At 38.0% G+C, this 72,089-nt stretch overlaps 5 protein-coding genes across 7 annotated transcripts in view; 2 read left to right on the forward strand and 3 right to left on the reverse strand.

Annotated features, from left to right (window-relative positions):
• Positions 1–8,773: 8,773 nt before the first annotated feature.
• On the forward strand, positions 8,774–13,051 carry gch2 (GTP cyclohydrolase 2). Its single transcript, XM_052611456.1, has 6 exons — positions 8,774–9,268; positions 10,298–10,407; positions 10,634–10,689; positions 11,347–11,378; positions 12,003–12,087; positions 12,214–13,051. Exons 1-6 carry the CDS (start codon positions 8,962–8,964, stop codon positions 12,344–12,346), a joined length of 723 nt encoding a protein of 240 aa, XP_052467416.1. The 5' UTR covers positions 8,774–8,961; the 3' UTR covers positions 12,347–13,051.
• A 44-nt stretch (positions 13,052–13,095) lies between these two features.
• Positions 13,096–15,057, reverse strand: cript (cysteine-rich PDZ-binding protein). 2 transcript variants are annotated; one of them, XM_052611457.1, is made up of 5 exons: positions 14,934–15,057; positions 14,597–14,662; positions 14,433–14,487; positions 14,236–14,339; positions 13,096–14,144 (listed from the first exon to the last, which is right to left on the reverse strand). In XM_052611457.1, exons 1-5 carry the CDS (start codon positions 14,947–14,949, stop codon positions 14,080–14,082), a joined length of 306 nt encoding a protein of 101 aa, XP_052467417.1. In that variant the 5' UTR covers positions 14,950–15,057; the 3' UTR covers positions 13,096–14,079. The 2 variants fall into 2 exon arrangements, with proteins under 2 accessions (XP_052467417.1, XP_052467419.1); XM_052611459.1 differs by having other exon boundaries at positions 14,062–14,144; positions 14,236–14,300; positions 14,393–14,487.
• Positions 15,058–15,259: 202 nt separating this feature from the next.
• On the forward strand, positions 15,260–20,489 carry pigf (phosphatidylinositol glycan anchor biosynthesis, class F). 2 transcript variants are annotated; one of them, XM_052611461.1, is made up of 6 exons: positions 15,260–15,356; positions 15,677–15,927; positions 16,020–16,111; positions 16,189–16,305; positions 17,496–17,604; positions 19,866–20,489. In XM_052611461.1, the coding sequence occupies exons 2-6, from the start codon at positions 15,697–15,699 to the stop codon at positions 19,977–19,979; spliced, it is 663 nt and encodes a 220-aa protein (XP_052467421.1). In that variant the 5' UTR covers positions 15,260–15,356; positions 15,677–15,696; the 3' UTR covers positions 19,980–20,489. The 2 variants fall into 2 exon arrangements, with proteins under 2 accessions (XP_052467421.1, XP_052467420.1); XM_052611460.1 differs by having other exon boundaries at positions 15,262–15,471.
• Positions 19,374–43,178, reverse strand: LOC128025269 (rho-related GTP-binding protein RhoQ). The gene is made up of 5 exons (XM_052611462.1): positions 42,695–43,178; positions 42,067–42,125; positions 25,587–25,751; positions 21,009–21,104; positions 19,374–20,851 (listed from the first exon to the last, which is right to left on the reverse strand). The coding sequence occupies exons 1-5, from the start codon at positions 42,834–42,836 to the stop codon at positions 20,696–20,698; spliced, it is 618 nt and encodes a 205-aa protein (XP_052467422.1). The 5' UTR covers positions 42,837–43,178; the 3' UTR covers positions 19,374–20,695.
• A 27,604-nt stretch (positions 43,179–70,782) lies between these two features.
• LOC128025270 (cytochrome c oxidase subunit 7A-related protein, mitochondrial) overlaps positions 70,783–72,089 on the reverse strand; it is a 2,688-nt gene continuing 1,381 nt past the window's right edge. The window contains exon 3 of the mRNA XM_052611463.1: positions 70,783–72,089. This exon is cut by the window's right edge and continues 108 nt beyond it. Coding sequence (XP_052467423.1) covers positions 72,057–72,089 — 33 coding nt within the window. The 3' untranslated portion in view covers positions 70,783–72,056.

The raw sequence follows: 72,089 nt of genomic DNA on the forward strand, positions 1-72,089 counted from the left end.
CAGATATCATCCATAGAAGATCCACTGAAAAAAGCTTGTGATGAAGCCACTGCTCTCGTGGATTGAGCTCTAATTCCTAAGGGGCGAAGTGAGTCCGAGCACCTAATAGGCTAAAGATATAGCCTCCACCAACCAGTGGTGCATGCGTTGCTTTGTGACAGCATGGCCTCTATTTTTATGTCCAAAACAGACAAACAGCTGGTCAGACTTACACCTGAAGCTGTTCGATCAACATACTGTAAGTCTTCAGCTCTCTGACAGGGCAAAGAGGGACATAATTAGGCCTCGGTCGCAGCAATACCTTCACAAACCCTGGTGCAGTGGGTAGAGCCTGTAAAACCCCAACTCTCTTGAGGGAGGATAAAGCCAAAAGAAGAACTATCTTTAAAATCAGGATTTTTTTCCAATTACAGTATCCAAGGGCTCGAACGGATGTCCTGATAGACCTTGCAACACAATGGATAAATCCCATGAAGGAACTTGCGCAGGGCAGAAATGCCTTAGCTGTTGCGAACTCTGAATGAAGTGAGAGACCAGCAGATGACGGCCCACTGAAGTACCATCTATATATACGTGATTAGCTGAAATGGCTGCCATGTAAACTTTAAGAGTAGCTGGTGTGACTCCATCAGAAAAACTGTCTTGAAGAAACTCCATTACTGAAGCCTGGATACATATTACAAATTCCACACCAGGCAGTAAATAGTTTCCATTTGAAAGCACATAAGCATCTCATAGAAACTGCCCTAGAATTCATTATCGTCTCTGTGGTTTCAACTGAAAGACCGGGACATATTAACTTACTCCGCTCAGAGGCTACACCCACAGCTTCCATAGATCTGGCCTTGGTTGCCGAATCATCCCTCGTGATTGCGATAGTAAATCCTGTCTGAGGGAAATCTCCCACGGAGAGCCCATTAGCAGATTGACCAGATCCGCAAACCACGGCAGTGTGGGCCACCACGAAGCCACCAACAGCAGCTGCTCCACTCTGTCCAGCCGTATTCTGATTAGCACTGCTGGAATTAGTTGAATTGGAGGAAAAGCATATAAGCTGGTTCTTGGCCAATCGTGTCCAAGCCTAGGAGTGATGGAAGGCATAGGGAGAACCACAGTGGCCAATGCATAGTCATGCTTGACGCGAATAAGTCCACTTCCGCCTCTCCAAACACTTGCCTTACATGGCCAAAGAGACCAAAGTGACCTAGAAGAATATTATTTGCCAGCCTAAACAGGGGGCGAGAGTGTAATCCACCTTGATGATTCAGATACAAGACAACCGCTATGCTGTCTGACCTGTTTAACACTTGACGGCCAAACAGCAGTCTCAATAAATATTGGAGCGCTAGAAAAACCAATAGCGATTCCAACCTGTTATATGCCAGCCGTGTTGTGTCACCGTCTAGACTCCGTGAGCTGGACATCCTTGAAACAGCTCCCAAACCCGTCAAACGTCTGTCATGACAGTCTCGTGGCAAAAACAAATCCCCAACAGAAACTAGTTCAAAGGAATTTGGTGAACATCCAATGTTTTATTGACACAACACACCTCTGTGTCATTAAAATCGTCCGATGCAAAACAAAGGGGTGAAATCCTCTGCTTTTTTTTTCGTCCACCACTGAAATGGGCACATTGTGAAGTGAGCCCATATGGATTACAGAAGATGCTGCCGCCATTAGACCCAGAAGTCTGAGACACAAACTCACCGTCACTGCGCGACCTGCTTGGAAGTGGCACAGGCATGATGTGAAAGACTGAACGCACGGGAGGGACAATCTTGCCGACATCACGCGAGAGTCCAAGTCTATTCACAAAAAGGTTATCCGCTGAGAGGGGATTAAACACTCTTCTGGAAATTTGTACATAAACTCAGGCTGTTTAGATGATTCAGCACAAAATCCTGATTAGAGTGTGTTTGAGTCTGCGATTGTGCTAACACCAGCCAATCATCCAGGTTATTTAATACATGAATGCCCTGGAGCTGCATTGGGGCCTGAACTGGGTCCATGCATTTCGTAATGTTCGAAGAGCCATGGCTAAGCCAAGGGGAAGAACACAGTATTGATACACTTTGCCCTCCAAAGTGAATCTGAGGAACTTCCTGTGTCTCTTGATGATCTGAATATGAAAATATGCATCCTTCAGATAGATTGTGACAAACCAATTGTTTAGTTAAATCTGAGACAGAATAGACTTTACCATCAACATCTTGATTTTGCTCATCCTGAGTGCAAGATTTAAACGTAAATCCAATATGTTTTTTTTTTTTACCAAAAAGTGGCTGTAAAAACCTGACTCCATCTGAGAGTGGTGTACTTTTATAGCCCCTTTTTCCAGCAGAGATGACATCTCCTGCCGCAGCACTGCAATTTCCTTTGTTTTAACAACTGTGGGAAGATTTCCAAGGCAAAGAGGCGGGCTTTTTCAAAACTGAATGGTGTATCCGTGACGAATTGTGCATAACACCCATATTGAAAATGCCGGGCAAGCCCTGCCCTGCAGCCTGGAAAACGTTAGTGGTTTCAGAGCATCCTGTGGCTGCAGCTTTCCCACATGCATAGCAAATAGCTCGATCCAGTGATGCTTGATCCAGTGATGCTCAAGGAGCCTTTTGCTGCGAGACAGTCAATGTTAGAGCTTGGGGACTGCAGTAAGAGGGTTGGATGTGCTTTAGTGGTCCAACAGCGCTCTCTAGTGGAGGGCACAGTCCCTGACGAACAGCAGAAGTATTAGGAATTGCTGTTAGGGGATTGAGGACGAGAGGCTTTTGCCGTCTGATTCAGGATTTCTGTAATGTCGGCAAGATTAGCCAAGGTGGCGCTTGACCGTTAACATCCCAATCATAGAACGGTTCACTGCTCAGGCAGTGTGTTTGGTAGCACTTAGTGCCAAATCTGTTGCCCGCTGAAGATCTTTTACAGCCTCGGCTTGTGATACCTTTTTCGTAATGAACTGCCATAAAGTGGTGTAAAATTTTTGGAGAGATTAGACGCGACTCAAGCCTTCCAGAGGGGGTGAGACGTTACTCTGAGTTCAAAGCCGCGGTTGGCAAACATCGTTTAAGTGAAGAGGAAAAAACTTTAGTGAATACTGTCCTCATAGTCCAAGCCACACACATCGCCCCAAACCACCGCCTCGTGTGGCGCCTTTGGCAACCGCAGAATCGTTATGGTTGGGGTTAGACGCGAGGGCAACCTAGAGAAAATTTACCCTCCCGAGCGCAGAACTTTAGCCTCAGGCTATCATATAGAGGACAGGGCTGCTAAACGGACCTCTCATGAGTGCCTCCCTGTGTTAAACCTGTTATACGGCTCCTTACCTTTCGTTTGACTCATCACATCTGTGAAGAGGAGTTGAACACTGCTCGAATAATTGTTGCTGAGAATGCAAGATGCTTTCCTAAGGCACAGATAATTCACTTTCCTGAAGGAAATGAAATCTGAGCGAAATAGCACGTGGCACTCAATTATACTATGTGTACGCCAAGCGCTATTTGGCCAATAAAATTGGCGGGATGTTATATGGATTCATACATTCGTCAAACCGAAAGGTGTTCCCATACGGTGACGCCACCGCAGCATCGAATTGACCTATGAAAGGGACCTCTACGATATGGCTTGTGAAAAGTAAACACTTGACGTTTTGTTTTGCCTAATTTTAATAAAGTGATAAAGACTTGAGTAAAAGCCTGTCATACTTTATTATTGATATATAAAAAATATTTGTAACATTGACAAACAGGTCCACTGAAGTGCCTTGAAATGCGCAGTGTTATTCTTTATGGTGTGTGTGTGCGGCGGCTGCCTAATCATTTTCACAAATTTATACATTTATACATAAATATATAACATGGAAAATGTTATATAAAATATGAAAAGAACATTATTATGTTACTAGTTAAACCATGGTAAAAACAACATTTTGCTATTTGTAGTAAAACTTGTTTTTTGCTACAGCCTCTTTAATTTCTTCAACAAAAACATGTGGACATTAGGCTACAACCCTTACCAAAATGAACCATGGTTTTATCGTAGTAAAACTGCTTAATTTTATTTTGTGGGATTTCTGAATGCTTGAGAATATAAATCAATCAGACAACTGTATTAATAAAATCATACCCAAAGGTAATTGTCTAGAGATACAACTGTAATTTATAAATAATACAATTTAATTAATATTGATTTATTTACTTTTATATTTTATAAAAGTTCTAATTTGAGGCCTTACATGAATTAAGATAAAATTGATAACTGAGTACATAAAAAAAAAAATAAAGATATTGTGTGGCATATATTTCCGAATTTATTTTAAAATGTAATATTTCAATTGATAAAATGGCAATTATATTGGCAAGCTTTCACAAGGCAAGAAACAAACACAAATTAAGACGTTAACTGTCTGTGCTGAAAGCAAACGTGCGTGAATGGATCAGAACTTCCATAATGTGATTTGATTCTCTATGTGTCATGTAGATGATTAGGTAACTAGAAAACCGAACAGCCACAGTGACACCATACTGCAATGGAATTAAAAGAAAGAATAATCTGAACAAAACTTAATTTAGAACTTATTACTTTTACAGCAATGTCAAACACTTGTCAGTTTTCAGTTGTGCCTCTAATGTGGCATAAAAATGTGGAAAAATCTTCTTTAAAAAATTATAACAAAAATAGTAAACAAAAACAAAAACAAAAAATAGTGGGAAAAAAGTTTCTACATAGAAAGAAAACAAAATAGTGTTGACTATTATGTGAGCAATTGTCCCTTTATCCTGTGTCCCCTTCATGGGTGCAATGTTGTGCGACAAAGACAGGCTGTTCTTTAAATCCCCTGTAAGCCACAGTGTCAAATACTGACCTTTACAATACAGAGAAGTTCATGTGTGCTTGGTCTCTAACAACATATGGTTTTCATCTAACAATACTCAGATCCTTTGATATTCATATGCCTCTCTGTGGATTAATAGATTGGTATTCTTTTAATTCAATTTATTCTGATTAGTTGCACTGTAAACTGTTGCTATACCTGCTGTTTTTTGCTATCTAGTAGTTATTCATTCTTAGTGATTACACTATAAAGGTACGACTTTTAAAACTTACAGAAAGTGAGTTGTTTTAAATGGATTTTGTAAGGATATTTAGATCAATGATTGGTGTATTTGGTATGCTTTGAGAATTCATGTGAATGAAACGAGAAATCACAAGTTCTTTGGCAAAATGCTATTTCCAAGGAATTAATGCGTGATACTAGAATGGAAGGCAGCATTAAAGTAAATATAGTAGTCATTTTTCTTAATATTTTCAATAACATGCCAAAAAGGAATAGAGTTTGTATTTTACAAATGTGTTGCCATGAAGAACGATTTACGTGATTTACCATTGTGTCATTCCAAACCCATATTTCATTCAAAGTTTGAATATGCATGCGTTGTTCTTTTGTGTATAGTTACATAAGCAAACTAGTCCATATTCACAGTTCTCAAACCATATGCAAAAGCTTTAGAGGTGAACAGACTGAAATCAAAGTTTTTCAGTAATCTTAAGTAGCTTTGGATAAAAGAGCCTGCTAAATGAATAAATGAGTCTTTGTCAATGGTTTGTGAACTTGATCTACCAATTCAAAAAAACTAAAGACTCAATGAATATAACCACCTCTATCATATGCCTCGAAATCATGTACTGTTTTGTCTTTTTTTTTTTCATAAATTATAAAAAAAATATATATTTTGGAAGGCCTATGTTGTGCTCAACAAGGCTGCATTTATTTGATGAAAAATAGCAATTTTGTGCAATATCATTACAATTGAAAATACCTGTTTTTTATTTTAATATATTTTAAAACATAATTTTTCCTGTGATTGCAAAACTGATTTTTTTTTTTTTAGCATCATTAATTTTCAGTTTCACATGATCCTTCAGAAATCATTCTAATATGCTGCTTTGGTGCTTAAGTAACATTTTTTAAAATTATCATCAATGTTGAAAAAAGGTTATTTCATTGCTGAACTCTTTAATGTCACTATCTGATAAAATTTCCTCAGTTTGATTCTAGACTTGTCTCGCCATGTTCTGAATGTAGCTGTCTCTGAATAAAACACACATTTTTGTGAAGGGAAGCTTCTGTTTAAAGACACATGGTTTCTCATATGGCCTGTATCTCAAGCGTGATCAACACAGCTTTCGTTCCTCAGATCATCATCAAATATAAAAGTCCTGTGCGTGAAGAACCTCTCCAAACTGATTTGCACAGATATCTTTTCCTGTTTTAACATCTCTTAGCGTGGCCTCACATGTGTCTGTAAATTCCAATTCATTTGTACATCACAAACATGTTTCATAGACATTAAATATATGGCCATCCATCCAGGCTCTGCAATGCTGGGATAGGCTTCAGTAATCTTTGACCCTTCAGTAATCATAGTTGACTCTTGCCTTAATGTATCCTATGCTGTTTTTGTTAACTAAAACTAAACATAAATACAACTGAAATAAAAGATAAATTTGATTAAAAACTTAAATAAATCAATAAATAAGTACAAGTTGTACTAAATTACAAAAACTAAAACTGAAAAATAAATTAAAAGCTAAAAAAACACAAAAACTTAACCTAAAAGTAAAATAAAAATGTAAAATATAAAAATACAAGCTAATTTTAAAATATTCATAAACACTATAGCAGCATATAAATCATCCTAAAATAACACACGCTTCATTGTGTGTGCACTCAAGAGCTAATTTTAGTTCAAAGAATTATCTTTCGCTAAATGTTTATAAAAGAGTTTATGTAGCTGTTTAATTAATTTGACATAATCTTGCAATATGGAGAGTAACAGCTTTTCTACATCACATAATGTATATCAACCCAAAAAACACATGCTTGTACCTAAGGTTTTTTCAGCAATTAGTTAGAAACTCTTTCTCTGTTCATGCACATGGGTCATAGACAGTCCACAAAGCCTGAGGGGCAAGCACCTTGTTCGCCTGGTCTCTACGGTAACATGGCTTATTTGATCTACAGTACTTGCATGGATGCTGTGATTCATGCCATGCTCCGATATCCTGATCTTGTCATTCACTGGTGACGTCAGGCCTGTTAACAGCAGAACAGCAGAACTGTCCAATGTCCAAGCAGGTTACATTAAGCAGAGCGTGCAGAAGGTGATGGCAATTCTGGCTTTTTAGTGAGCCAGGTCCTTCGGTTTAGCCCCGCTATATATTTTGGCTCCCAAATGGTGCTTCATGTCTAATTAATTAATTAATTAATTTTTAGAAATGGTCTGACCTGTGACTGGTGTATGTGTTACACATATCACTTAAACTGTAACATTTCCTGGTGTAAAGACCTGGTGCAAAAACAATAATAAAAAAAAAAAAAACATCAAACATTACTACACATTATCATTTTGTATTTTATTTATATTGAACTATCCTAAACCCATCCAAGGGCAAACATTCACACAAAGCAGCATCTAAAAGTCCTGAAACCGATGGCTCATCTCTTGAATTCCATTGTGATGTTTTTCCAAGGAGAAAATTATAATTTAGGTCCGTCAGCCAGCTTTCCATATCACATCTTAAAGGCCAGCTGTACCCGAACCTTCACCATCATCACAAGAAAAGAAATAAATAAATAAAAAATAAAACACAGTGACGCAATATAGTGATGCAATGGAGCTGCTGAGTTATTTTTGTACATTGCACAATGAAATAATCTCCTTTTGGATAAGATCTTGGATCCTGTGTACTTTCTGAGCAAAAGTGTTTGAGTACTGGAACACTGGAACCAGCAATTACATAATTCCAAAACATTAATGTCAATCATTCATTGTTCATACATTTAATAATTCATTCATTACTTTTTTCATTTTGCATGAAATAAAGTCTATCTGCATACAATCATAACATAACCCACTGTAAACTATCCCAATTTATCAGTCCACTCCTGACTTTCAGATGATTGAATTTCAAGCAAAAATCCCAAGAATACTGACCTTTTTGGGAAAATGAGCTTTGTCACAGGAATCAGTCTTGGATATGCTGCTATGAGGAATGACCCTAATGTTAAAATTTTCAGTCATATGATTTCAATAAATAAGAAAAAAAATACAACTTTAAAAACCTCTATAAATGATCTCATAACTTTGATCAGGTTTTGCCAACATCATGGGATGAAAATGTGCCCACAAGGCAACCTGAGAAAGTATGACTTAATAAACATTTAAAATAATGATTTAATGTAATATTAATATGCAAAAAAATATTGTGTTATGGTTAGACTTTTAATAAGGGGATATACAATGTCCTAAAATCTGTACACACAGTAAACATCAGTGTAAAGTCAAGTAAAATGTGTAATTGTGTGCACTTTTCAAATTAATAGAACTCTTTGCCTATTACATTTATTTCACAACAACAAAAACAGAACTAACAACAAAGACACTATCAAATCCAATTTTTATTGTCATTATTACTAGGCTATTACATAAAACTTTCAAGGAATTTGACGTGTCTGACACAGCTTATGGGGGTCTAGCTTATGTGTGAGCACGTGAAGTCATATGCTCATAATTCTGACGCTCATTTGTGTCTTTACATTCAGACTAGCAAATCACGAATCAGTTTACGCCGTTTGCATGACTGCAACGCATTATTCAATTACACCCCATAAAAAGGGTGTGACGTGCAAAACACAATAGGGCGCGTGCTCACACTAAACACCGACGTGTTCAATTGGACAGTGATAGTGGAGGGCACCTATAAAAGCTACGCTGAGTTAGTGAGAGAGACGTACACTGCGACTGAATCTCAACTCGAGAGGCACTACAACGACCAATACCTGGAAACCGGTTGCAGTTCTGAAAGAATATAGCTACATCTGATTGCATTTACGACTTTGATTTTAAAAGATATAACAATATTTATAATTAAGTCTCTCTTAAATAGTTATTGAAACTGCATTCAATGGAATACCAAAAGGCGGCAGAATTAAACGGTTTGTGCAATGGCAAAATTGTCACAGAGTATCTCTGTCGTAACGGCTTTAGCGAGCTGACAGTCGATACGAAGAAAGTCGCTGTGCAGCACAAACACGAGACATCGCGGAAAGAGGCGGAGGACGAGTCGCGGTTACCTGCTCTGGAGGAGGCGTACTCAACCATCCTGCAAGGTCTGGGAGAGAACACGGACCGACAGGGGCTCCTCAAAACCCCGCTCCGTGCAGCAAAGGCCATGCAGTTTCTGACCAAAGGCTACCACGAGACCATCTACGGTGAGTTTTATTATTATTATTATTATTATTATGCAGAAAATAAGAACAATATCCAATTTAATGATATTTCGTTTCAATTATAGGGTTTTAAAACAACATTTTAGTTAGCAAGTTACAATTTAAAAGTTAACAAGTCAACAGAAATCACTTTCACCTTAGGTTACAGCAACAGTAGCCACTCTGACACATCCAGCTAGGATAGCTACTCTTCATTTCTCTTATATTACTTTTTTATACTCTGTTGTTTATTTCTTTATTTTGATTTTACACAACACAAATATACCACAGAAAGAAATATACTACTTCTATGCTTTCCTTAAAAAGTCTTACAGATAGCTGACTGAGTGTGTCACTAAAGACTAGTCACATAACAATTGTGTCGAGAGTGACTAGCAAAAATGACTGACAGATAAAGTAGACCCTCTGAAAGTCATTAGATTATTAGCACATTGGGTATATGAAAATGTTACATATGTTAATTCTGAAAGTTTTTGTTATTTTATAGCTTTTATTAGTTTTTCAGACCTGATTTTTAGTTTCCACTGAGAATTTTTAGACTTAAGTCTAAGTGTAGTTCGTAGCTCATCATCACTAAACTTAGGTTTTATAAATTGCATTTATGGGTATGAATATAGCTAAAATTATGATCACGTCATAGTGCTTATCAATGGATTATAATTTGGCAGTCATAATACCACAATTTTACCCAGTGGTGTGTCTGACAATTATTGAGTTGTTGTATAGAAATACTTACATCATTCTGGAATTGCTCAATTAGTCTGCAACAGATGCTGAAAGCATCAGCTTCAATAGCCTGATTGATGTAAAAGACTACTTAAAGTAATCGCATTTAAGTTGCTATGTATTTGGGTCTCTCCTGAGCTGACCTGATTTATGAGAGGGTTTTTAATGCAAGTTGTTTTTAAAGTTCTTTCATAAACCCTTCCATATGGAAATTGTGTTTTCCAGTAGCAAAAACCCCATCAAAGTTATGTTACATAGTAAACATATGTTTGTCATGTTCCACAGATATCCTTAATGATGCCATCTTTGATGAAGACCACGAGGAGCTAGTTATTGTGAAAGATATTGACATGTTTTCACTTTGCGAACATCATCTAGTACCGTTTTTTGGCAAGGTATGTCTTAGTGTCTGCTGATCATTTCAATGAAAGATGCTTTTAGTCACTCATGTTTCTTATGTTATACTTTTTATGTTATGCTTGATGTTGCACCTTTAAGTAAGGTGGTTTCGTAGGTTGTGAAGGGATCACTGATGCATGCATTTGTCTTGGACTGGGAGAGTGTTGAGTGCTAGGAGGTCAATAGGTCCATTTCAATGACATTATATTAATTAATCTGTAGGTTCACATAGGATATCTGCCAAGTAAAAAGGTTGTTGGCCTCAGTAAGCTTGCAAGGTGAGTATATAACTTGCAAACACACACACACACTCACAGAGACACGTTTAGTGCGCTAGTCTCAGACGGATGGTAAAGGGCCTTGTTCTCACATCAGAGTGGGTCCGAAAAAGAGACCGCATTAGTTACAAGTGGCTGAGTTCTTCTGTTATCACAACCCATTCACTTGAGGCTTACATCCAAAGCCTGGCACAGTACCCTGTCCCATCTGAAAAACGCCAGACTAGCTGACTTCTGGCGCTGAGGAAATCCCCCTCATGTCCTACCTCCACTGCGGGGTGGTGGTGGGAACCATTAACATTGCAATCCTCACAAAATATCATGTGCAGCCTGGTGCTTCCTTTGCCTGAGTAAAATAAACCAGACTACATTCATCAGCCCCATTGATGTCTTTTACTAATCTTATTACAGAATTGTTTAGAATATTTACCATTTGCACTATAGTTATATACATTTGAGAAACAATATTCTAAGATACATGTTTATGAGAAAGAGGGTCAGGGCAACACCATATACCATACATACTGAAAAACAGACAGGAATATTCTGCTAATATTTTCAACTTAGAGAAATAGCTACATATTAACTTGGCTTTCTGGAAAATGTTAAATTTTGCTGTAGTGTTTTAACATACTATGAATGTTTGTCCCTTTTTAGGATTGTTGAAATCTACAGTCGCAGACTTCAAGGTAACTATCTTATTATTATCTAGATATCAAAAGATTCAGCAAGAATGCATTAAATTGTAAAAAAGTGACATTTGTAATGTTAAAAAAAGATTTCTTTTTTTATATATATAAATTGTGTTCTTTTGAACTTTTTTTATTCCTAAAAAAATGTATTCCGGTTTCCACAAAGATATTAACAAGCCCAACTATTTTCAACATTGACTGATGTCAGCATATAAGACTGATTTTAGAAGGATAATGTGAAACTAAAGACTGGAGTAATGACTGCTTAAAGTTCTGCTTTGCCAACACATGAATAAATTACATTCTGCTATTTATTAAAATAGAAAAGTTATTTCAATTGTAATATTACACAACATTACTATTTTTACTATACTATATTTTTTAACCAAATAATGCATCCTTGCTTTGAGACTTTTTTTCAAAAGATTTAAAATCTTAACTACCCATAACTTTTTTTGGTAAAATCCAACATTACTTATATAGTAACATTATACTTATATAGTAACATTTATTTTCAGCATTAGCATCCCTCAGTCTCAATAGTCTTTACTGTTGAATCCATGCTCTTATTTCAATTATTTTGTTTCTTCAGTGTTTTACTGTTAATTTTGTTTATTGCAGTCCAAGAGCGCCTAACAAAGCAAATAGCAATGGCTATCTCTGAGGCCTTGCAGCCTGTCGGTGTGGCAGTTGTCATCGAGGCAGCGTAAGTGTTTGAAAAACGAAACAATCATTTGATTAGATTGCGAAATATTATTTAAAGTTATTAGACCTTATATTATTTAACAAAGTATGCAAACCCAAACCTGATACTATAATATTGTTTTTGTAGTCACATGTGTATGGTTATGCGTGGAGTGCAGAAGATGAACAGTCGTACTGTGACCAGTGCCATGCTGGGCGCGTTCAGAGAGGATCCAAAAGCTCGAGAAGAGTTCCTGGCCCTGACCAAAAGCGCACAGTGATTACACTTTCTTCCCTGCCCTGACTCCATCAGTGGGTTTACAGCCAAATCAGTCAATGGATATTCTCTACATTTGAAAAAAACCCTCTATGGTGCTAAGAGAATCACACTGAGCCAGAGCTGTAGATCTTTCCACCAGCTACTGAGAGTCAGCCTTCTGCTGACTCAGGGCTCTTCACTGTTTGCATATATGAAATGTGAATATTGAAGGATCAGTGTTACATGAACAACTAGGTTTGAGTAAAAGACCTTGAGAAACTAACACTGAATGGCCAAACATGCAAACAAACTAATAGAATTATGTGTAACTTCTATGATCTTCTGTTATTAACAATTAATAAATTAACACATTGCCTCAGATACTTGTCTAACAATATGACTTTTTTAAACTTGACGATACTAGAACTAATTTGTATATAACTTTTAAAATGTTTTTTTTTTGTCATATTCTGATATATTTACTTTTGTCATATACTCTGATATATCTGAATATTTAAGAAAATTATTAATCATTTATAATTCTATCAATGAAAGTTTTTTTTGTGTGACATTACTGTGTGGCATAATTTATATTTGGTTACAAATACACAACATTGCCATTAGGATATTGTCACTTTTTTTTTTACATAATATATGCAACTGAATTGTATAAGAAAACCAATGTCAACTTATGCCAAATCCAACAATAAAGCACCATTATGAAATACATTTCTCTCTGCTTTCTTTTGGAAATGACTGATTTCTGCTAAATGGTGTCACAATTTTATTTGTCAAGAAATATTTACAGATGTAAAAACAGTCTCTTCGGCGTAATAGGTGTCCCGGAAATTTCTTAACTGAACTGATATTAAGGAAATTATATTATACAGTATCTAAGTATTGCTATGTTGTGACTTCTCGCACTTAAAATGTGGCAAAATAAAATAAATGACACATACTGCAAGAGTATCCGCAAGTTCCTCTATACAAATCCTATTATGATACTATTATGTGGGTTCAAGAGACATGAAATCCAAAGCTATGCAATAACAAATGATCACTGAAGAAGGAAACAACAAGATCTCCAGAAAACATCTACAACAGTGTTGACAAAAAGAACCAGTGGCAGAATAATAAGAAGTGGAAACAGGCTATTACTGTACATTGAGCTCTTGGCTGTCTTATATTGGCATGTCACTGTCTATTTGTTTCATATTTACATTAGATTCTGTGATAGTGACATTGCCTAGGAAACAGTAGAGGAAATATCACTTCAAACAAGATATATTTCTTCTTTTTTTCATTGTGGGAAGAGGTAACATTTAAAAGTCTAAGTCTAAACTCTGGTAAGGTCCAATGGCTAAGTAAAAAAGGGCAATAAATTGCCATGAGGAGAACTTATTTTTATTAAATGGCTTAACCACTGTCATTATATTCGGTAGTATTAAAATGATCAATTATTTACTTAAAAAACCAAAAAAGGAGACCATTTACAAAACATGTTTCATTGTCCAAACAGTACAAGCCAATATATTGCTTGAAGGTTGCTAAGTGAGAGAAAAATACCACTGACATATTTTCATATAAATACAGTCATAAGCTAGTGCAGTCCTATCGCGCCACTTCGCCATAAAACACCGCAAATTTAACTCTTCTGTGAACTTAAATTATCATTCTCAACCCTTGGAAGTCAACACATTAATTCACAAACATCCTCTCCCAGCTAAAGACGGCTCTCCAGCAACAAACACGAAATCAAACTGAGGTCTGTTTGTAGTTCTTCGTATCAATAACCTTCTTCCCACACATGGCACAGATTCCTGCAAAAGTAGAAAAAGAGTAGTGGTGAGAACATATAGATGTGTGACAGAAACAAAAGAGCATCTAAGCATCTCTCACTATTGGTCTCACCTTTTTTGTAAGCACATCCCTGGCAGTAATGTGAACCAGACTGATGGACAGAGCTTTTGCATATCCTGCATGTGGCAAATCCAGATTTCCCATAAGGATCAAATCTGTCAAAATTGTATACATATGTTCATCACGTCATCATAACTCTTATATTTACCAGACTATGATGTTGAAGCATAAAACTCCAAGCGACAAACCTGGCTTTTTTTGAAGTCAGCATTTTATTTTCATTAAGCTTTCGACCACCACTCTCTGAAATTTAACAAGTTTTCAGGTCAGTATTCCGTTTTGACGAAGCATAAATACAGATATATAAGAGAGTAACAGATATAAAACATTACAGAAGCTTTAAAACAATTACCTGTCGTGTTTCTAGCCCCATCTTTCCAGGTATCTGGCGTGATGACTCGCCCCAGTTTCTTCTCGCCTGCGGAGGACACCAAAACATACGTAATTCACATAAGGCCGACAAATTTCATGTTTGGTTGTCGTCATATTGATGTTTACCAACGTCGAGTTAAAAATAAAAACTGAAAGAGACGTTCATATTAATAACACATTGTGTTGTTGTTTCTTTCGCTGGTCTTGCTAGCGAGCCAAAGCTACTGAATTATTGCACGAGCTCCAATAATAATGACGAAGAGACACTCGAGTAAAACAAATAATCCTTTGATATACATTATGATGTGCCAACTCACACTTCTCGCAAACCATCTTCAAATGTGTCAGATAATCGTAAATAGCACGTCTACGTAGTTCTCAAGTTGTTGTAAAAATGAAGCTAGAAACTCTGCTTAGTCTAGTGACGAATTCGAATTAGACAAGTTGTCAAAATAAAGGTCCCAACAAAATCACTCAATGTATAGTTGTATTTAGCGAAAAACAAACAAAATAATAATAATAATATGTGGAGTAACAGTGAATACTACTACTACTACTACTCATAATAATAATAAGGTTTAAATAGTTTTATTATTAGAATTTTTCATTAGGTTTTGTTTAGAATTAAAGTGATTGTTGGGGACTTCATTCTACCGGAAGTACACGACAGTCATGTTTTGTAAATAAACTGTTCTACTTTTATATTTATTTGTAGTCTTATGGCAGTCGGACCAGAAAGGGTACGATTGTAATTTGTATATATCTGTTTAAGTGCTTGATGAATCTGGATTTTTTATTTGTGGACAAACACTTAAACTAGTCACTCCACTTCACTGGCAAGTCTTTACTTCGAAGGTGTGTTAATTTTTTAAATTGATCACTTATTTTAGTTTTCTTTTTTTTCACAAATGGATATCGCCAGTACCATCATTACGTTGGGTTCTTATCTGTGTTTTTTGTTGTTTGACCTTATATAAAATAGTTCGACAGTAACGCACATCTCTCTAGCAATCGTTCTTTCATCCCATTGATTTCACTTACTCTCATTGTTCTTTATCAGGTAGCACCCACTAAACCTCCATGATGTGGGATGTTGAGATCAGGGGCATGGCATCGGCTCATGCAATTGTTGCTTCCTCCATCTTCATGGCAACTGTGATGCCTGCTGTGTTTGTGGAAAACTTCTCTGTTTATGGGAGCCACATGGTTTGGCTGTACTGTGTGGCTGGATCTGTTGCTGTGGTCAACATTACAGTCTTTTGGCTTCTTGGCATCAGCCCACCAACAAAGAAGAACACACTGAGCTACAAGGTAGAGATGAGCAAAATGTTTTGCAATTATACACAAACATAATCGATGACTTTCATAATTTGTTGAATTTCCTTTGTTTTTTTCTTTGACAGCTCAACAGATTGTTCAGATCCTGTCTGTACTTTTTACTGTCATGCCTCTTTTTTCATACTGTGGTGGTACTTTACGGTGCACCTTTGCTTGAGTAAGTACATGCTTGTTTATTTGTTCGTTGTCCCAAAATGTAAAATACCAATGTATACGTCATGCATCACATTGTAGGTCTGCTCTGGAGACATTTTCTCTGGCTGTGCTGCTGTCCACACTCACGACACTGAGATGTCTCTGTGTCCTGGGTCCTAATGTACAGGCGTGGATCCGGGTTTTCAGCAGAGATGGGTAAGCGCAGGATAAACTCTCTACATGAAGCACTGGAACTATTGCCTGCTCCCTGGTTTGTGTGTGATTGTTTCAGAGACAGTCCTCAGTGGCTGGAATCCACTAGATGGAGACCTTGTCCAACTTTGACGAATGGGTGCAACAGTTCTTATAGTTTCACAGACGGGATTATTGTTTGATGAACACATTATAACAAGAATAAATGAAGCAAAACCCATTTGAAATTACAGTTGCAATGCTCAAATCCTAGTTTGTGGGTAACTTAAGTGTGTCTCAATGCTCTCTCAGATCAAATCCAGTTTTTTTTCTTCACTGTAGAGTGGGACATGAGCTGCGTCTTGTTTACTGATTGTATAAGTCAGCATTTAATTAGTAAAATCGCTAAAGCTTCTCTGTGTGTATTGTTTTAGCTTCATTTAAATGTTAGCTTCAGACTAACTCAAGTGTTTTGAAACAAGGCCACAGAATGTTTGGCTGAGCTACTGTGTTTATAGAGCTGCAGTATGTCTGCTTAAGCACTGCAGGAAATTTGACTCTCAGATGTAAATACGCAGTGCATGGTCTGTTTTCATCGAACGTTCATAGTTCTCTTATCTTATAACATTGCACTATATATCTTCCTCATATTTATTAACCTACATACAACCTTTTTTTTTTATTATACACACTACCGTTCAGATGTTTGGGACTGGTAAGATTTGAATGTTTTTGAAAGAAGTCTCATGCTCCTCAAGGCTGCATTTATTTGATCAAAAATGCAAATAAATAACAGCAGTAAAATTATATTATAAATATTATTCAAATTTAAAAGAACTTTTCTATTTGAGTATATTTTAAAATATATTTTAGAATTTTACTCCAGGCTTCAGTGTCACGCGATCCTTCGGTAATATGCTAATTTGGTGCTCGGAAACATTTCTTCTTATTATTATTATCATCAGTGTTAAAAACAGTTGTGCTGCTTAATATTTTTTTGGAAAGCGTTATATATATATTTTTTAGGATACTTTGATGAATAGAAATGTAATTTATTAAAAAAAAACTTTCAACTTTCAAATGGTAGTGTATGTTCATATGAAAACTGCTTCTTTTTTATGGTTTATTTTCTGTATTCAGGAGTGATGTCTGTTTTTCTATCACTTTAATTTGTTATTAGCAATATTATGATGTTAAGCATGTGTTGTTTTCAGGGCGATGTCCGTGTGGGACACCTCTCTTCAGATTACCACTGGCTGTAGTGTGATTGGGGCCTGGCTGGGAGCTTTCCCTATTCCTCTCGACTGGGATAGACCCTGGCAGGTCTGTGTGATGAGACTAATGCAATATTGCAATGCCAACTTGTCTCAAATTCCAGTCATTTAAAAGGGAATGTCAATGTTAATGCAGATACTTCTGGCTTATTGTGATGTGGCACTCAATTGGGTGATTTAGTTTTGAGTCGAGCAACCATCCCAGTGCATTTGTTCTGTTCCAAAAGCCCCTCAAAAGTTTGTCGCTTAATGAGAGCATTGTTTAGTTACAAATGTATGCTCAGTGAAGAGATCAGATTTCTGCTGTGGAAGCAGATTTTCAGTCGAGGGTTCCTTGTTTCAAAGCTCTAGCTCTAATGCTGCAGCAAACCTCAGAAAGGAGGAACATGCCAGAGAAAGGTTTTTGCTTTGTATACACTACTATTCAAAAGTTTGGGATTTGATGATAAAGACTTAGATTGTTAGAAAATATTTCTATTTTTAATAAACGTGCTTCTTTTTAAGTTTATCAAATAATCCTGAAAAAAGTATCATGGGTTCCAAAAAAAAAAAATTATTTATATATTTATATATATATATATATATATATATATATATATATATATATATATATATATATAAAAAGGTGCACCACTTTTTCCAACATTGATAATAAATCATTAAATAAAGCATATTAGAATGATGTGACACTGAAGACTGGAGTAGTGGCTGATGAATATTCAGCATTGCATCACAGAAGTATATTAAAGTATATCTTTTTATTTTGGTCAAATAAATACAGCCTTGGTGAAAGAATTTGACTTCTTTAATAAAAAATAAAATAATAATAATAATTACAAATCTTACTGATCCCAAACTTTTGAACAACAGTGTAAATCTTTTGGTTTTGTTTTACTATTATTATTATTTTTTAATGCATTCGGTTTGTAACATTTTAAATGTAATTATTTATTGAATCTTAAAGGTATATTTTAGCAAAAATGTAAATTAGTTCACTCATTGTCATTGACAATGGAAAAAAAAAACGGACTTTTCTCCTGCAGAAAACAAAATGCAATATTTTGATGTCCACATAATAAAAGCCAGTGGGGTCCAGTGTTGCTCTGGACCCCCCGATTTTCATTTAATGGGTAAAAACCTAAAAATGGCAGAAAAAAAAAAAACTTGCTTGAAACTTGCTTTCTTTTATAATCAAAAATGTCTAAACTACCAGCTAAAAATTTTGAATAATTACAAATTTTTAAATGTTTTTGGAAAAGTACTCTTATTCTCACCAAGTCTGCATTTATTTGATAAAAATACAGTAATACGTTAAAAAAAGGTATGTTGTGAAATATATTCTATTGTAATAAATTTTAAAATGTTATTTATAATGATGGCAAAGCTGAATTTTCTCCATTCGTAACTCCAGTCTTCAGTGTCACATGATCCTTCAGAAATCATTCTTATATGCCGATTTGATGCTCAAGAAACATTTATTATTAGTAGTATCAATGTTATAAACATACTTTGCTGCTAAATGAAATACTACCAAGAAATAGATTAATACTTTGAAATTTTGCTCCAAAACAGCGTATTAGAATGATTTCTGAAGGATCATTTAAAATAGAAAACATTGAATTAATTGAAATGACATTATGTAATATTAGTGTTTTAACATTTTTTATCAAATAAATTGCACTTTGAGCATAAGAGATTTCTGACAAAACATTCTTACAGACCCAAACTTTTGAACAATGGCATATAATTTTTGTCATTTAATTAGTATTGAATAATTAAGACAATAAGTCAAACAAGACAAAAAAAAAAGACAAAATATTAGAAAAACCTGTTTTATAGCCTGTAAATATTTTGAGGCAAGTCATGAAATGTACATTCTGTTCATCAACTGTGCATTTGGCATCAACAGCAATTTCATACTTAATAATGTCTTCTCATAAAACCGCTGTGACTTCTGATGTTTATATTAGCAATTTTGTTGCTCACAATGTACTGAAAGCTTTAAAGACCACTCCACATATCAGCATGGACTGCAAGAAATTCATTAAAAAAAAAAATCAAAATAACATTTGAAATCACCTTGATCATATGAAGCAAAAAATCTAAATGCAAAGTAGTCGGCACACACCTGAGAGGCAAGGCCACCCATACATAACACTCAAAACTCAACGTTAAAGAAAGCGGAAGAAAGCAGTCTCGAATATAAAATTTGGCTGGTAAAACACCACAGTGATTCTGTAGAATTTGCAGTCAGTCACCTGTGCTCCTGCTAAAAGACAGCTTTGATCATTTTGTGGTTCCTCTGTCCAGGTTTGGCCCATTTCTTGTACCCTTGGGGCAACTACTGGATTTCTGACTGGCCTCCTCGCTGCTCCTGTCTGGATCCACTGGCATCGCAAACAGCTCACCTACAAGCTCAAGTGAGGAAAAGGACACCAGAAACAGAGAGAAAGAGATCCAGGCTGGAGTCAAAAGACCAGCACCTGCTCCAAATTCAAGAAATGATGCTCGACTCCGAAGTCACATTTACAAAAATAAAAAAAAATCTGTTGTTTCTGTTTTTTTTTGTGTTTTTTTTTTTTTTTTGTAGAATAGATATTTAATTTGTCATATGTTCCTAATGGCAGTAATTATTTGATAATTCCTCTCTTTTTCCTGTAAATAAAGCCAGTACTGACATTTAGTAATTTTGCAAGCCAAATTGAGATGCAGTTTCCCTTTTTGAAGTTAAAAAAGTCTTACTTCTGTAAATGACCCATGGGTTTGGTTGTGCTGTTTAGGCTTGTCTGGGTTTGGTCTCCTAAATGAACTCGTGCTTAATAAGCCAGACACAGAAATACAGTTTGACAGTTCTTGGTCATTATAAAGGGTGTCTCAGACATCTCTTTCACTCTCTGTGCTTATATTTTTAATAAATCATTTTGTCCATTTTCATCTCAACGTTTAATGTTTTTTTGTCATTGAGAAAGTGTGTCTTTTTGTCAGTTGTTCTTGTCATTCCGCCATAACTTGGACCTTTCATATTTCAGTCGCAGGTGACTGGGCCCATTGCTAAACCATGTTTGAGTTCAGAAATCAGATTGAAATCTGGTTGGTTGTCAGTTCTTGCTTTCTTTCACTGGTGCCCCTGAGCTGGTGTATCATGTGATGAGGCAGCAGTTGATGCAGCGTGGGCCCAGTCTTCGCTTGAGCGCACCTTTCTTAGGAGCCAGAATGGCTATAATGGCCTCATCAAACACAGTCTTCAGGCCTTTCTGTGTCAGTGCTGAGCATTCAACATAACAGCAGGCACCAATCTGGAAAGGCACAGAAATTAGACACATTTATAGGGCAAACCAGTAAGTCATGACAATCTTTTCACATTCCTTTTGACCCATGTCTGACTGTTTTCGCAGAACAAAGTTTCAGTTTGATTTTGTACTTGAGAAAAAAGAAACTATCTATTTTCCTCACCTCCTTGGCTAGCTTCTGGCCCTGTTCTGTCACAATGGGCTTTTCCTTCACATCGTTCAGCTTGGCAATAGTCTTGGGATCATCCCGCAGGTCAATCTACAGAAAAAAATGGAGACGGAGACAAATTCACAGTTAAGTTTGCTCGACGTGAAGGTTTGAGCATGTGTGCTCTCTGCATTTCTTTTGAGGACGACTGATGAGATCCCATACAACGGAGTTTGATTTTAGAGCAGAAGGCTCCAGGAAATTCAACCCAAGACCAGATGGTGGCATGCGTCTACAGACTCCCCTTTCACCTAAAAAGTACCACCGCAGTTCTCTAGAAGGGTCTCAGTCTTCCCTGTTTCCAATTAAAATTCCACTTCATCAAAGTTTGAGTTTTTGCCAGCTGCTCTCCATACATCCACAGAGGTATTACCAAACCACTACACAGAGCAGTGCTTCCTTCACATCATCCAATTAGGCGTGTGGAGCACAAATCGAAAAGGATTCCTTTAAATATGTCAACAGCATAAGTGAAGCTTTGCAGGGTTCAGGGTAGGACTACGTGATTCAAAGTAAAATCCAAGTTGGCTGTGCTTGTTTGTAGGACTGCACATTTTGGTCAAAATTTCATCATTATGGTTATAAACACTAAATAAATACTTCCTTAGAGAGTAAAAATTCAATACTTACTGCATATCCAATATAGGACTGCATGTTGATGCGACTGTGGCTGTCATAATTTTCCAACGACTTTTATTTTAAAGGAAACCCACAAGCAGCACTTAAAGCTTCTCTTTTTTGATGAGAACTTCTCATTACAAGTATGAGAAGATGGAAGGAGCACGTGCATTCCCAAAAGGACATTACACTCAGAAATACAGATGCAGAGATGAGTTTGCATTCAGCAGCTTTGATAATTGCATTAAAGGTTTAGTTCACCCCCGAGGCTTCCTGTGTGTATACGACTTTCATCTTTCAGATGAATCCAGTTGGAGTAATATTCAAAACATTGCAGTCAGTGGGTGTTGCATTGCTTCAGTCCAAAACAATTTAAACAAAAAGCCAGCATCTATAAATTAAAAAAAAAAAAAGTAAAGTGTCTCACGCCGCTCTGGGGTGTGAACAAAGGCCTCCTGTAGCAAATCGATGCATTTTTGTAAGAAAAATATCCATATTCAAAACCTAATAACAACTTGAATCTAGCTTGCACCAAAAGTTGTACATGGAAGCAGTTTCGGGAGCATGACGTATGAGGTCAGCATTGAACATGCGCCAGTAAGTCTCATGAAAACCAACGTATATTAACAGGAACAAAAGGAAGCAAATTTTCCTTACTGTAGCAAAGGAAAACCAGTAACATCTTGACTTATATCGAAATCCTCCAATATTCTTTACAAATCCTAGTTTTATACTTCTAATTCTTGACCGCTGTGTTGTGTGATCTCTTTGATGCGTTTCCGCATCACTTCTGAGCGGCACATGGGCAAAGCTGACCTCATACGTCATCCCCCTGGAACTGCTTCATTTACAACAGTGAGCGCTAGCTAGATTAAAGTGATTATTAAATTTTGAATATGGTTATTTTTCTTACAAAAAAGCATCGATTCGCTACAGAAGGCCTTTGTTCACCCCCCCGGAGTCATGGGAGACAAATATTTTTTTTAAAGGATGGCCGCTTTTTATTTAACCTGATAACTGTCACTCAAGTTTTTGAAGATAAACTTGAATGTGCATGATACAAACCTAAATTTTTATATTTCATGACTGAAAATATTTTGTAACATGATTTTGATGTGCCATTTATTTTTATTATTTCTTTTTATTTTTGTGACATTCAGCCAAGTATGGTGACCCATACTCAGAATTTGTGCTCTGCATTTAACCCATCCGAAATGCACACACACAGAGCAGTGAACACACACACTGTGAGCACACACCCGGAGCAGTGGGCAACCATTTATGCTGCAGCACCCGGGGAGCAGTTGGGGGTTCGATGCCTTGCTCAAGGGCACCTAAGTCGTGATATTGAAGGTGGAGAGAGAGCTGTTCATGCACTCCCCCCACCCACAATTCCGTCCGGCCCGAGACTAGAACTCACAACCCTTCGATTGGGAGTCCAACCCTCTAACCATTAGGCCACGACTGAGATTTTATGTTTTCAAGTGATAACTTCTGATGATTTCTAAAATGTGATAGAGAAAAAGACAACGAGGAAGTCTTTTTTTTAAACAAAGGTCAAAACTCCTTTTGTAATGTAGATTTCTGAGGGTGCACTCTTGTCATAAATTGATCTATTACTTTTCCTACATAATTTTTAACAAAAAATATTGGTATAATAAATATTTGGGAGTCTTAGACCTTTCCAACGATATATAGTTTGTCAAGATTAGATTAAATTTGATTGTAATATAGTATAGTCAACGTAGGCGTCCTGTATACGGGACGGGGTGACATTTAACAGGTTAAAGGTGCCATATAGAATGCATTGATCCAATATTTTAAGCTGTTCTCTGATGTCCCCAGAGTGTGTATGTGAAGTTTTCTCTCAAAATACCCAACTGATAATTTTTAACAATTTGGTGAAATTGCTACTTTTTTGAGGTATAAGCCAAAAAAAGTGACGTTTATTGTGTTTGTGAAATGAGCTGGTGTTCCCTAGCCTGGTAATACCAAACTCAGCTATTTCGCTTTGCTTCATAGTCAGAGTCTGGAAGGGCATAATTGACAAGTGTTTTCTTTCTTGCAGGGGGCGCTTGTCTGAAGTTTAAAATCATTGGTTATCCGTAAGCCAATCGCATAACGTTTGGTTATGACGCACACGTGTTATGCGCCGGCTCAGCCGCCTCGAACTTCCACTGAAAAACACAGGTATACTGCGAAAACAAAACCATCAATTATCGCCCTGTCGGACTTTGGCCTCCCCAGTTTCTCGCTGATGATCGGTAACAGTTGATATATAAAAATATTTTCCCAAAACCTGTCGCGATTAGGGCCATAACATCACCTCCATTTTTTAAATTTTATTCTATGGCACCTTTAAAATCTTTTGGACTGAAACACCGCAACACCCGCTGACTGCAATGACAGAGCTTGAAAGATCAAGGCAATTTTTAAATATAACCCCCACTTGATTCTTCTGAAAGATGAAAGTCATATACACCTAGGATGCCTCAGGGGTTAGTAAAACGCAGCCTAATTTAACATTTTTGGGTGAACTAACCCTTTAAGCTATATCATGATTTCGGTTTTATCCTGATTTATCATGCAGCCCTAGTTCGAGGTCCTTGTTCCCTTTGACTCTCCCTGGCCTCCTTTGACCTACATCTGAATTAATATTTTTCTGTGTCTGATTAAGACAGGAACCATGCACACAGAAATAAACATGACCTGAAAGGACTGATGGGGCTGATGACCAACCCCTCACTCTTAACACACATAGGTTATTTTATTTGCCAAACCACAATTATAAGCCATTTGGGTAATTTCACTGACAATATCATGCTATGAACACTGTTTGACTGAACCTTTCATGATGGCACACAAATCAATATTTTCACTCCATAATATTACCACAATTTAAACACACATCAGTTAACAACCACAATGGATTCTCCCAGAACGTAAATATCTGTAGATAAATATAAATGAATGCAAATTTCAGTAATTCTGACACAAAACCCATTATTAAACAAAAACTGAATGAGTTTGAGCTACATTGGGATGTACAATATATTGATAACATATTGGTTATTTTAGATATTTGAACATCAGTCTTGTTTGCTATTGGATTTATACTGTATAAAAAGCAAAACAGGATGTTTTAAATATTAAATATTAGTTAATAAATAAGTCCATCTAAAAAACAACAATGCTTTAATAACACCATTAAAAAATCTTTAGCAAATCTCCAAATGCATATACATTGTGTATTGTACATTATAATATTATGATGCCTAAATTTGTGTGTGTGTGTGTGTGTGTGTGTGTGTGTGTCTATATACACACACACACACACACACACACACACACAAAATACAATAGAACTGTAATAGCTGCCATCAAGTACTATGCAACAAATTATTCATACTGTTTTTCCATATGCATACTGTGCACAGTATGGGAATTTGCAGTATGCATGGATGACACGCACGGTTAAAAAAATTAAATGAATAATATATCTATGTATATACGTATATATATTTTTTATGTCAGGACATTATCCAGTCATTTTACAGACATGTATCACTTTAACCCATTAACCTTAATGCAATGACTCAAAATTCAAAATACAGGTAAAATAACTGTAAAAAAAAAAAAAATCTATAAAAATCAATATTCCTTTACCAATTCCTTCATATACAGACTACAACATTTAACAAAACGAGCAGTATACACATTCAGACCACACAATGTCTTTTTCTTTGTTAAAATGAACAATTTTAATAGATATATTTTCACAAAAATAACTAGACACCAATATAGCCACTGTATACTCTAGCATTCTAGTGTTTGAATTTTTTTTTTTTTTTTTTGCAATTTTCTGCACTGTTTTACATACAATTATACAGTATATGCATCAGCAGGTGTGCGTACCTGAGTACCAATGAGCAAGTAAGGGACGTTAGGTGCATACTCCTGCAGCTCAGGGACCCACTCCTCTCTCACGTTGTGGAAGCTGGCTGGATTCACCACGGAGAAGCAAATGAGGAAGACATCTGTCATGGGGTAGGACAGGGGTCGCAGGCGATCATAGTCCTCCTGGCAGAGCAGAGGACACTGGGTAAAAACAAGTACTGAGACTTTTTTACTCAACAATGTTCAAAAACGCATCAGGAATGCACTCAAAAGATGTTACTGGAAACATTTACTTCGTAAACAACCCTAATAGGAGTTTGCTTTGAATAGAAAGTGTCATTTCCTTCTCTACAAATCTTAACTAATAGCATCCACTGCTGTATTGACTCACTGTCCTCAAACAGTCTGTAATGGAACATTATCAACAATCACTTAAGCAGCAACCAGAAATTATGCTGACCCCAATGACTGAGCAGAGATTAATATGATTTAGATTATGGTTTGTGACCCATAAATCCATATTTCACTCAATAGCGTTTCCTCCATCTCCCCATTTGTCCTCTAAAGCAGCACGGAGGCAGAGACATGTCCTCTGGAAACCAGAAATCCCAGATGCTAAAACGGATAAGCCTGGAATTACAGGAGACATGTGACTGATATTTTTGGGAACTAGTTTTTTTTTTCAACGTGTGTGTGTGTGTCTGTGTCTCCAGAGGCAGCATGTGTATTGGTATGCAATCATCCATGGTTATTCTTTCTAATGAGAGTGTGTCTAAACTATAACCACATGTGCCTCTGGCCATGCATTGCAGTATAAACTTTTCATTTGCCACAGGGAACCATCCTGGGCTTCCAGAAATGAAACATCAGAAATGTGGAGCCAGAGTTTCTTAGCTTCAGAGTTCAATTGACCATGAGATCTCTCATCTTGGAGCACCTTTACATCTGACCAAAAGTGACGTTACTAACAACTGCCAACTGAAGACTGCGAGTGAAAAAGTACTTCCACCAGTTTCCATAACTTGGAGCTCTTCGGGATTTCTAAAGCCTTGAGGTGAGGTCAGATTAAAACACCAAAAAATAAAAAAAGTCTATTGTCTATTATCAACAGCACAAAGATGTAGCAAAGCCCACAAAGAAGCCACTTTCAAACCAAGCAGCTTTTTCTTGGTCAACATGGTGAATTTGAGTGACCAACTTAAACAAAAGTAGAAATCTGTGTGGAGAACTGTTTTGCCCTCGTGCAAAACCCCAACTTGCAAGGATTCCTGCTGGAATGACTTGATTTTGTTTGTGAAACTGTGTTAAATGTGACCTCACCTTCAAAGGCCTCAATATACTTACAACAATGTTGTAAAGAATATCTGAGCGGTAGTATACTGTTAGCGAACAACTATGTCCCAATTATGATATTTCAAATATTGCCTTTCATGCAGTGTTTGTTGTAGCTGTAACTTAATGTAAAAGATCTGCAAACTAGTAAATCTGAAAGTGCACTATAAATAAAGTTATTGTCTCCCAGAAGAAATAATCGATTCTGAACAGCCAAATGAATCGTCAGTAACTCGAATTCCACTACTGTGACGGCTACATGTCATGGGGTAACATATTTGCATAATGGCCACCTATGTTCTACGTTGGCCGGTCGTGAACAACTTGATCTGCCCTCAAACACTGTAGCTTGTTCGTGTGGTTAACATCACGTTCAGAAGATGCAGTGTCCTACGCTCTGAAAGTTTTATTTTCACTTCCAAAAGATGAGGCTGCAGAGAATCAGTGGTTAAAATAAATGTTTCCCAATATACCATATCAGTACAACCCCAATCTTTTTTGCATTCCCATCATTTTACTGACGACTGTTTCTCTAATCTTGAGGAGTTCAACGAGGGATTTACAAAACTCTTGCTCTTGAAAGATGGCTTCATACCCAGTTTATTTGGACCAGCTGGCTCTACTGAAAGACAACCTGTAAGTATAAATAATGGATGTTTAGATTTTCTATTGAGCGTTCCACATACAGAACTATGGCAATGGGCGCATCTTTTCCGACACATTCTGTACGCAATAGACCAATCACAACATACTGGGCCATCTTACTAATTAGAGCAGAGTATTGAAAGGAAGGGTTAAGAGATACTGAATCTTAGAACTGCTTCTAATAAATCATCTGAGAACTGCTGGAAAATAAGGTGTTATTAATATATCAATATAATATTTTATATATTAATAATATTTAGAGAACACAAAAGCATTTTTTTGAACTTGTCAACCTATTGTAGGAGACTCCTATAACATTAGTAGAGTTGTTCCGATTCCGATACTATTATCGGAAATATCACCGATACCACAACAAATTCTGGCATCGGTGAGTACATGAACCTATATACCAATCCGATACAATTTTCTTAAACAAGACCTAGTTATGACCGCTAGCTTTGCCTAACTGCTGCATGGTTGTTCTTCGCTAATCAGAATGCATTGCAAACACAGGAAGTTGTGCTGTGTTGCCACAAGCAACCCCTGTTTAGAGCAGCGAAGAAGAAATGAAAACGCATTAGCAGTATGTCCGCTGTTTAGCAGTATTTCAGACTGGACCAACTAGACAGTAAAACGGCGACTAGGGTAGTTTTTCATGTCCGCGGTTTGAAGCAACCCCAATACCAATAATGTGATATTTAGCCCCTAAAATGCGAATTTTACCAAGACAACCATGCCATAAAACAAAACGTATATTTTAACCCCGGGAAGCATTTTTTTTTTTTATCTGGGAACCTCCTGGAATCGTTAGATAGTTTTGGACTAGTTTTGAGAAGCAACAGGGCAGGATTTGTTGTGAAAACCTGGCAACCCTGATCTGAACACACGTGCTGGAGATAATACTTCTAATTAAAGGAGCGTTTTTACTGATGAGATGTGCATGAAAATCGCATTCGATTTTTTTCATAGCCCTACAACCTTAATTTCTATTATACTATGGTCTGTTTGAATACTCGATTCTGATTGGCTGGAAGGTGTGCATTAAAACAGTTTAGGGCACAGGGAATTCCAAGGCAGTTTAAATCACAGTTCTACACTAATCCACAGCTTTCATTGACACACACATAACTCGCACAAAGAGATCGGAGATCGCACTGTACACAAACAGAAACATCCAGGGGCACAGTAACTTGTTGTCAACACTGTCTTGTGACTTTTATTCTCGGGTGAACTAACCCTTTAAAGTAAGCTTTCACTTAATTCTTTTTTTTTTTTGACTCAAGAGTTTTGTGATCCGCTTCACTACTAACCACACTACTTTATCTTTGTGTCTGATGCTAGCATTAACGAGCCATAACTGACGAAAAAAATCATAATTTTTTCCCTTTCAATCAAACAGCACAGCTGCAGACATCATTATCAGCTTTAAGTTGTCAATGCTGGCAAATGATCATGGTATAAGCAGGATAATCCAGGCCTATCTGAGCATCAAACAAATGTAGTTTTATTTAGAGGAGTTGTTAATTTGTGTAATGCACAGCAAACCTTGGATTATCCCTTACTTATAAAGAAGCTCTCCAGTGTGTTCATGTTTTTCTACTCATGACTGACCTCGACAGATTGAACAGAAGAAATAAACTGGAGAAGACTTCCATGTTAAAGCAGTTGGAGTCACAGAGCAAACCAACCTATTTCTTCATCACTACGAACCAATGGAAGTTCGAAGGTGTTACTAGCTGGGGCAAACTTTTCTGGAGAGTTTACTTTGGCAAGCCATTTTGAACTCAAAATCCAAACAAATTTTATTTTGGCCAAATTTAGTTCGAAAAGATTAAATGAAGCATACAGCATAAGGGCCTTTAGGGTGCGTCATAGGACAGTGTAGGAAAGCTCACTTTGAGCTACGTTAAGTACACACACACTCAGTACACACAAAACAGCCAGATAATCGCTCATCCATCAAGAAGATTGGCGAGGGATATAAACCTTCTGTTTTTACTTGCAACTGCCAATGTTTCAAGGCCAAATGTGCCGTTCTGTGGCTCAGATTTGAACCTGTGATACATAACCTTAAGAATTACAGCCCATAAACGGTATGCTTCTGCTGATGGAACACCGTCCTATCTCTGCCACATAACAAATCAAGATTTGATGCAACATAACCTGACAAAACAAAGTTGAGCAGGTGCATCTGGTGTAAGTGAGAGTGTTGCGTGAGCGTGTGTTGGTCCTGTAGGGTGGCTGCATTAAAAATACACTCGCTGCCCATCCTATGGTCTGTTCAAACTTTCTACAAGGGGTAGAGTGGGAGGGATGGTATCATTTACAGCTGCCCTTTGGCAAAACTGAAAGTAGAATAAGCTAACACATCATCCACCCACATCTCCTGGATACAACTCCAGAGAAAAAAAAAAAAACATTCAATACATGTCCGTGTTGGGAAGCGCTAATGAAATGTAGTAATGCTACAAACTTACGGTACATCCACACAAGGTGTCGGCACTGACGCTTGATGGAGGGCGTTTCTAAATAAATAAGTGTGCCGGACATCATCATGTATGGGCTTGAAATAATGAAGGTTTTATTTATTTTATTTTATGTGTATTTCCATCTCTGTCTGCACTAACTTTTACCCAAAGAGGACACAGTGAATAGGTTGGTAAACAGAACTTCAAACCAAACTGGACATTTAGTTTGGTGTGGTCTAACTAATATAACTCCTACCTGATACCATCACTGGTCTCATCTTTACTTGATGCCATCGCCGACCTCATGTCTGTCTCTTTTACCCCTTGCCTGTGTTCTTCTCCACGAAGACATTGTCAAACAAACATTATGTAATAGATATTCCATATTATTTTCTCCTAGGGGTTAGGGCTGCTTGATTAGGACAAAAATCATAATCACAATTATTTTGGTCAATATTGTAATCACAATTATTTATCACGATTATGAGGGGGCCATATGACCAAAACTTAATATGAGTGATTTATTTAAATAAAGTGATACATATCAAATATGTATTTTCTGTAAATACGGTTGCTATGACATCTACATTGTTGAGACCAGCGGAATTTCAAAGAAACAAACAAAATTATTGAAAATTACTGAACATAATTAAACTGTCAGTAATAAAAAAAAAAAGCCAAGGACAAATACAATAGACTAAAAAGATACAAATGAAACAGACTGTGCTTTAATGTTTATTTTGTGCAAGTCTCAAGCAGTTTATAGCTTACTACAGAAATGTATGATTAAATGTAAAATAAAACAGTCTTCACTGTAAGAATTAAACTTTTTGTTTCTTAAAGCTACAAAAGTCATTCACTAAAGAGCAGTGTGTGATTATCAATTTGTCTTTTATTGTTTGTTTAATAAGCACACAGTCGCGGCAGGAAAATAGCCCACTGTTACTTTAAGAGCCGCACGGATCCAAATTACCGTAACACACGTATTTTCATTCTCTTTACATTCATTTATTACATGACCGATGAAGGTATACATGGATAATCACTAAGCACAGCATTTTGACACATTTGTGTGTGTATTTGAGCATTTAGGCGCGCACATTGAACTAAAAAAATGACTTTACATATCCGTGTTCCGTCTCTAAGCGCATCTCTCTTCCTGAGGAGCAGCGAAAGTTCTCTTTCACGCTTTTAAAAACCTGAATAAATATACTTTTATAGATAAAGCATGTCCCATTATGCAAATGTCATCTTACATGATTTTACTGATTTGCACGGGATATTGGGCATTTATGGAGATACGAAAGGACAGCCCTGCAAAAAGGGGGCAGAATGGGGCGCAATTATAGTTTTATCTCGATTATTGTATTTTCATGATCGTTGGAGGCCAAAATCGAAATCGAACTGATTTTTCGATTAATCGCACAGCCCCACTAGGGGTGTAACGATACACAAATCTGTATTGAACCGTTCGGTATGAGGCTTTCGGTTCGGTTTTTGGTATGCATTTTCAAACTGAATGGTTCGTTGGACCATTTTTCCTGCCAACCAAAATTTCGTTATTTCAAATGTAGATACGTTGTGCGTGGCAAGCGCGCTCATAAAGTAAAAGAGGCACTGGCGCGAACACAACAGCAACTGGCAAATGTAATGTAAAAACTGAGCTACTCGTTATTGTGTTTCTGTGGACTGTTTTTCAGTCTGGACCAATGCATTGCAAACCTGATAAAGCAACACTGTTACTACACAGCGAGATCCAGTAAAGAAAGCTTTTAAATTAGCCACTGAAGTAATTACATCGGTGCGAGATCTAGTAAGATATATTCACATTTCTCCATTATTAACGGGTCAAACATGAACGATCCATTGTCCACAGTTTAGCAACATTCATTCACCGTGGATTTACTGTATTAACACTAACTGCAACCATGGAAGTTTTCCAGGAATAGTAGGCTATAATGTTTTTAAATAACCTTACTTTTGGTTTTATTTTGACATTATGAATACAATTGCTGCCCTCAAATGTTAATCTGAACTAAAATAAACCTGTTTTTATAACAAGCCTACTACAATATTACATTTTATTTTGTCCAAGGGGCTGTTTTGTTTTATATGCTCCTAAGAAGAGTCACGTATAGCTCCATCATTGCTCAAAGTAAAAAAACTTTATGATGTTGCTTTTAATAAAAATAATTAAAAAAAATTGTGAACTGTTATACCCGTACTTTATCCATATTAATAATGTTGAAAAAATTAACCTGTATGCATCAAGTGGTCCCTCTACAATTCCACCTAATGTTAGACCTACCTGTTGCCTTCCCCTGTCTTTCCTGATCCACCATCCTCACACCTGAATTAAATAAACTCACTGTTAAATATAGCAGCCTAAATTAATTTTTTTAAATCAGCCTAGTGATGGCATCAGATAAGACAACTATTATGCAGTAAGGTTGTGCTGCTGAAATTACATTAACATTTTGGATTATAAATAGTATAATGAACAAGTCATCATCTGGCTCGGTGTTCATCTTCAGTTCTCTCTTCACAGCAGTTCAGTCAGTGTACTGTTTGAGTAAATGAATTACTCCGGGATATTGGTTTGTTTCAACTCAGAGGGAGTGTCAGCCACATTAAAAAAGTTAACAGCTTAAGTAAATTGTGGATTAATGCATATTGGATACATGAACCATTTAAAAGGATTCAGTTCGATTTGGTGAATTGGTTCAAAAATATCCGGTTACATCTAATGATTCGTACGCGAACCGGATATGACCAAATTTGATATGACCAATTTTTAGACCAAAATGTATTTTCGATGCTTCAAAAAATTCTAACTGACCCTCTGATGTCACATGGACTACTTTGATGATGTTTTTCGTTCCTTTCTGGACATGGACAGTATACCTTACACACAGCTTCAATGGAGGGACTGAGAGCTCTCGGACTAAATCTAAAATATATTAAACTGTGTTCCGAAGATAAATGGAGGTCTTACTGGTTTGGAATGACATGAGGGTGAGTTATTAATGACAATTTTCATTTTTGGGTGAACTAACGCTTTAAGTTGAACCTGGAACCGAGTGTTGAACCAAACGGAACAGGTTTTCTTCAGCGAACCGTGCCACCCCTAATATATATATAATCACAGATCTTTAAAGAGAGAAAGATGTGACCCTTATTACAGCTTACATGTCACCCAGCAGATGTAACTGTTGCCTGTATGTCTGACAGCACAGCTGAGCTAACATGAACAGCTAATGGTTTAAAAAAAAAAAAAAACTATGTAAAAAAAAAAATATATAATTAACCATCGCTTTGTCGCCCCCCATGGTGCGGCGCATACCCACTGTTTGCGCCACTGATCACAATCACAGTGTTCTGGTGTTGGATGAACACGATTGGCTAGAGTCTGCGCTAAGGTATTTGCATAAGGCGGTCAGATTGGTTGACGCCTGCGTTGGCGCTTGAAAAGTAAAAAATTCAACTCCTCCTGCGAGCATAGACACTGAAAGAAATGGACACAGCGACCCCATTAGATTCAACGGAGACAAGTGAAGTGAATTAGAAGCATGCACTTCCTGGGGGTCGAAGTCCTCTATTCATTGTCCCAAGCGAAATCTGAAATCACCCACCAAATCTTGCAGACGTTGTAGAACAATTTTGTCCTGTTTCTTTTATGGACTCTCTATGGGCTTCTCCCTTGACTTTATGCCTCCACGTCCCCCCGATAGCCTCATAGACAGTAAAAGATTGCCTTTCAAAAGGTACTAACACAACTAACACAAAATCATTCCAAAATCGACAAAGAATCGCCTGCGACTTTAACATCGATTTTGTGTAGATTGTCAGTGAATTACGGCTCGGTGTAGTAAATGCCAACCAGTGTTGCCAAGTCTGCGGTTGTTTTTCATGTCCGAGGGTCAAAGCGACCACAATAGAAATAACGTGATATTTAGCCGCTAAAATGGGAATTTTACCAAGGCAACCCTGCTAAAAACGTATATTTTATCCCCGGGAATCAATGTTTTATCGGGGAACCTTCTGGAAGCGCGATTGGGCTAGTTTTGAGAAGCAACTGGGCAAGATTTGTTGTGAAAACCTGGCAACCCTGATCTGAACGCACGTGCTGGAGATATACTTCTAATTACAGGAGCGTCTTTACTGATGAAATGTGCATGAAAATCGCATTCGATTTTTTGCACCGCCCTAAATTCCATTGAAAATCTATATGAAGATGACATTAGATCTTCTAATGTCTAATTCAAGGATCACAAAGACTAGAATAATGGCTATTGAAAAATCCCGTCATTGCAGGAATAACTTTAAACATTTAAAAAAACTGAAATAAAATAGAAAATTATCAATTTAAATTGTAATAATATTTTGCAATATATTACAGACTTTACAGTACTAGATCAATTAAATACAGCCTTGTCAAAAACAAAGCATATTTATATAGACCGTATACACAAAAGCTTGTATTGCAATTTTTCACAAATATAATTTCTATACATGTATAGAAATGTAAGGTACATGTGTACATACATTTAAGTAGAAAATTATAATAATTAAAAAGGTAGTTTGACTATAGAAGAATTACACTGAAAGTGTAGCTTGTCACTCACGCTGCAAGCTTCCCATAATTATAAATTATTTCCACAACATTGATTTCTGTTGTAGCATAAAAAGCCAGCAGAGCTGAAACAGGCTGCTTTTACTGGCTTTTTATAAAGTTAAAATACATTTTAATTGTGGCCTGTGAAAAAAACATTGAATAAATAGGTTTTTATATTAGTGCTTCATTCCCTTTTAAATACTCTGTGATGACTTCCACGATCCAGAGCCAGTTAATAATGAAATATGTGACATTTCTGTAGAAATGGAGTGTGTGTGTGTGGGTGTGTATACTTGTGTGAGCACCCTGCTCTTTTGAAAGCTGAGCAAAATGGATTGAAAAAAAGCGAGACAGAAGTCTAATGCAGTGAACCTGGAAACACCCTTCTCTGCTGCCTGCTGCCGTCATTACCATACAGCTCTCCCTCCAGCTGATACCACTGACAACAGACAGCCTCGGAATACACATTTTTCTTGGAGTATGAACTGACAATACAGTCAATTGTACACAATCTCTGATCCACACATATTACTGTATAAGACAACTCCTGCCTCTTCTCCTACTTTTTGTTTCTTACAAAAGCAAATATCTGATATGGAATGGAGGAGGACATTTGTTATCTGTACTGCCATGCCTGGTCACGGTTCTTTACTAGCTACAGACATCAGAAATATATGTTCCTGCATTCTTCCTAACACACAAACACACAATCAGTATATAAAATACATTTGTGTGTTGGAGTCTCAGCTCAGCGGTTCCCATAGATGACATGTTTGAATTCATTTCAAGATCATTACTCCAGTCTTCAGTGTCACATGATCCTTCAGAAATCATCTTAAAATGCTAATTTAGTGATCAAGAAATATTTCTTATTATTGTCAATATTGAAAACAATTGTGCGGCTTAATATTTTTGTGAAACTCTGATACATTTTTCCCCCCAGAAATCTCTGATGAATGGAGAGGTAAAAAATGCAATTATTTGAAAAGGAAATCTTTAGTAACTTTATGGTCACTTTTAATTAATTTAAGTGCATCTTTTTTTTAACAAGAAACAAAAAGAACAAAAAAAAAAAGTATTGATTGGTAGTGTGTATAAATATATGTACTTCATATATTATATAATATGCATTTCATATCAGCATCAGTCAGCATCTATTGAAATTCATGCTACACTGTTCTGTGTTCCAATAGAACAGAGTTGACTGTGTCTGGCTTTTATTGCAGCACAATTTACAACACTGGGCTAATAAAGCAAGCATCCATCCATCCATCATTCGGATTGCAATTGCCTTGCCCTTTTCTCTTCCCTCGCCCCTTGTCTTTCAGATCAGATTCCTGTCGTATGGTAGAGAAAGAAAGTGTTTTTAAACTGCTGTTCCTATAAAACATTTATCTCCTGAGGCCCTCTGCTCTCCATTTACTGCATGTTTGTAAGTCCTCCTGTATTCCGATTTAATCTCTCTTGTGATTTAAAAACTTTTGTGTCTGTGTGTGTGTATGTGTGTGTGTGTGTGTAAGAGAGAGCATACCTAGAAGTTTATCTTTCTTTGTCAATCTCCTGCATAATACATATGTGAATGTGAACATGGTATGTGAGCTGTATGGATTTGCTGTGGTAAAATAAGCGGGTCAATCTGCAGTTGATAGTCTATTTGCTGTTAGCACCTCATTCCTTACATAAGACAACAGGAATCAGAGGGAGAGACTGAAAAAAAACATCCCCAGCAAACTAAAATTACCCACAAGGCCCACTCATACAAGTTGAAAAATAATTAAAGTGGGAATGAAATGGTTGGGTGAATTTCTACAGAACATTTTATTTTAAAAATGTATTCAGCAAGAAAGAGACTTGAGGAAGGGAAGGAGATGAAGAAAGAAAAAGGCTCCTGTGTCTTTATCCAAAGAGAATAATTCATGGCTGTGTTTACTCAGACGATGCAGATTAATTCAAGCTTGCCGTGTGGGACGGCAAATAAACACACACAGAGGCAGATTACTCAGCCGAGATGAAGCTCAGTCAGGTCTTTTCTCTCACACTTCCTCCAGAAGCTGAATCGGACTGGGACTAGGCTACATGTCCTTAACCAAACAAAACAAACAAACCTCCCAACAAGATACCTGAGGTGGGAGCAAATGTGGTTGTTAAAGGATCCATAACATTTCAGTGACGTTAATGTGGTTTTTTACATTTGCTCTCACTCCACTAGCTCCCTGTATCTGCCAGCATCAAATTCAATGCTCTGACCTGGCATTTGTGACTGACATCCTCCTACTTTACCACACTCCTACAGGTCTATGCTCCCTCCCGTCCTCTGAGGTCAGTGAGTGAGTCGTGCCTGGTGGTACCATCGCAGTGACACATTTATTCACAAAAACACTCACTACTACCACTGTAGTAGAACGTTCTTCGTACCACATCTGATCTGCTGAGAACGCAACAACGTTCAAGAATCAGTCAGTTCTGCAAGGTAATTGATTCATAACAGTTGCAAAATAACCTATTCTCATTTTCTTTTCTGTAGTAACAGTTGTAGTTGTTTCAGCTTTTATAAAGCTATAGTTGATATCATTAAATTTTTTCATTCAAATAAAGCTTTTCAAGAATACTTTTCATTAAAATAAAATTTATTTTAGATTAAAACCTAAAAAAAGCAACATTTTTAAATGTTGCCTTGAATAATTAGGAAAAACAGAAAAAAAAAAACAGAAATGAATTTCTGAAACTAAAATGAAATCTGAACCATACAAATCTAATTAAAAATATGAATAAATACTATAATAGTATACAAGTAATACTGTATAAGTAAATAAGTAAAATTGCCTGTTCATTGCTTTGGTACAATGGATAAAAGGTGTTTGCTAAATGATAAGCCTAATTATCAGAAGACAGTTTCATTCAGTCTACAAATTGCGTGCTTTTTCAGTAATGTCTCCACTAATCAAAGACATTAATGTGTGTGGCTCAAACTCAATGTCAAAAATCCAGCGTCGACCAAACAACCATGTCAAAAATCCAGCGTCGACCAAACAACCATTTTATGCAAGAGCTGTCGGGCTAAAATTGTCGCCAAAGGCGGTAACACGAGCAATTTGCTTCAGCATCTTAGCCGCAAGCACGTCTTGGAATATCAAGAATGTATGAAATTCAAGTCAGAGGACTCAGCGCCCTCCACATCAGCAGGTAACACAGGTAAAGCAAAAGAAAAGTCGAGCCAAATGTCATTTAAAGACGCATTTGTTAGAGGGACTTACTATGACAGAAAAAGCAAATGGTGGATCGAGAATACAAACTTTATCACTAACCACATAGCCAGAAACATGGTCCCGCTAAATACAGTCGAAAAAGAGGGCTTCAAGCAGATGATCAAGACGCTGGATCCCAGGTATGAAATGCCGAACAGAAAGTACTTTAGCCAAGTTGCTATCCCCAACTTGAACCAAAAGCACAGAGCTAATGACAGTAAAATAGGCCATCAATTTAAAAGTCAATTTACTGCAGTAATTCTGCTCTCAACCAGTAGATGCAGCATTGAACACCGGATTATGCATAAACCTTCATAAACTGGACACCTGGCATAATAGAAAAAAAAAAAAAAAAAATTGTGATATACATTTTTGGTCAAACCGCCCAGCACTAATGCGAACACTTTAAAAACATGAACATTTTATGGTTCAAAATCCCTTCTAGTTATCTTCCTGGACACGAGGTAGCCTGAGCCCAAGGACGGGCAAAAGGCAGTCGGGTACTCCAGGGTGGGAGGGTTTCCTGGATTGAAAATGCAAACTACAGCTGTACTTAACATCTGGGGCCCAGTTCCCTCTTTGAGGCTCATTAAGATCCAGCCAGTCTACTCAAAGTCATGTTGAAACATCTCCTCAGTGAAGGAAGAAAAAGTTATAGGACTGAGAGTAAAGGACAAAGGGTCAGGATTAGATGGTTGAGATGGAGCTGTGACACAGATGCCAACATCTGTGAGGTTGCCCCTTTACTGACATTAGCCAGCAAACTCTCTGATTCCTCTTGAGGCAATTAGCATGTCAGAACCAATCAGACAGACATTCAGTGAAGACATCCAACAGACATGCATCTGCTTATGAGCCAAGCGACGCCCTCCTTTTCAGCAACCACAGGCTTGAAACTATTTTTAACATAGTCAAACAGAATTAACACCTACCTATTTTTCCAATATTCTCTTTATTCACTGCACAAAGAATGCCAGAAAACTGTCGCTTATTTCTTTTCTCCCGAGGTTTGAAATCGCATGGCTATGGAGTACACACTCATTAACAAACATGTCTGAGAAGGGCAAGTCACCCTTTGTCATACAAAGGGAATTCTGATGAGGTCCTTTATCTAGGAAACAGAGAAGGGAATGTATATGGAATATTTAAATTGGAATATTGCAGTCAAACACAAAAATACTTCTGGAAAAATGTAATTACAGATGTAAGATGTCTAAAAACGCAAACACCTCATTATTTTGGTCTTCAAAAATATTCCAAATGATCTGATCTAGGAAACACTGCTCTGAAGGCATTTTAATCCGATTAAACACTTTGGGTTCAAAGAACAAATGTTTGGCAACTGAAACACAAACTTAGAATCTATTTTAAAGAGGTGCCTTTAAATTACAGTTTTATTGCCCTGGTGAACACCATATAATGTGGAGATGATTCTGATTTTACTTCATGCATCTTGTTTGGGTATGTACTTCAATTGAGTCTGAGGATGTACAGAAAAAAAAAAATTATGTTTTCCTAGAAGCTGTTAACCAGCATTTGGAGGTTATTTCCAGCCCAAGACATGCTTTTCCTATCGGAGTTCTTACAGCAATCTCTTCATGTTGGAACACTGAAACCACCTGGTTCACAATCACCTTTGGTTTCCAAGTGCATTAGTTTAAGGAATGGCTCACCAAAATGTTTTAATTCAGTCTCAATTTCTTTAGCATCAAAATGACTGGGAACCAGGGACTGCTCAAGCGCCAAAAATGGCCATGAAAGTGCCGTACATCATCGTAAAAGTAGTCCATATGAGAGGAACTAACAAATATAAAAGTTGTTATTCACTCCAAATTCTGCTTAACACCATTCACTTTCATGGGACAGAGAAAATCAGCTCGGCCACTGCACTATAAACATCTACTTTTTCAACAATAAAAGTGTTTTTACAGGCATTTCACTGAATGACATGTTTTTGTAACTGCGGATACCACACCATGAAAAGGTGGAATTATCAAATAATTAAGAACAATAAAAACACTTTTCTACAGGACCACATGATCTTCAGGTGCCATCTGATAATGTCACAGACTGCTGAATGACTATCAGGTTTATATATGATTTCAGAATGGCTTTTTGATCCTGTTAACAATGAATGACCTCTGACTAACTGCATTTTCAGGACAAAAGTCCCCTGGTTATTTCACAACTTAAAAAAATAAGACAGTTCTTTTAATATAACATAGCCAACACCTGAAAATGCCACGACATCCAATGTATTTTTTCTACTTGGTATTTTATGTTTATTTAAAGATGTAATGGTAAAATCAAAGTTCGGACCATTACACTGAATGACATAGTTATTTGAAATATCAAAGTAGGCTCTTGCATTTAACATGTCTTTTTATATATATAGAATTACTTTTATAAACTAAATTTGATGCGGACACCAATCACCATTTTAGGTGTACTAATCTGGATCACATCCAGATTACTACATCCAGTACTTATTCAAAAGAAGAACCAATTTAGGGAATATGAGATTTCAGACACAACTTTTGTCTTTCAGGTCACAATTTCTAAACCACCCTTTTATAATGCTAAACCTCCAGAGATGTATTCCTCTAGACCAGTGGTTTTCAACCTGTGGTCCGCGGCGGTATTGCAGGTGGGCCGCCAGTTATTTTCTGTTCATTTCCAGTCCATTCTAGGGCTGTGCGATTAAAAGAAAACGTCCTAAAATCACGATTTGAGCGTGCGCATATGCCTATCTCCAGGTTCACACTGTCTGTGATGTGCCTTTTTCTGAGCCAATGTTGACGGATCAGAGCGTTTTCACTGCGGTAAAAGGCTAGAAATAAAAACGTGCGAAAATAATTCATGTCTAACACATGAGCATAGAGTGAATTTGTTAGTGAACAGGATACAGTTTAAGTGAGAGGAGACACGTTTTAAGTGTGCACACTCTCTCCTCGCAAAGCAGCGTGTATCTGAGCAAGCACGACCGGTTTTGTGACAGAGCAAAGGAAATCTGCTGCAAACAGAGAGATTCGCACTCGTGCATTATTTTAATGTGCTTTCACGTTATATGTATGCGCTGTCACTGCTGACCGCATACACATACTGTATACACACTGCAAACACCTGAGGCACCGCTACAATTAATGAGTTCTATGAACAATGCATGGCAAAAAAGAAAAAAAAGTCCCTGTATACAGGATTTATTTTTTATTTTATTTTTTTGCCACAAGTCTATAAATTTTTTTACATCTTCACTATAGTGATAATTTTGACTTATGTCTGTTCTAGAGATGTTACAACTTTTTGATAAAGCTCTGATTGGTTTTCTTTTGGAAATATGTTTCAAATTAATCCTGAATGCATTTATGACTGTAAAAGCACAATTGCAAAATTGATTAAAAAAAAAATCGCGATAGTTTTTTTTTTTTTTTTGTCCATATCGCACAGCCCTAGTTTATTCAATAAATATAGTTTAAAATCTAGCTTCTGAGTACTAAGTTATTAACCCAACAATAGCGGGGTCAGTTAATTTTTTTGAAGTGGGCCGCGCAAACATATGTGTTTGGTTGTGTGGGCCGCGAGTTGAAAAAGGTTGGGAACCACTGCTCTAGACTACACCACTTCTGAGAAGTAATGTTCAACGGATGTATGGCAACTTGAGATCTTTCAATGATAGCTTTTAACAACTTGGCTAAAACAGAGAAAGGAAAACTTTCAGATTGCTGTCAGCTTCATGTTTATCTTTCCACTGACAGACGCTATTGTGTTCTCACCTGTTATGGCAGTGACTTAATGATTAAAGAGACGTTAAACCAAAAATGAGAAGTCTGTAATCTAACACTCATATTCATGTTGACTTACCTGACTTTATGACTTTCTTTTTTCTGTGAAACATTAAAAGGAAAGTATCAACAGAATTAGGGACTGAATGCTTTTCATTTGCATCTTTTTCGATACAACGATGTGTCCCGGAAGAACAAAAGCCATACAGGTTTGGAACGACAGGAAGCGAATGATGGCGATTTTCATTTCTGTATGAATTATCTCTTTAAATCACATGCATACAGTGTCAAAAAGACTCAGAACGCATCTGAACAGACCACCATGTACTTGGCCTGAATCGATCGAGTTACTATTGCTAATGAACAAGCCTCAGGCCAAAGAGGAATGAGAGAGGAATGGTTTAACCCTACCTGGCCTGCAGTGTCATACAGCCCCAGAAGGTACTGTTTTCCCCCAACCGTCACACTCACTGAAAACAAAATCACAAATCATTTGTTTAAATATGGAACTCAAATTATTCGATATGAATAAATGCACTTCCATTTAGAGTAAGAAAAGGATGTTGCTCACGTGTTAATAATTTCTGAAAAGGTGAAGGAATCATGTAAAACAGTATTAAGTTCTGATCAAGTGAAAGAGGGATGCAGTCTCTTTAAATGTATTTCTAATGAAGTGAATGTACACAATTTGTATTTATTTCATCATGAGAGAGGAACGAAAATGTGTTTACTTCTGAAGTGAAAGAGGTGCTCAATCAGAATTTTTTTTAAACTTCTGATCAGAAGAAAGAGGAACTGATCTGTTTATTTATCAAGGGTGATGAATCGTGCCATAAGGGCGCTGGTGTGCACCAGTTGCATCCTCAGCCCACAGGTGGTTTCCATTATAAAAACACAAGCGCAACACAATGCAAGTCACTCTGAGGTCTTGTCAATACCACTAATTGAATGTCAAATACATTTATAAATCAAATAGACGCTGAAAGATGGATTCATAATATGACATATTCATTATGTCATAATATGATGGTATGTTTACCTGCATAATGATCAAAGACAGTGGGCACATATTCCTCAGGAAAGGCGTCGTTGGCGTAGCTCATCAGCAGGCAAGTTTTTCCAACGGCGCCGTCGCCGACGACCACGCATTTCAACATGATGCTGCCGGTTCCGTTTGCCATGACGATAATAAAACACTTGAATTCACCATCTTCAGCTGCTAGAGATATATCCCGCTTTATTAAAGCTCGCTATCAGGCGTCACCACTAGCAGCAGCTGAAATGCCATTTCCTCCACCCCGCTTCCCAAATTTGGCATTAACTGAGGTTTTCCCCCTCTCAGTACTGGCACACGACGAGCACGTGCCGCTTCCGTGAGATTTAAGCAAACGACAAACTTAGCCTCGTGTCAAGACATCAACCTGAAAAATACGCCCTCACCGCTGTTCCACTTTCCCTACTTTACAAACCCCAGTATCACCTCCTCTGACTCTTGAGCCCAACACGGATTGACTTGCGACATAGGCGGAGTAATAACTCTGGATCAAGGGATCAAGTATAAAGATTAGTTATCCTTGTTTAGTGTCTGAATCAACCAACTATTATCCAGTTCTGCATCCTTTGGATCTGAGAATGAGACTTAGATTAATTAACCACTGAAAGAGCAGGAACATAAAAGTACTTCATAAAAAATATTCTTTATTACTATTTGCCAAACATGTCTGGTCTTAAAAAATACATTGCCTGTAATCCAGTGTTCGTAGAGATTCACTTCATAACATTAATTATCAGCAAAGGTTAGGTTCACTGTCACTCTCTCAAGTGTCTGTATCCCTTATGATACAAAACAATTTAAGGGTTAAATCATTGTAGTTAAGGTTAAACATTATATAAACATTTTTTTTAACTGCTTTGATAATATTACAACTATTTTGCAGCATGTTTTAATACTGGATTCATACTGACATCAATTCTTTGATAAAAATTTTTATTTCGTTTCTGCACTTTCTAGATGATCCCTAACACCTGATCGCAGTCCAATCAGCTGGAAGCGGGGATGGCAGGCTGGTCAAGGATGCGCTGCTGTATCACTTTTGACAGCTACTGCAGGAGTCATGTGACCAAACAATTACCTCATACCTTGTGAGCGGCAGTGTGTGTTTGTGTGTGTCTGTGTATATAGATTTGTGTGGGCGCGCAACATCACTGTGTCTGTAAATACACCCAGATGCAAATATGATTTTGTAATAACTTAATGGGTTTTCAGTTAGAAATGTGAAACCTTTCTGAACCACTAAAATGTGGTATTGTAGTAGTGTATTACTTCTGACTGAACTAATAAGAAGCTTTTTAACTGTGGCATTCCTTTAAAGGTACACTGAATACTTTTATTTATTTATTTATTTAGCGGGGTGTGCAATTCTGCTCTTGGTGGGCCAGTGTCTGGCAGAGTTTAGTTGGACTATAGATATTTATATGTAGACCCACATTCAACTGCTCCAATCATGTCTGACATCTCGGAAAGGTCAACATGGTTAACATTTTCCAAGATGTCACAACATTGCACAGCCTCTGATTGAACATTTAAATTCCCGAAGAAATTAGATAACCTTTCACAGCTGAGAATGTGTGATTTCTTCTTTCATATGTGAATATGTGCATATTTTTATATGTACTCAATATTGTAGGTTTATTAACTATATGGTAACTTTGTGGTGTCATGTTAGACTATGCCTTTGTAGTGATGTATTGTGTTAATTTAGCAAAGTCATCTACTCATCTATGACATATGTAAATATTCATATATGCGTATTGGTGGCACATGTACAGTCAGCATGCTCTTGTGTGTTTACGGACCAGCTTTATTCCAATAAGGCGGACAGCTTATGTATAGAGAACCATAGAAACAGCCACTAATGAGGCATCTTTATATATCTGGGGTTTGGACAACCCAGTTTTACAGATAAAAATAAAAGTAACAAACATATGTTTACAATTATGTGTACACATTATGTATATTAAGATGAATGCCATATTAGCTAGTGAAATAAAAAATGTACTTGCGTGTACCTTTAAATGACTACAACTGACTAGTGATTACAGAGCAGGGTCACCTAGTCCTATAGAGGATCCACATTGAAGAATAGCACTTCTGTGGATTTTGACTTAATTATTGCCACATTTTGTTTGATATTGCACAGCAGTAGTATCATAATTATCTGTTTTAAATTGTGTAATAAAGCTGTTGGTTTCTTCAGGCCTACTGCCAGCTTTTTTGGATATCCTAAAATATCTCAGAAATTATCTAGAATTACAGATATACGCAGAGGAAAAAAATAATTCAGAATGAATCATTTTTTTTTATCAAAAAGATTTGGAGACTCACAGGCTCTCAATCAACTGGACAGCAACAGGAGTGAGAGACAGTCCGAAATGTTTTATTATTATCATATCTCCCTCTAGTGGAGAGTTCAAGTATTTCAGTACAGGTACTCTAACGTTTAACATTAAAGGGAACCTTCACCTTCAGTTGCTGTTCCCCATTAACTTACATAGTGTTTTTCCCCCTCAACTGAAGGTGAAATATTCCTTTAATTATGTCAAATTAGTTTGCATTTATGTGCTGCTTGATAATTTTAGAAGTAGCATATAAGCTTCCACATTGCAGTTCCATCTTCTTCCCACACACTAGACATTTTATCTTGTGTCAGCTTTATTCTTGTGCAAATTATAATGAACAATTATGCACAATCGATACACTAGACTTTAAAATAACACAGAGCTGGTGCAGAATTTGCGAAAGTTCAGATTACAAAGAAAAATTGGTACTGAATCATAATAAACTATACTGACCAATAATTAAGTGCATAAAAACATACCACCCTGACAGCAATAAAGATGTAAATGGTTAAAAATTTAAATTTAAATGATTATGAGTCTTAAAAAATGTTTGTTTGTGCTTAAACGTTATTAAAATGTTTGCTATGTTAAGTATTTTACAGTTTTTCTCAATTGCTTAAACACATTTCTTGAAATTGTGACTCCTTTTCTCAAAACTCTAAACACAAATACATAACTTCTCACCCATGTCCCCATACTTCCTATTTTCAGGTCAAGCTCTGGACTCAAAACCATTCAATCTTGATGAAAAAACAAACTTTGCCCTCCCCTAAAATACACACACACACACACACACACACACCACAACTTATTCTTACACACTAATGAGATAAATTCATAACACTAATGCAAAAACCTTCTTTCTGCAATCAGGGATCATTTTAAATCTCAATGTCTTTTACGGTATACAACATAAATAGAGCAGATACATGTTAAATATAGCATATTTAAGAAAAGATTATTTTTATTACACTGCTGTAAAGAGATCTTACAGTACAGTAGATAAAAAGCAGTAGAAAAGAAAAGGTCAAATACCAAAGAATAACACCACACAACAGAATAGAGTCATCTCTCAGTTCTGCAAAAGTGCAGTACATGTAAGAAGTACTTGGCTACAGTCAGTTCATCAGTGCTTTAGTGTTTACTGTACTACACAGAAAAAGTAAAATTTCCCACATCTGAAGTACTGCTACTGTTTTGTCTTTATATTTTATCTGTATTGAACCCCTGCAGATGAGCCTGTAGGCCAGCTGTCCTCATGGACAAGAACATGGTCAACTATAGCCTCTGTATATTTAATTAGGAATAAATGTCATTTGACCACACCCCCTTCATTTTTCTTTTGACTTCCTCTTCGTATCCCATTAGTAGGATTCATTTTCCAAATCACATAATCACCTGCGCTCCTGAAATTCATACTGAAGTTCTGTCTGGTGTGTCATCATTTTTGCTACTTGATGTTCACACTCGGATAAATGTGTGCCATTGTGAATCTTGAGGTAATTGTAATGAGTGTAGGCTACTTCTGTGAAGATTTTTGCAGAAAACACTGAGCAAACTGGAACGTGAAACAGGCTATTTTGATTTTTTTAACGAAGGACCTACAGTCCTTATCGTAAATGAACGCACAAACTCAACGACGTTCCAAAAGCAACCATTAGATGGCGCAAATGGTTTATTTACTGTGTATCAACGGTTTAATATCCAAATATCATAAAATACGAGTCACAGCTCGATTTTAAACTAAGCAATGACACCAATTTTGAGAACTTTAATAGCATACATTCTGTAAAATGCGAGGGTTTCTGAGTGACTCAACTCAACTGAAGTAAAAGTTAGAGAAAGAAATGCAGTGCTGTGGCTCACATAAAAAGGTGCAGTGAGTATTAGAGCTAATAAATAATGTATGCGACTCCGTGAAACATTGCCTTTCCAGCAATGTGGAGTGTAATTGGTCGCCTGCGGCCTAGTAGTTCGATGTCAGGCAAAACTAATGTCGAATTCACGAATCCTTACCTCTATTACTCTCAGCCCTGTTCACACGTCAGTCGTTGACTCTCCTTATTATTATTTTTTTTTTCTGCACGTGGCATAAGTTGTTTATTTTTCTCCATTCTCTTCGGTTTTATATGGCGTTTTTTTTCGGACACTTGTTGAGATCTCAGGACAAAGACTGTGAGGTGAGAAGGAGAATTTTGCATTAATGCTTTTGCATTGCTTGTCTAAGTGCTACTTACCCTTAACTGAAGCCGCCCTATCTGTTTATCAATTCATTTCTCCCATCGAGTGCAGGGCATTGATTAATTAATATCACTCTCTTGGATATTGATGAAAATTAGAGAGACAAACAGTAAGAAGGATACTAGAGAGGAAGTAGGCCTGTTGTCTGACTTGGTTATAATATATCTCTTTTTGTGTTACATGAAGCTCGGTGGTGAGAATTGTGTGAGAGCTATGATATATTATACTATTTGTTATGCTGGATCAAATCCACAGAGTCTGCATTGATATATCAGCTTGACTGATGAGCATTTTGGGGAGCCACTTTGCGAAGTTCCCCGATAGCTGTGAGAATGAGGAAGGAACAAGAACCATTTTAATATTAGAGCAGCTCGACACACTTGACAGATCTCATGAAGGAATGGACATGAATTTTTAATTTCATTCTGAAATATGAAGTTATATTTTATTGAGGGCATTAAGTTTAGCCTGAGAACATTGTTCACATCCAGCGAGAAGAAAGAACTACTTGATGTGTTAATCAGCAAAAGGAATTGACAGTGTGCCAGGCTGCTACAGAATCTATTACAAGAATATAAATATTTTCCTTGTCTTTCATTTGGTTTAACTTTTAAATTTGTAAATATTTTATAACGTTAATAATATCCTCTTTAGAGATCAGGGTGCAATTAGAGCGATTTTGATTAGAATGATGATAAAAATAAAACTCTGATCTGTGCAGAATTGATGGCAGTATTTGTGACTTCATCTTTCACAGTCCGTTGCTTAAGTGATTTTTAGGAGAGTGTTTCTGCTGTGTGTGTCGAAAGCTCTACTGGCAGAGTTCATTTTGTTAGAGTGGCTGGCCCCTTGAGATGGGTTTGTGGGTTCATGGGCCATTACTGAACCATTTAGTCTTTCCAACGCTCTGGTTTCTACAGTAATCCGACCGAACACACTTTGTAATCATCTTCTGCCGGGCCTCTTTCAAAGTAGGGGAAATTACTCTTGTGTTGCTTTGTGTCGATATAAATAATGCTTCATTTTATCAGGATGTCTGATGCTTGGATAACATGATTTTTCAGGGATGTCTGAAACTGAAAGACTGATAAATAATGTAAAAAAAAATTCAAGTTGAACTGGAGCGTGCAATGGGTTATTGAATTTTGTCACAAATCTTAGTGGGGATTTTATTAGTGATAAGCAGCCTCAGTTTCCTTCATTGAGCAAATGTATTAAGTCAATTTTGTGAGAAAGATGAATCCAGTCACAGCAGACATCCTGCATGTGTATTTTCAGGTCAAGATCTGAAGAAAGCCAAGATGTTCCACTTGACAGCATAAACCATAATATTGAAATAAACTGTCATGAATCCATTCATTTTGCCTGGAGACACGTGTAAATCACACTGAGCATTCATCAAAGGTCTGGGACTACTGTTGTAAGACATGGACTTTAATATCAAAGGATCAGCACCATGGGGGTCCCGAGTCAAATTTGGAAATAAATGAGATCCTATTCTCAGTGTCAGGGAGTAGCTCTTTCTGCAGGCTACGTTGTTACACGTAAAGACAAATTATTTTCTTTTATGAATGAGTCATGGTATTGTTTATTCAATCGAAACTGATTCATTATGGAATGAATCCGTTTTTTTTCCCATATGAGTGAATCATTAAATCATTCACTCCAATTTGTTCAAAACACTAAGAATCCATCCACACAGCCTTAACCAGTCTAAAAGCCTTAAACTTAGACATAAATGTCAGTTGTGAAGCTTAATATTAAATGTTTTAGAATTTGATCTATATCTGTATACATTGTATACTCTATTGGTTATCTTATGTAACCCGTTATTTGGACTATTTTCTTCAAAATGCTAAATGTAAAATCTTTAGTTTTCCCACAAGATCGGGTTGATTGTTTGGTGAGTTCAATAAGGCTCCATTCTATTTTAACGTGTGAGGACAGATAAACAGCATATAGTTAAATCATTAGTCAAATCAGTCTTTAATCTGTTATCGAATTGAATGGCCCAGGTGACTGGCACTGGTCTTTAGTGCTACAGGACTTGATTGAGTCAAGCTGCAGCTATTTTCTCAGGGCACGAACTGCATTTCACACTGTGGAGTTCAACTAAGACCAGGTCACGTAGGAAACATGAAGCAGCAGAGCTAATCAGAGCTGCGATCACGGCCCTCCCGCCTCTCTTTCTCAGCTCTTATGACTATTCACTCCCTTTGGCAAAATCAGTTACAAAATCCCTTGATCTGTCTCAATGGCATTTCTTCTTCAGAAATACCAAGTGCTGTTAAAAACTCGAATTAGCAGTAGTCTGAATGCAGAAATCGACTGATAAGTCGGTCGCAGGTACACTGGAATAGGGAGAAATAATCTGTGTAATTAAATTTATTACCTCAGGGCTCAGGAGTGGAAAATACGAACAAAGAGAAAGCATGAAGAGGTGTCATTCATACACAGGGTAATTTCAGAGAGTCAGACCACATCGCCATCATCCCTGTGATAAAAGTCTATGAGAATTATCTCTGTCTTTCTGTGGATTTCGAAAACTTTGTTGTAGTTTGCTTCAGAATAACCAAAGGCTTTTTTGGCAACAGTTACCCACACTGATAAACACAAACAGCAGCGCTTTAGCATGAGAGGAATACTAATAAAATAAGTACAAGCATATCACAAAATCATTTCAGTATAATCTGAAAATTGCTTTCTTCATTTCACTTCCACAACCTCTGGAGCTTGTATCGATTACACATCCTTCGCTTGAGAAGAATTTTCCCTGGGCTGTGGCTATAATACTTCATCAAGCTGTAAAGAAAAGGCAGCACAGGGAATAACATATAGTGACTTTCCCCCTTGGCCAAGTTGTTTAACAATAAGGCTGTTTGTGTGTGTGTGTGTGTGTGTGTGTGTGTGTGTGTGTGTGTGTGTGTGTGTTTAGTTGACATATGATGGCGGAGTCCCATAACAGAACCCTTTACTGAAAGCAGGAAAGCTACAATTATAGTCTAAGCACCATAAAGAGCATGCAGACTCAGGGACAATCAGAGAATAGAGCACTCTAAATGTTTTTTTCAGGGGAAAAATGGTATACATGCTTTCACCAAAGATCACAGTGAAGGAAGATGACTATGGCCAGTGTAAATAGAGAGCTATTAGGATGATAAGATTACCTGGAGGGAACATCATGGAGATCATAATACTAATTTTAAGTTAAGATTAAAGAATTTTCAAGCACAGACCTATGGGCTGCAATAAAATTCTGTGTGACTGATATGAAATAATGTGAGTTCAGTAGAGGTTGAGTGGGCCAGTGAAAGTTGGTGATGATTATAGGTGACTATTCGGTTTCTGTACCTGGACACCTACAAACTTGAAAAAACTTAAACATTGTGTAAATAGCACAAATAAATAAATAAAAAGAACATACAAATTAAACAAATGTAAAGTTTCAAACAGGGCCCACTGGTACAACCTGCACTTGAGCACCACAAACCACAGCTACAGCCCTGGGTGAGTGACTTGATATTTTCAATTCTGACATAACATACAAGTTACAAGAGACAGTGTTGTTGATTGATTGACATGATTGTTGACTTGTCACTTAACCCTTTCAAACCCTGCATTCATTTGAATCAACATCACATGTTTTTTTTTTTTTTTTTTTTTTTTTTTTTTTATTTAAACTAATAAAAAAAACTATTTGTTGTTTCATTTGCAAACAGCATCATAAAGTTGTGTGGTTGGGACATCTATGTATGTGACTCTCATTTCCTGAAGGAGGGAACATGTTACGTCAACACTGATGTTATGTGTCTCACTTGGGAGCCCCAGTCACCTCTGAGTATTAAAAAAAAAGGCCAATGACAATTGGTTAGTGGAATTTGCATGCCAAGCTACTCCCCGTGCATACAGTTATACAAGATGGCAGCATGCATCCACTCATTCAGACACAGGTATACCAAGGGAAATCATAAAGTGTAAAAAACATACAGGATTACCAAGGGGAATCTCATGTATTAAATTAGATTAGGTTAGATTCAACGTTATTCTCATTGCACATATAAGGTATAAGGCAACGGAATGCAGTTAGCATCTAGCCAGTAGTTAAGGTAAGTTGTCACCCATCCCGCAGCTCTGCAGATGACTACTAGAGAAACACCATGTGTATAGCAGTGCTTCTCTAGTGCAAGCTGAACACAGCAACACAAGGGCTGGATATACCTTCTCCAAAGGTAGTGCTTGCAAGTTCACCACTTGGTCCGAAAGGGAATAGTGGGAACTTTGAGAACATAACCAGGTCGGGGTCTCAAGGTAACATGAGCATCAGCAGGCCAAAATTCAAGGCATAATTCATTCACAAAAAATACCTGCAGGTCCCCAACCCTCTTGACGGATGTGATTGCGACCAGGAGCCCTATCTTGTTCAACACTGACTGAACACGCTCATTTGTGATACGTGCTGTCATGCTTTCCAGGTCCCTACTGAGAAAAGAGAAACTCCGCACAGGAGAGAGCTTGCTCTTTTCCCAGTTAACCCAAAGCCCCAACTGGTTGAGATGTTGAAGAACCACATTCTTGTGCTCACACAACAGATCTTGTAAGTGAGCTAATACAAGATAGTTGTTGAGATAGTTGAGAACTTGGATGCCCTTCTCCCATAGTCAGTGGCTCTGGATGAAGAGGAAAGACCCCAGCTGGGCACCGAAGTGAGAGGGTCAGGAGGAATGCGGTCAAGAATGCTTGACTCAGGGAGGAGGACGCCCCTGTCATGCATAGTCCCATGGGATGTTGGCTATCAACAACGAGGCAATTCCTATAACTAATTGGGTATGGGACGCAAGCATAGGATTGATCACCCTGTCGCTGGCCGCCTGTGGGGAGGGTGTATGGTGTGAAAGGCCGAAACACCCTAGGAACCAAAGGTACACTACTGATGATGCATTCCCAAATTTCTTCAGGCTCTGTTCATGAACTCTTGGAAATGCTTGCACAAAGGATAGTAACATCTTATCCTGTGTTCTTTGAATCTCCCATAATAGGGATAGGGCACCCTCTGTGACTTTTGTGAAAATGCAGGGAGACAGGGACAGACCAAAGGGAAGGACCTTGTACTGATATGCCCAACCCTCGAAAGCAAACCAAAGAAACGGCCTGTGTCGAGGTAGAATTGAGACATGAAAGTATGTGTCCTTCAGGCCCATAGCTGAAAACTAATCCTGGTGTTGAATGCATGAAAAGATGTACTTCTGTATCAACATCTTAAGCTGAAGCCTGTGAAGAGACTGATTCAAGACTCACAGATCCAGGATGGGTCATAGCTCACTGCTCTTTTTGGATACGATGAAATAAGGACAGTAAAATCCGATTTCATCTCAGCTGGAGGTACAGGCTCTATTACATCCTTTGCCAAGAGGACTGCAATCTCTGCACGCAGGACAGGGTCAACCTTGTCTGTTACTGACATCAAGAAGATAACCCTGAACCAAGTCAAATCATCCAAATGGGCCAGCGAGACAGGTATGTCAGAGGGGTGGAAGAGGACACAAATCATGAAGCATTATGTCCCAAAGTAAAGGCAGAGGAGAAGCTCTTACCTGACTCCATGGATCCCATGGAAAGGTAGTAAGTGGAAGTGTGAGGAGGTGAAACATCCTGCAAATGCAACCTCTTTAGTGGTGAAACTGTGTGTCAAGACTTACAGTGAAGAAGCATAGCATCATTCACAGAGATCCTGACACATTCACCAAAAGATTAAGGAAATTGCTCATAAATGAGAATGTGGGTACTACTGACTGATGGTTCAGCGGCAGAACAGGCATTGTTTGTTGTGAACACCCCCAGCCCTCGACCAGGGGTGGGGCACCGATTTTGGTGTCCCCAAAAGTGCAACTCCTTCCATGTTTGGGTCAACCATCTGGTGGCACCCTAAAAAGTGGGCTACTCCCTCTTCCTGTAGGAAGTTCAATGTCCCTGCTGAGGAGTATCCATTTACATTCACATTTAATCATTTAGCAGATATAATCATTTTCATAATCATATTTTTAAAAAAAAGAATATGATAGACAAGAAAAGAAAAGGTAGGTGCTAGTACTAGTTGGTTAAGTGCTGTCGAAAAAGATGAGTCTTTAGTTTTTTGAAAATGAGGAAAGACTGATCGAATTGAGATTGGGAGGTCATTCCATCAACTGGGCATAATCCAGGAAAAGGTCCATGAGAGTGATTTAGAAATTCTTTGGGATGGAACTTCTGGAGGGCACATAATATTGAACTAGTGAGTTTAGGTATGTTGGTGCCGTGCCAGTGGTCATCTTGTAGGCAAGCATCAGTAACTTGAATTTGATGCAAGCAACTACTGGTAGCCAGTGTACTTTGTATCCTCCTTGGATTCTGTTTGAAGCGGATAAGATGTTGACATCACAGCGGGCGCCCTTTGCAATGAGCAGATAAAGAACCAGACCTAGGAGTTTTGTCAACAAGATGTGCTTAATGGCCACCATCTGCTTCTGGACTGCTGAGAACTGCTGGACAATGTCCTTGACAGTGTCTTGACAGAGGCAGGCCTGTGAGATTGGGGTGTTGAGAAAGCGAACTTCGACAGCGACATGCATCTTAATCAGGATCAGCCTGATTGGTGAATGGTGCTCCTGAACTACCAAAGTAGACATCACCTGTCCAAGGGACCATGCTGTGACTCTTGTCACCCGAAGGGCAAAATTAGTCACTGTGCGTAGTTCCTGGATCAACCATGGAACAAAACTACCCGTGTGCAGTTTTTTGAGTCCCTTGAGTGCCTAGTGTACTTGCAGGATGGCCATAGCAAGCAGGGCGGAGGTGGCTGTGCTGATGTTAGCTTACAGCCTTTGGAAGGAAAGCATGAATGATTCCTCCAAGTGGCAGCTTTTTGAGGGCACAAGTGCACCACAATCACCCGCTCCACCTGGGGAACATCCACATACATCTAGGCCACCCTACTATCGAGGGTAGTGAAGAGTGAGGAGCTCAGATGTGACTGGGTGGCATAGGGAGCATTCCACATTTTAGTGAGCTCTTCATGAACCTCTGGGAAGAAAGGCACTGGGGCAAAGTCATCTCGAAAGACCCTCTCAACCATGCAAGCTGTAGGAAATTGCTGTTTTTGGTTGGAGCACCTATTTATCTGTGCTCACAGGGTTGAAGACACTGCTGGATGTGTCGTCTTGACACAGCCAAGAAACTCTTGCAGACCATAGAGTATAGCTTGTCCTCATTGTTGTTCTCGTACAAGAAAAGCACCCACAAAGCGATTGGCTCCAAAGCAAAAATCTGAACGAGTGGTTTGGCCTGGAAGGTCTACTCGCCAATTGTCATTGACAATTTGTTTGTAATGTTTAGAGGTGATTGGGACTAGGGCTGTAGTACTCGAGTCAGGTCTTGGACTCGTGTCTGGACTCAAGACATTTTTCTATCGTCTCGGACTCGTTGTGTTTGCACTCGGACTTGGCCATTGGATTCGCCAAATGTTCCTCTCGAGTCCAGCAAAAAGAATAATAATAATAATAATAATAATAATAATTCTCCTTCAAAATTAAACCACATTTGCATGATGTCACGACTGAAAATGTGTGGAAAATGCTAGGCGCGCCGCTTTCTCCTTTTTTCCAAAGCACTCTGTAGCCTGCTCTACGTTTGCGCTTCAGTGGCATCTGCTGCTGCTAGGGTACCCTGACCTGCTCTCCATGAAGACACAGAAGTTTCAGCAAAGAATAAATGGATTTCCAGCACTAAGAAAACCCTTGCCGTAGATCTACTAATAAATGATTTTAATAATGAAATACTAATTATTTTTTTACAGTATAGGGGTTGCAAGACTAATGATTTCTACTAGTCGATTTTTTGTATAAAAAAATACTTGAGTTACTCGACTCATGGTTCATGTCACATTAAAGTTTTTTAATCAACAAATGCTTATTAATGTATAGCCTTATGCAACAATTACATATGTAAATTTTATACTTATTTAAATTTTCATGTAACAGCCAGTATTTTTATCTGTAACAATCACAACATTTTTCGTATCTGCATTTGGATACAACGTCGTACAGTTACTTGATAAGTCCGTTATGACTTTTTATCTTTTTTTTCGTAGTTATCACTGAAAGATTATTTGTTTTTAATTAACTTTGGTTGAATGTATTTGGAATCAACTGTAGGCAACTGTACTTTGTTCACAATAGTGTGAAACAACGGGCCCATATAATCAGCCTCTTAGGTCAACATCAGGTCAATGAATGGGCTCTCCATAGCCCCTTTCACACTGCCATTCCGGCAAATACAGGGGTAAAGTGTTCCTGCAATTGTTCCCTGGTCGCTAGATTTGGCACTTTCACACTGCCAGTGATGACCCGGTATATGTGCGTGCTTTCACACCGACCCTTGAAGATCCCGTAACGACACGTGACATCAGCGCGTGATGTGTAATGTACGAGTCGACAACGCGAGGCACGTTATACTTTCACTGAAGCAAGCAAACGATCTCGGCGTCAGCACAGCAAAATACGGCAAAATCTAACATCACTGAACAAGTATGTTGTGTCAAACTAAAATAATTATACATTTTTAAAATAATATTTATCATGCAAGTAGGGAGATGTCATAACAAATGTTTAGTGATCATTTGAACACGACTGAATCCATTCAATGTGCACATTTTCATTATGCAGAACACTTTAAGTGATTCTTAATGTTTAGTGAACTTCACTAAACAAATGTGTGCATTCCGCGCAAACCAGCAAAAGGTAAAGATGCAAACATGTACAAGAAGAAAATGTTACAATGTTAGCATACTTAACATTTAAATATCAGGTTGATTCATCATGACTTTTTCTAATCTTATGGAAACTGATTATAAACAAAATGTCAACTTTATAACATGCTTCAAATGTCCTGTATAACAAATTATACTTTGCTAATGTTTGGGTCTCAGAGACCCCATAAAAACATGAATAAATGCAATAATTATGCATATATTTATTGAAAATAATAACATGTAAATTTATGAATTATAATAAATCTGAATTCAGATTGATAGTTTCTTGTATAAAAGTCACACTTATGAAAGAGAATAATAACAGATTGTTATCTTACTGTCATCATTGTTTATGATTAATCACTATCTGCCAAAGCCAGACACAAAGAATTCCAGTATGTCATTTAAATATTTGTTATTTTAATTCAGTGTGAGATGGAACGTGATTCCCTTTGAGTATTGTATCTATTGTGAATCATGAAAGAGGCCATTTAATTTTTTTCTCTGGGAATGAAGGAGAGGCTTATTTCAGGAGCGAGTATTTGCTGTTCTTACAAATGCACATTGCTGACAGAGATGTAAAAAAACATAGTACATTTAGAAAATCAATAGTATTGTCCTCTAGTTCACCTTCAGTGCTTTTCCTGGCAGATTTACACTTAATAAAGAGCAACAACACACAGTGCACTGTAGAGAAAATGGAATAAAAGGTATTTTTCTATAAAGTCAATTGGAGATATACTCCTCTTGTTATGTCCTAATATTGAAAGTAACAGCCTTTATTATTGAAAACCTTAACAAAGAAACACTCTCTTTTATTAATATAAGAGCAGGAGAAGAGAAATTTTTTGGTAAAGGAATGATTTTTTGATCACAATATAGTCACTAATAAAAATCTAAAGTATGTGCACTAGGACTGGAGATTGAAAAAAAAAAAGTGTTTTGCATTGTTTTGTTAAATGTGGACCTGGACCACAAAACCAGTCTTAAGTCACTGGGTACATTTGTAGCAACAGCCAAAAAACTACTGTATGGGTCAAAATTATAGATTTTTCTTTTATGCCAAAAATCATTAGGATATTAAGTAAAGATCATGTTCCATGATGATATTTAGTAAATTTCCTACCATAAATATATCAAAAAATGTCATTTAATTATTATGCATTGCTAAGGACTTCATTTGGACAACTTTAAAGGCAGTTTTCTCATTATTTCGATTTTCTTTGCACCCTCAGATTCCAGATTTTCAAATAGCTGTATCTCGGCCAAATATTGTCAGATACTAACAAACCATACATCAATGGAAAGCTTATTTATCCAACAACTTTATCATATTGGAATATGATGGAAAAAAAATTCAAATCATTTTTTGAAAGAGATTTGTTTTGTTTATTGCACCTGTAAGCACTCCAAAGCTATCTTTATCTAAGCTGATTATTAGCCTACTCTTGAGAGAGAACTTATTTGGTCTTTGAGAGACTGAGATGTGCAACGCAGCTGTTTGATTGCTGAGCGCGCTGTGCTTATTAATTCATTCGTTTTAGGCAACAGCAATGCTGTGTTTGATTTGCGGTCTTTTCATTCATAAAGTTTACATTCATTCACTTCACACTCGTGACTTTAGAGGTCTGTGTATAATATTGCACTGATCCTCTGACTCAACTGTTAACTAGCAAACACCGGACTTTGTCAGCTTCAGCTGAGTACACAGGCAGAATTATTCCTTGTCCGTTATTCGTTTTTGCAGCCATTATCCATGCCATTCCGAATAAAGTATTCTGCTTCAGGCACAACCCTAATTATTACATTAAACATTTTATTTTTTACATGCAACATAGATAAGGTCATAGAAAGTAACAGCTCCATGCAATATTGTAATCCTAAAATTCACCGTCGTATGTGCAAACACTTTGTATGTATTATGGTTAATGCATTCTGGAGTAGTCGATTGTTTCCGACAGATCCGACTAGTCTATACAAGCCCTAATACAATATGACAAAATTTCACTGTATTTATGTGAACCAGCTAATCAAGCTCTTACTAGACACACTAGAATCTTCCAGATAGGTGTGTTAAGGCCAGTTGGAGCTAAACTTTTCAGGGCATTGGCCCTCCAGGATCTAGTTTGGAGACCCCTGTCCTACAGAGTTGTTATTTTGCACATGCTTTTTGATCATTACAAATAATAATGTACAATTATTTTCTTAGAATAGGAGATATGCTGTCTCTTACATCACATCACATGCATTATCAGTAGTTAAGTATGTGATCTTGAAGAGGATCATTTTTTCTCTCATTTGGACTCGGTCTCGACTAGTCCTGGACTTGGACTTGACTTGGACTCGACAAAGCTGGACTTGACTACAGCTCTAACTGGGACTAAGTGAGACCCCTTACATCAGTGTCAATGTAACATCAAGTGTGACTAACTTAAGGGGAACTATAGCTCTTGACCTGTGGTTAGAATCATACCTACCAATAATAATAATAAAAAACTGACCTTTTGTTTCTTTTTTCTAAATTCATATTGCTTTTTTTATTGTTACAGTATGTGCTCATTTCGAAATCTCCAACACTAGTTCACATAGTGTATTTGTTTAGTTCATAAGTATGTTTAGATGGCATCATAAAAAACTCAACTAATTTCTCTCATGGCACGTTTACACTCCTGCAGTCTGGTAAAAGATGTATAGATAAAGGACTACTCTGCTGTTAAACAGCTTTTTTTTCCCACAGACTGCTCAATCAGTGAATGTCAACTGCACTTAAGAGTCTGCACTTTCTTTATTCTATTTAGCGTATTTCAGCTTGTTTATTATTATTATTATTTATTAGCTACTTATTTTATAGTTTTGCACTGAATTACTGAGTGGTGGAAACTATTTAGTTTTTTATGTAAAGCTAAAAAAAATAAAAAAAGGAATATTAATTAAAATATGAGGATGTATTGTATAAAATATGACCATCCAATGTAGTAGACATTTGAAGAGGACATTGGAGAAGAGCAAATATCAAGCAGGTCAAATTATTTTACTAAGTGGAAAAAAGGTTGCGGGTCTGCACCAACGATTGTTATTTTACCAAAATGTAAAATGTTAACCCCAAAGACATTTTGGTAGCTTAAAAGCATACTTAACATTTAAATATCAGGTTGATTCATCATGACTTTTTCTAATCTTATGGAAACTGATTATAAACAAAATGTCAACTTGATAACATGCTTCAAATGTCCTGTATAACAAATTATACTTTGCTAATGTTTGGGTCTCAGAGACCCCATAAAAACATGAATAAATGCAATAATTATGCATATATTTATTGAAAATAATAACATGTAAATTTATGAATTATAATAAATCTGAATTCAGATTGATAGTTTCTTGTATAAAAGTCACACTTATGAAAGAGAATAATAACAGATTGTTATCTTACTGTCATCATTGTTTATGATTAATCACTATCTGCCAAAGCCAGACACAAAGAATTCCGGTATGTCATTTAAATATTTGTTATTTTAATTCAGTGTGAGATGGAACGTGATTCCCTTTGAGTATTGTATCTATTGTGAATCATGAAAGAGGCCATTTAATTTTTTTCTCTGGGAATGAAGGAGAAGCTTATTTCAGGAGCGAGTATTTGCTGTTCTTACAAATGCACATTGCTGACAGAGATGTAAAAAAACAGTTCATTTAGAAAATCAATAGTATTGTCCTCTAGTTCACCTTCAGTGCTTTTCCTGGCAGATTTACACTTCACGAGTTCACCCTTACATCTAATCTGAAGGCAAATAGTAGGCATATTTTGGCGTGCTGTCCTGGGGGAGGGGTCCGGGCCCGGAGCATAGCCCGAACCCAAATAACTCCCCCTATCCCAATTTGGGATAAATAGATTAGAAGTGAGGAGTTGGGGTGGAGGAGGGTTGCCGAAAAACTGTCGTGGGACAGGAGGTAGGAAGACTGGATATATATACGCGTGCGTGCTATAAGATGATTAGCTAAACGAGATGCACCTGTACCAAATTGGATGATTATCTGATCGTGCTTCTCCCGAACTTTGTTAATAAAACCACATTTCACGAGTTCACCCTTACATCTAATCTGAAGGCAAATAGTAGGCATATTTTGGCGTGCTGTCCTGGGGGAGGGGTCCGGGCCCGGAGCATAGCCCGAACCCAAATAACTCCCCAAAAGAAGCTTAAAGCCATAGGACAGCAGCCAGAGAGCTAAAATTTAGTTGCCCCCCAAAATATGCGTGTTGGGAAGAAAATGCAGAGCGACCTGGAGAGCCCGTGCAGTGTTCGACGAGAGCTGCGGCTCGCAACGTCTTACCAGCGAGCCCTCCATGCCGCTTATGGGAGGAGCACAATGCCAGATATCAAGAAATGAGGGACTCTTGCTGCCTCCGAAGGGAGCTGCGGCTCTGCTGCACCGGAAGGGAGAGTCCCTCTTGCGGCGGAGTACGAGGCGCGGTTTGTTGCATCTGATGGAGGGCTCTCACTGCGACTGAAGGGAGCCAGCGACTGTATCCCATCGGGAGGGAGATCCCTGGCCGCCATAGAGTATGCAACATAACTCGGACGGGGGGTTCACACTGCGACCGAAGGGAGCCGTGGGTCTGCTGCACCAGAAGGGAGAGCCCCGTCAGATGCTAAATAGGCAATGAGATTCGAGCCGCAGTTTGGCGCGTCGGATGAAGGGCTCCTATTGCAACCGAAGGGAGCCAGCGGCTGTACCCCATCGGGAGGGAGATCCCTAGCCATCGTGGAGCATGCAACATAACTCAGATGGGGGGTTCACACTGCGACCGAAGGGAGCTGTGGGTCTGCTGCACCGGAAGAGGAGCCCTAGTCCGATGCTGAGAAGGCAAAGAGACGCGACTGTTGGAGGGACTCCCGCTGCATCCGAAGGGAGCTGCGGCTCTGCTGCACCGGAAGGGGGAGTCCCCCATTGCGGGTTTATGGAGGCACGGTTTTTTGCCTCTGAGGGTTCTCCCAGCCTCCGTAGGGGGTTCGCAACTCTGCAGCAGGAGTGCTGCCCCGGAGGGGAGAGCCCTGATTGACGCTAACTAGAATACGACTGTTGGAGGGACTTTTGCTGCGTCCGAAGGGAGCTGCGGCTCTGCTGCATCGGAAAGGCGAGTCCCCCTTGCGATGCGAGGCATGGCTTGATGCGTCTGATGGAGGGCTCTCACTGCGACCGAAGGGAGCCAGCAGCTCTATTCCCCCGGGAGGGAGAACCCTATCCGCCCTTGAGCATGCAACATAACTCAGACGGGGGGTTCACCCTGCGACCGAAGGGAGCCGTGGGTCTGCTGCACCGGAAGGGAGAGCCCCATCAGATGCAGAATAGGCAAGAAGATTCGAGGAACGGTTTGATGCATCGGATGGAGGGCTCCTGCTGCGACCGAAGGGAGCCAGCGGCTGTGTTCCCCCGGGAGGGAGATCCCGGTCCGCCCTTGAGCATGCAACATAACTCAGACGGGGGGGTTCACCCTGCGACCGAAGGGAGCCGTGGGTCTGCTGCACCGGTAGGGGAGCCCCGTCCGATACGGAGTAGGCAAGAAAACGCGACTGATGGAGGGACTCTCGCTGCGTCCGAAGGGAGCTGCGGCTCTGCTGCACCGGAAGGGAGAGTCCCCCTTGCGACTGTATAAGCGGCTTAATTTGATGCATCGGATGGAGGGCTGTCACAACGACCGAAGGGGGCCTGTGGCTCTGCTGCACCGGGAGGGATACCCCCATCTGCCGCTGAGCGCGCAGCGCAACTCAATGACAGATGAAAGGCTCACACTGCGACCGAAGGGAGCCACTGCCCAGCTGCACCGGAAGGGAGAGCCCTGTCCGATGCTGAAATAGGCAAGGAGATTGTAACGATGGCTGGAGGGCCCTTACTTTGGCCGAAGAAACGATAACTGAGAGGCTTCTATTATTTAAGTACACAACATGATTTAAGGAGGAATATTTTTTTTTTTTTTTTTTTTTTTTTTTAAATGTCTGATGAGCAACAACCGAGGGCATCTATCGGATTATGTGAGAGGCCCCTTTTGAGCTGCTTAAGTTTAGGGCTGAAACGATTCCTCGAGTAACGCGATTACAAAAAATGATGTAGGCAAATTCCTCTGCTTCGAAGCCTCTTTTAATTTATTCTAAATCTCACGTCAGGTTCTTTCGCAATGATTTATTGTATTTTTTAAAATGTGACAACGCTTTTTTTTTTTTTTTTTTTTTTTTTTTTTTTTGTTGGCGGAAGGAGACAAGCGCTGCGTCCGAAAATCACGTACTGCAAGGAGTCAGCAGTGTTTTGATTTGAGGACGTAAAGAGAACGTTGTGGCATGTGTCCATTGCAAGATAGAGCTAGCATACCACAACTAGGGCCCTACAATTTCCGCGATGCAGAAAACGTGGAGGGGGATCGCGGAATCCAGTCACAAAAACGGAATTTACAGTTGAACGCGGAATGGCAAAGAACTTGCCAATTATTATTATTATTTATTTTATTATTAATTTTTTTTTTTTTTTTTTTTTTTTTTTTGAATGAATGAATCAAAATAGGTAATTGCACTTACATCCAATTCACGAATTAATATCTCTAAATATTAAGCCGGAACAGTATTTAAATGTAAATCCTGCATGTTCTGTGTGTCTCTGTTAATGAATGGAGCAGGAGCGCGACTTCCTTTATCACACACACACTGAAGCGCGCGTTACGCTCACGGTAATTTCTGCGTCTGCGGTCTCACTAAATAAGGACTTGAACAACATCTCCAGACATTTTATCCTACCCATCAGATTTACTGTGCATGCGCACATCAGTATAATTAAGCAAAAACACATTTTATTTTATTACTCGATTAATCGATGGATTTTTTTTTTTTTTTTTTTTTTTTTTTTTTTTTAAGAATACTTGATTACTAATATTTTTAAACCAGAGTCGTTGATGAAAGGAGGGTCCATCGTGAATTTAGATTGGGCGTTCCGGAGTTAGACAAAAGCGAGCCTGATGAGGTTGAATTGGAGAATGGACATAAAATATATATTTTTATTTATTTATTTATTAATTTTCTTTTCTTTTTTTTTTTTTTTTTTGAAGCTCTTGCGGCAGCGAGAATTGCGGCAGTAGGGAAGGATGGAAAGGGCTCCTGCGGGAGCAGACACTGCTATGGCAGTGGTGAAATATAGGTAGAGGCTCCTGCGGGAGCAGACACTGCTGCGGCAGTGGTGAAATATAGGTAGAGGCTCCTGCGGGAGCAGACACTGCTGCGGCAGTGGTGAAATATAGGTAGAGGCTCCTGCGGGAGCAGACACTGCTGCGGCAGTGGTGAAATATAGGTAGAGGCTCCTGCGGGAGCAGACACTGCTGCGGCAGTGGTGAAATATAGGTAGAGGCTCCTGCGGAAGCGGAGACTGCTGCGGCAGTGGTGAAATATAGGTAGAGGCTCCTGCGGGAGCAGACACTGCTGCGGCAGTGGTGAAATATAGGTAGAGGCTCCTGCGGAAGCGGAGACTGCTGCGGCAGTGGTGAAATATAGGTAGAGGCTCCTGCGGGAGCAGACACTGCTGCGGCAGTGGTGAAATATAGGTAGAGGCTCCTGCGGGAGCAGACACTGCTGCGGCAGTGAGGAAAAAACAGAAAAGGCTCCTGCAGGAGCGGACAATACTGCGGCGGTGGGGAGATATAGAGAAGGCTCCTGCGGGAGCGGACAATGCTGCGGCGGTGGGGAGATACAGAGAAAGCTCCTGCGGAAGGATGGCTGAAGTGAGGATTGACCATTACAGATAGATAGGGCATGTTAGGAGAGTTAGCTATGGTAGATTAGGAGTTTTAGTGAAAGGGGATGAGCTGGCGTTAGAGGGGTTGGCTGAAGAGGGTTCGAGATAGATATATATAAATAAATAAAATAATCGGCCTGACCAATAATAGGTCTTGGTACCCTCTGCCTTCTGGCAAATCTGGAGCTGGAGGCCACTGAACAGAAAAATGGTTAGTAGCATGAGGGAGCGGAAGAGTTGAGGGCGCGTTTACGAATGGAGGCGGCCTCACGTTTGCTTCAGCTGCTGTAGCTGTGGGTCGTGGGAAGGGGCTGGGGTGTGTGATGTCTTGAAGAACCTGTGTAGCCTGCACTGCTAGCAGAAGTAACAGGATGGAAATACTGAGATGTGCAGGCCCGTGTTGCAAGTAAAAGTAGCTTCATGCTTGCTTTGGCTGCTGTAGTTGTTGGTTGATTTGACAATTGCTCAAACCTTGTCTGAATTAATACAGTCCTGTTGGAAAAGCATCTTTTCCTCTTGTTTTGGCCTTCGGGCCCTTTTAAACAGCCTCCGGAGCAGATAAATTTGGGATGCTGTTTTCCTGTTGTAGTATGGACTGTGAAAATAGAGGCTTTGAAACGATGTAGCATGTTTAGTTTTATAAACCATTGTACCAATAGACATGTCTATAGCAGTAACGTTAATTGCAGTAATTCAAATTCAAGCCGTTTCTAAAGACATTTACTTTGCATGCTTTTCATATAACAGTCCTAAAAAGACGATAGAAAATTTACTCACACTTGTTGTTCTGCAGCCAAACACGAGGCAGTAGCGTGAAAAATTCTGAATAATCATGCCAGTAAATGGTGAAATATGTCCCTAAATAATTGATCCTGCCGGAATAATTGCATGAAACTTATGTCTGTATCATCTCAGTGAGGTTTAAACATGCACAGTAAAGCAAATGTAATGTCTTTAGACATTTCGGTGTGGATGACAACTCTGCAAAAAGCCTTTGCTTCGTGGTTAAAAAGTGGCATCGTCATCGGACAGAGTTAAGTCATAACGCCGTTTAACAAATTTTGGCGTCTTCATAAGCGCATTCTATATATAACGTCTATTTAAATTGTTCAGATGAGCAAATCACGAGGTTTTCTTGCATGATTAGCATTTTAATTGTTTGGTCAGACGGTTCATATATTGATCTATATATTCACGTTCATAAATCTGGGATTAAACGTGGAATTTATCTTTTGTATGCTAAACATGTAAACAATATGTGCACAGTACCTATAACTGCGCTTTACATTTTGCAAGATTGACATGCTAAATGGCTAACTGACCCGGTTTACTCTCATCAATTTTGTTAAGATATGTACCAGTTCATTGCGTTTACGAACGACATGTATCCGTTTAATCAACTCGACATGCATACCGGTTTAGTCCTTTCGTTCACGAATGAGAGCTCTCGATCTCTGAGACTCATATGAAACTCGCTCATTGTGGATGACAACTCTGAAAAATTCTTCATGAATGAGTGTAAACTGAGAACGATTCGTTCGCCTAGAAGATTCATTCGAAAAAGCGATTCTTTCACGAACGACATGCCACTACAATAACGCACGGTCTTCGCCGCTAGTGGAGGCAGCATCGAACTGCGCCACGGCTGAAAAAGCGAGAGAGGTTTACTGCGGGGAGAACTGGAGCACTGCTGCGATCCAGCATTATAAGAGAGCCCGGTCCTGGCGAGAAAATCGTGTTGTCGAGTGAGGCGAGCTCAAGGATTTGCACGAGCTTTTGGCCACAACGTGTGGCTTGGTGAGAAGAGCAGCTGACGCGATGACGCTTGTTGGTGTTCGGCGGATAGATATCTTCGTCGGAAGGAAGATTGGGCCTGTGATAAGATGACGGACAGCGCGAACCGAATGCTGACAGACGGTCTATGCCGAAAAACTGTCGTGGGACAGGAGGTAGGAAGACTGGATATATATACGCGTGCGTGCTATAAGATGATTAGCTAAACGAGATGCACCTGTACCAAATTGGATGATTATCTGATCGTGCTTCTCCCGAACTTTGTTAATAAAACCACATTTAATAAAGAGCAACAACACACAGTGCACTGTAGAGAAAATGGAATAAAAGGTATTTTTCTATAAAGTCAATTGGAGATATACTCCTCTTGTTATGTCCTAATATTGAAAGTAACAGCCTTTATTATTGAAAACCTTAACAAAGAAACACTCTCTTTTATTAATATAAGAGCAGGAGAAGAGAATTTTTTTGGTAAAGGAATGCTTTTATGATCACAATATAGTCACTAATAAAAATCTAAAGTATGTGCACTAGGACTGGAGATTGAAAAAATAAAAGTGTTGTGCATTGTTTTGTTAAATGTGGACCTGGACCACAAAACCAGTCTTAAGTCACTGGGTACATTTGTAGCAATAGCCAAAAAACTACTGTATGGGTCAAAATTATAGATTTTTCTTTTATGCCAAAAATCATTAGGATATTAAGTAAAGATCATGTTCCATGATGATATTTAGTAAATTTCCTACCATAAATGTATCAAAAAATGTCATTTAATTATTATGCATTGCTAAGGACTTCATTTGGACAACTTTAAAGGCAGTTTTCTCATTATTTCGATTTTCTTTGCACCCTCAGATTCCAGATTTTGGAATAGCTGTATCTCAGCCAAATACTGTCAGATACTAATAAACCATACATCAATGGAAAGCTTATTTATCCAACAACTTTATCATATTGGAATATGATGGAAAAAAATTCAAATCATTTTTTGAAAGAGATTTTTGTTTATTGCACCTGTAAGCACTCCAAAGCTTTGGCAATATTTCAGGCTTTAACAGTCATTCCAATTAAGCTGTATTGACTTTCAGAGAATGAAAGATAATCAGAGTTAAAAATGTAAGCAGACAAGGAAAGGTCAGGGCAGCAGTTGAATAGAACATCACAAATATATTTCAGCACAGTGTATTTGTTCAGCACTTCTCGACTCAGTTTTACAGAAATTCACATTTGCGGCAGGTTATCTCTTTACACCATATTTCAGTTGCTATCTTGTGCAGTGAGCACAAGGAATATAAAGATGTTCTAGATAACATTGTGGTATAAATTAGAAACAAAATCCACTAAGGTCAACAGCTCTGAATCCAATTAAAGGAAGGCTCTGGAAGTAAGGCAGTAAGTTTGGGGTAGTTCATATTTTTGAAAGAAGACACTTACGCTTTTTGTTTGTGCTAAGCCCACTAAAGTCCTGTTTAAGGGTAGTCAGTATGCTTTTCATCCATATTGGTATGTGTGTTACCACATGATTATGTATAAAAAACAGTTTTAACTGTTTTAATAATTTTGGTGGTTATTGCTTTTTTAAGTTCTTCCCTAGCTAAAAGTTACCAGTGACCCTTTACCTTTATCCATGGTGTAAGCACAAATATGTTTGCGCTCAGCAAACAGTCAAGTCCCATTGATTTCTCTCTATATGAGAACTAGCGGCTAAGAAATGTGCAGCAGGGTGATATTTCAGAGGATTATGGCATGAGATGATCCTGTACAGGTTTATTTGCCACTGAAGATTGGACAATTTCAAATGTACAATTGTCTCTTGAGCAGACACTTTAGGCTTTGGCTTGTTGTATGGTTGTGGGTGTTTTTTTTCTTCCTAAGAACAGTTGGTGTGGTTCAAAGCCAGCACAAATTCTGTAGACTGCCACCCTATTCTCCCGTTCCTCCGAAAACATGACCTGACATGAAAATAACCAATATCCTAAGTGACCAAAAAGAGTTCATGGCAATGACTTTTGAAAGCCTCCAAAGTCTCCAATAATAGGTGTATCTGCACCAAATTAATTTAGACAAATAATTTTGTTTTGAGATTTGGTGCTTAAAGATGGTTGTTATGCTATCTACAGTCAAAAAGAAGACTGAAAAAAGCTATGAACAATAAAGAATAATCATCAGACATCAACTGATAAGACCAAAGAATAGAGGAAGCCAAGACTAATCAAACATCAAAGTCTTTTCATGTGTTCCTCTAAATAGGTCTTTAATTAGCCAGAATCAGTTTGTCTGTTAATCCCTCTGTTCTTTTTTTCATTACATCAGTGCAATGAATGTTCTTGACTGAGCAGCTCTGTATTTGTTTTAAGTAAGTTGGATATAGCCAAGAAATCAATAGTGTATCAGGGCTATTAAGAAAACCTCACGAACCATTTGAACTCAAGTGACACATGCAAAAGATAACCTACTACACACACTATTACCAGAGAAGAGAGAGAGCTTTGCTTATATCCAAGTGAGCAGCAGGGCTACAGATGGAGATTAGCAACTGCTCGCTAGCTCTCTCTCACTCTCGGCTCCACAGACTGAGGTCTTACACCAGTCACACACACTGCCCTCAAATAAACACATTGCCACCACTGCACACCCCCGTGATGTCTGCTATACCCATGACTTTCCCCAAAATGAAGAAGTCATGACGAATGAATTCCCAGTTAACAAATATCTCTAAGAATAAGCTGCTAAAGAATAACCTGCTAGCATTCCCATTAAAGGGGTCATATGATGCAATTTAAAATTTTCCTTTGTCTTTGGATTGTTACAAGCTCTTGGTGAATAAAGAAGTTGTGTGAAGTTGCAAAGACTAAAGTCTCAAATCCAAAGAGATATTCTTTATCAAATTTACCGCTCATCCACCTCCCCCCGAACGGCTCGTTCTAACATACCCCACATCTCTATGTCACTATGTGGGAAGATTTGCATAATGCCACACTGATGTTCACTCAAAGAAAGAAGGTGAAGTTTTTATTCCTGTTTTAGTATTGTTGTTGCCGCCACCATTTCGTATAGACGCTGAGTAAATACATCAACTTTGCACTGTGGATCACCGAATCGGCTTTAACCGTGGATGAAGCGGCGTCTAGCCCGGGGTCGTCACATGTGGTTGCTGCAAGACCAAGGTACACTCTTTGGTAGAATCCTCCTGCCACACCATTCTCATTCAAGCAGGCCCTGGCTCACTCTAAGCCGCCAGCCTCTGCTCACTCAAGGCCACGGTGTGTGACGTTGTTCCGTTGCGAAAGTGAAACTACTTTGTTTTTGCCTTCCAAAAGAAAACACAACTAGAAATCATGTTTATAATGGGTTTTATGTTTTTGTCTGGTAAAGGCTTCACAATATGTTAAGAGGCGTAACATTTCCATCTCACGCTTTAGGCATTCGGCCAATCACAACACACTGGATAGCTGGCCAATCACAGCACATCACAGCACACAAGACAGCTTTTCAGAGAGATGAGCCTTGTGAAAATCTTTTTTTTTTTCTTTTTTTTTTTTTCCTTAAACTGCATAAACACATTTTATTACACCAGATACACAAAATAATGTTCTTTTTGGCAGCATTATATGACCCCTTTAAGTTATGAAAATGAAATGTTCTCTGAATGTTCAAAACAATCAGTTTTTTCAATGCTTTAAAAAAAACCTTTTGGTTATGTGAATGTTAGTGATAGTGTACCCAAAAATGAAGATTACTCCATGATTTTCTTACCCTCAAGCCATGCTAGGTGTATGTGACTTCCTTCTTTCAAACGAATACAAGTCGGAGTTATGTCCTGGCTCTTCCAAGCTTTATGAGAGTGAATGAGGGTCGAGATTTTGAAGCCAAAAATGGGCTTTGATCATTTGATTCGATTGTTACTTTTGAATATTCTCTGAATGGAAGTAAAAACATTTTTAAAAAACAAACTCTCAAACATAATATCTATAAATAACATTTTTGTTTATAATTTCAAAATTCTGAACAGAGGCACAAAGAAAAAGTGTGGAGAATAAAATCCATTCTTCGTTCATCTATTCAGTCTTAATAAGGCAAACGAAATAAATCAAGAGAAGGGGAAGCAAGTGAATTAAAGAAGAGCAGTGTGTTTCCTGTGGCTTCATTAGAGGTAATGGGCACAAATCAATCACTACTCTCAACATATGTTAGCGGTCATGTTTACATTCAGACAAAAGATGGATGTGTATTCATTTAAAAATGAAATGTACGTCATGGAGAAATGAATAATGTAAACAGAATTAACCACATCCGAGGAACTATGTGCAGCACTGGCCACAGATTTATATTGATTGTCTTGGAAGACTTCTTTGGAAGTCTTAACCACAAGGCTATTATAGAACAGCTGTACTTGGCAAATAGATTACTCTTTAAATTGCTCTGTGTAGTCGAACATTTTAGCTGTCAGAGTCTTCAGTAGTGGCTCAGAGATGATGCTGGGTGAATCACAGCCTCTCACTGTCATAGATTGTTTCACTTTGCTTTGTGATCTGACAGCTTATCAAGCGCCAGTGCGCAGTTAGACAGTCTGTCAGCCTCATGTTGTGTTATTACCCCTTGACTAGAAAGAAATGTGGAAAAATAGCATCTAGGAACAATCAAAATCTTTCTTTGCAGTTCTACAGTGCTTTGGCCATACAAGAGACAGATTCAAAGGGATTTTTTGGAAGTCTTTTTGTGTACAGCATCTCCTATAGCCTTGTTGCCATGTGAACAGGGGTCTGAAATGCTGTACACATGATTGAGACTGATGAAAAGAAATTAAAGATAAATAAGCATGTAATGTCGGATTTTGGTTTAGGAGTAAAAATATCTTGATGGATTTGTTTCTTACAAACACACAGGCTTTCACTTCACAAGACGTTAACTGCGTTGTGTGAATTATTTTAATGTTTACATCAGCTGTTTGGACTCTCATTCTGTCGGCACCCATCCACTGCAGAAGATCCTTTGGTGAGCAAGTAATTTAATGCTAAATTTCTAAAAATCCGTTCAGATAAAGAAACAAACTCATGTGCATCTTGGATGGCCTGAGAGTGAGAACATGATGTAAAACACCATATTGAATGTCATACTTCAAAAATGAGAAAGCACAGATGTCAAAGGGTCATGATTTTTTATTTGGTATGTACATCTCAGAGGGCCAAAACATATATTAAATGAATGTCAAACAAACAGTTTTTGCTTTGCCTTACACATACATTGCTTGGGAAAGTGGTGCATGAGAGGCACAGCAGCATTTCAAGTCCTGAGATTTATTAAATATATCCAAAACTGTGGCAGAAATGCATTCACCTCATCCATGATTATCTTCAGTGTAGTTCCACATTTCCAGGATATTCATCTACAAGCGTTAAAGCACTTCCCATAGCTTGGCTTCCAAGAGACACACTTAACATGCCAGAGTGTGTAACACTTTACAATAATCAACACTACTGAAAAGTGTGAGGTCCCACCCTATTTTCCTTTCTTATTCTCTTCCCAACGTCACACTATTCATCAGTTATTACCAAAACATGATTACCACAATCTGGGCTTAAAGTGGGCTGAGAGTGAACTGTTTATTGTCTGCTAGGACTATAAATTTTGAACCCTACAGTGGTTCTCAAACAGTAGGTCTAAGTAAGCTCCAAAATGTCTGAAAGTAGTTAAAATAAATAGTTTAATTTAATTATTTAAATGTATTATTTAGTAAAAGTATTAATATATATATATTTTTTGCATCATGTTTATAACACTTTTAAAAAAATAGGCTCATTTATTGGCATCAGTGTTTTTTTTTTTTTTTTTACATTGATGGAACCTTGAAGTGAAAAAACTTTATTCACACTAAGAAGAAAAATCATTATTTCAAGAACTGTTCGCTTAAATGTTCTTTGGGGAACCAAAAAGGGCTTTGTATGGTATTTATGTGAAAGCAGCCTGTTAAAACCTTTATTTTTAAGAGTATGTTCTAGAGATTTATATTACACCACATTAAATAACACTTTCATAACCTTTGTATGCAATATGACCCTAGTTTCTTTAAATAAAAAGTTTTAAAACAAGCATGTGTTTTTGTTGTCATTTCAGCAGAACACCAATATGACATTAAGTGTATGTGTAAGGGAGCCATCAAATATTGAATTTTGGGGCCATTAAATTACAAAGTTTGAGAACCACTGTTCTAACTAATAGCATCCCACTTGTAAGGACCGATCTGACACAGGACACAATTAAAATGGCATTGTGTGGCAAAAGCAGGGCAGAGTATCTCTTAATGGATTGATGAGAGGCATATTGCTTATGTTCATAATAAATACTAGAAAGTTACATATTGCAAATGTTATTTCAATGCTGATGCTCTGAGTCATGAAAATGGGCTCGATACAGTTCATTTGTTTTTGGGCTGTGCTGCTATATAAAG

Source organism: Carassius gibelio, chromosome A12 (genome assembly GCF_023724105.1).
Source record: "Carassius gibelio isolate Cgi1373 ecotype wild population from Czech Republic chromosome A12, carGib1.2-hapl.c, whole genome shotgun sequence".
Classification (NCBI taxonomy): Eukaryota; Metazoa; Chordata; class Actinopteri; order Cypriniformes; family Cyprinidae; genus Carassius; species Carassius gibelio.

Bases quoted from the DNA above. Each gene is read 5' to 3' on its own strand.
- LOC128025269 (XM_052611462.1), bottom strand. From the start codon at position 42,836: ATGGCAAACGGAACCGGCAGCATCATGTTGAAATGCGTGGTCGTCGGC. The intron at 25,752-42,066 runs GTAGGGTTAAAC...CTGCTCTGCCAG, and splicing joins TGTATGACACTGCAGGCCAG to GAGGACTATGATCGCCTGCG. The intron at 21,105-25,586 runs GTACGCACACCT...TTTTTTCTGTAG, and splicing joins ACTTGCTCATTGGTACTCAG to ATTGACCTGCGGGATGATCC.
- gch2 (XM_052611456.1), top strand. From the start codon at position 8,962: ATGGAATACCAAAAGGCGGCAGAATTAAACGGTTTGTGCAATGGCAAA. The intron at 10,690-11,346 runs GTGAGTATATAA...GTCCCTTTTTAG, and splicing joins GGCCTCAGTAAGCTTGCAAG to GATTGTTGAAATCTACAGTC. The intron at 12,088-12,213 runs GTAAGTGTTTGA...TTGTTTTTGTAG, and splicing joins GCAGTTGTCATCGAGGCAGC to TCACATGTGTATGGTTATGC.
- pigf (XM_052611461.1), top strand. From the start codon at position 15,697: ATGATGTGGGATGTTGAGATCAGGGGCATGGCATCGGCTCATGCAATT. The intron at 15,928-16,019 runs GTAGAGATGAGC...TTTCTTTGACAG, and splicing joins AGAACACACTGAGCTACAAG to CTCAACAGATTGTTCAGATC. The intron at 16,112-16,188 runs GTAAGTACATGC...ATCACATTGTAG, and splicing joins TACGGTGCACCTTTGCTTGA to GTCTGCTCTGGAGACATTTT.
- cript (XM_052611457.1), bottom strand. The intron at 14,340-14,432 runs GTTTGTCGCTTG...CAATTTTGACAG, and splicing joins CTGACTTCAAAAAAAGCCAG to ATTTGATCCTTATGGGAAAT. The intron at 14,145-14,235 runs GTGAGACCAATA...CTACTTTTGCAG, and splicing joins GGGATGTGCTTACAAAAAAG to GAATCTGTGCCATGTGTGGG.